This window comes from Archocentrus centrarchus, chromosome 16, assembly GCF_007364275.1.
Source record: "Archocentrus centrarchus isolate MPI-CPG fArcCen1 chromosome 16, fArcCen1, whole genome shotgun sequence".
Lineage (NCBI taxonomy): Eukaryota > Metazoa > Chordata > Actinopteri > Cichliformes > Cichlidae > Archocentrus > Archocentrus centrarchus.
Genome location: NC_044361.1, coordinates 12,491,216 through 12,563,304, shown reverse-complemented (window position 1 = coordinate 12,563,304; position 72,089 = coordinate 12,491,216). Strand labels below are relative to the sequence as shown.

General features: G+C 40.4%; 1 protein-coding gene and 1 long non-coding RNA gene across 3 annotated transcripts; one reads left to right on the top strand and one right to left on the bottom strand.

Moving 5' to 3' along the window:
• Positions 1–15,497: 15,497 nt before the first annotated feature.
• LOC115794050 (uncharacterized) lies at positions 15,498–39,262 on the bottom strand. The gene is made up of 3 exons (XR_004021154.1): positions 39,180–39,262; positions 39,002–39,075; positions 15,498–15,663 (listed from the first exon to the last, which is right to left on the bottom strand). It is a non-coding gene; the product is annotated as an uncharacterized LOC115794050 (long non-coding RNA).
• A 4,286-nt stretch (positions 39,263–43,548) lies between these two features.
• On the top strand, positions 43,549–59,041 carry LOC115794043 (sal-like protein 3). Of its 2 annotated transcripts, XM_030749274.1 has the most exons (5): positions 43,549–44,807; positions 53,293–56,445; positions 56,778–57,115; positions 57,417–57,518; positions 57,624–59,041. In XM_030749274.1, the coding sequence occupies exons 1-5, from the start codon at positions 44,726–44,728 to the stop codon at positions 57,846–57,848; spliced, it is 3,900 nt and encodes a 1,299-aa protein (XP_030605134.1). In that variant the 5' UTR covers positions 43,549–44,725; the 3' UTR covers positions 57,849–59,041. The 2 variants fall into 2 exon arrangements, with proteins under 2 accessions (XP_030605134.1, XP_030605133.1); XM_030749273.1 differs by having other exon boundaries at positions 57,417–59,041.
• The last annotated feature ends 13,048 nt before the right edge of the window (positions 59,042–72,089 follow it).

The following is a 72,089-nucleotide window of genomic DNA, read 5'->3' as shown; positions in this document are numbered from 1 at the left end:
CTGTGAAATGATCTAGTTAGCATAGGAGGGCTGTTCATGAACCAACTTGTGTGTTTACTCCTGTGTGTGTGTGTGTGTGTGCCAGATTTTTGCTGCAGCATACATGTCTAACAGACTCTAATAATAGATGAAGGGAGAGCGCGGACCCCCTCCACCCCAACACGCACAAACACACATATTCTGCAGCCTAGGTTAACCCTGGAAATAAAGAAATAAAGGCAATACATGGAGAACCTGAGGAGAATCTTGAATGTCAGTTGCTGGTAGGAAAGATGGATTGCCTGAATTCTCCACCAATCACCAAACAACACATTGGCTGCAGCATTGATTGATGAAGTATTTAAGTCGTCAATCTCACATCACCTGCTTTTCTTTTCTCTCTTTCAGCCAAACGGCTTCAGAAAAGCTATGCTGTGTCTGCAGATCGGATCAACCCTGACCAACGGGAAGCGTCAAGGGTTTTTCAGTTTCTCTGAATTTCAGAAACAAAAATTTAAAAAAAGGACTGGCGGAGAGGCCAAAATTTGGACAAACTTAATAGTTGGCAAGTTTGTGCTGCACATACTGTATGTTGTGACCTATCCTGTCACAAAGGGAGAGGTGAGAAGTACCACTCCACATACTGAAGCAGTCCTCTTCTAAACTGCAACTCATGCAAGCTCCAGTCACAGTACTATGGAACAGGCTGTAGTGTATATAACTCAGTCCAATATTATTGATTACATATCACGATTAACAATAATAATATTGATAAAAATGGAACATTAGCTCTCACCTCTGACCTTATCTGCGGACCTCTTTGTACTCTATGATGTATTGAACATCATAATCATGCTTGAGTACACTCTGCTTTTAAAAAGAAAGAAAAAAAGGCGAGGGAGGGGTGGTCAGTGGGGCCACACTTATGAGCAAAGACAACACTTCACACCTGCAGATATTGTGTTGACAGTAGATCGGAGAGCAAATACAGAACCAATGTTTTCTTGGAGTTAGCCTGAAGAGGCCATTGATCCCCCAGTTAACCTATTCTCCTGCATCGGTTCAGCAGCAAACCCTGGGAGGAAAGCGTGCCCCCCTCCCCACCTATCACCACCATCACACCACCACCACCACTCCACCTGGGCCATTGTTTCCCTTCCCTAATATGATACCCCCTGAAGGTTCTCCACAGACCTCATTTCTAATCAATGCATGTGGTTGGTGGGATCATCCTGTCTCTGCAAATTAATGACTTCACTTTTTTCTGTGGTTTCATTCCATCGATTTGTTTTATTAGCCCATTGATCTCCAAGCACCACCTCCCCACCTAACCCAGCTCCAACCCTCTGCTTCTTCTTTACTATCAATATGAGAGCTGATGGCATCAATTCTGAAAAGAAAAAGTGCTTCCTTCATCAACTGATGGTTTCTGAAAAAGAAATATGTAGATTTGTGTTTTTTGTGACTGTAAAATGATTTATTGACTTTTTTTTAATTTTTCTATGTTCTCTGTGAGCCAAAAACACGTAAATCTCCAGGTTAAACTAATCTAGTTTCATTAGTTTAATACAACTGTCATGGTCTAAATCACTCAGACATTCATCTGGTCAGGGCTCGCTGGTCTTATTAACAGCCATATCTAACTCTCTCCTCTATAATTCCCTTTGAGATCCGAACAAAAGGATAGGAAGTGCTTTACTCTGACAAGTCAGACTTCACTTCACAGGAGGAATTACAGCTTTTCATTTTCTGTCACTGGAGCGTTTTAGTGAGGTGCCCCACTACCATAACGATGTCCTTTCTCTCTTGTTTTATGACTCGAACCGTGCACAAAGAGTTGATTCACAGTAATCACTTATGAAAACACAAATGCCCATGTGTGTATGTATGTGACAACCAAAAAAGTACACATACTATATATTCAAACGCTGAAAGAAATATAGTCAGCGCCATTTGTGCCAGACACAAAGACTTACACCCTCAAGTGAAAGAAAAACACACAAATTCCCCAAAGGGAAACAAAATTCAAATGTGTGGTCAGTCAAGTTAGCCGAGGTGTCCATTATTGCTTCTGTCGGAATCCATTTGGATAAACACAGTTTACATTCTCTGGACAACCACAGTTCCATGTTGTCCTCTCACATGTTGCAGCCATATTATTCCTGTCCTTCCCAAGCCATCAGATAGTGGCACATGCCATCTAAGGAGAAAAAAACCCACAAGAAATGCTAAAGGCTGTACAGTTTTGGACTCCACTAATCCTAAAAGTATTTTATTTTGGCTCTGAAACTACATCAATATCTAGAGAACGTCAGTGTTCAAAGATGAGAGAGCGACTATCAAGTACCCAACTCCCTCGACCAAACGCATGTTTATCCAGCTTGTGGGAATTCCTGTTCCACAGAATGGATCTGGAGTTGTCATGACTGGCCATGTTCCCATCCCACCGTGGCTGGCTCTTTCATGAAAATCACATCCCACACAGATGACTGCCCACTTTTCCGCTCCTTATAGATATTGCCCTGGTGAGCTGGCAGCAGGAGATATTGCTAGTGTGTTTACACATGAAAAGAGCACGGAAATGACCCCTAAATAAACACATTCACATCTACGCATGCAGGTATCCTGAGCAAATTTATGTGACTGACCAGACTGTAACAACTATTCCTGCACGTTGACCACCAAGACTACCAGTCAGCAAATGTCTCTGCTGATTTCAGCTTAAACATTCTTTTATGGATTTATGATTCCCAGCCTTGTGTAATTCTTTAGCTCCACCCTATTTTAGTCAGCAATTCAAAATTTCTCTTTTGCAAAAGCTGATCAAAATTGCACTCTCTTTCGCACTACTGCAGTCTAGACTGCGACCTGCACAGAGGAAAAACTGCCAACATGATAGATACACTGTATACACAAAGCATTTACATATGTTTGTCTTAACACACCTTCATGAGCTTTATGTTATCTTTATAATATTACCTTTACACTAGGCCTGAGAGTCAGGTCATAAAGAATTATCCCAGCAAACATGTAGGTAAGTTTAGATAGGGTTAGCTGCTACTACATCCCTACATCCCTTTTCTTTACGTCTTTACATAAATCCTTTCAGGGCTTCTGGCAGCAGTTTCCTGCTCTTTCATCTGGCTCCCTTGTGGTAGGACTATTAGCCCAGCCTGTTTACCTGCAAGTGTTTGGAAGGCAGCTGGCTTTGGACGCTCAGTGCCTGCACAGGGCCAGGGGCTGCTGGGACCTGGGAACGCTGGCACCAAATACCGATGGGTAATTAGACCTTCATTCGAGAGCGAATGTGGCAAGCATTAGACACAAGGCTCTTTCCGGTTCAATTCGTATCTCCATCCTGCCCTCCTTCCCCTTCTAACAACCACGTGCCATCCTTTTTTTTTTTCTTTCTTTTTCCGGTCTTAAACAATCCATAATGTCAGGCCAGTATCTTAATCTAGAGGAGAAAATAGATTAGAGGGCAACAAGTTTGGGGGAATTGGGTAAATACAAATATTTGTTTTTAAACACATATCTAAGACAATCATTTTGAAAACAAAGGGACATTCAGGACACTGGCAAAATTCAAAGCAACAGTCTAATATCACTTAACCTCTGAGTATGAATTGCTTAAATACCACAAATGTTTTAATTACATGGGAAATCTATCATAAATTTAATGTCTTAAGCTTTTCCTTTAATCACCACAGACTCAGGAACGCTTTTTACTCATGCTATCAATCCATTTCTATGTGGCTTTGTTTTGTGGCACTTAACTGTTTCCTCACTTGTGAGAAACATGACAGCAGTTGTTTCTCATGTGAGAGGAAAACTATTGAGAGGCCCCTTCTAGTTTTGCGGTGAAAGGTGACATAACCCATAATTCCACTCAAACCACAGTGTTCTTTTATCAGATGTTCCTCTCTGATACTATGACGGTGGTTCACATGATACTGACCAGCCACAAATGACAAATCAGTGAAGTGCAGAAAATGCACAGAGGAAGCGCTCAAATCATTAAGTAGGGCATTAGAAAAATCATTGACTTTAAGGTAAAGTATATAGATGAAGTATGGAAATTTTAACAAGTTGCACAACCTCTTCTTTTTATTTAGCAAGGTTTAATCATCTAACCGGTTTAGCTAATTTAGTTTGTGAGTGTTGGTTATTAGCCTACTCAGTGTAAAAGGCAGCAGTTAGGTTGTTACATTAGATTTATAAGTATAAACACTGTTATGCCTAGCTATTTAAACAGCTAGCCGTTGATCAGAGCTCATCCAAAGGATGTGGCACTCAATTTGGCTGCAGTTTATTTAGAGGGCACTGGCAAGATACTCCTCAATAATTTGGAGTGAACAGAGCTAACAGTAGAATAATTACTTACACCTGCCTCTAAACAAAAAAAGTTAATATTATACTAATTTTCACAAATAGAGTGCATCTGAGTATGTATGAGAATTGAAAAGAAAAAAAACAAAACAGTTCATTTTATAGGATAACTGATTTAGTCTACAAAATGCTAGCAATCTGCTCACATATGCTGATTGTTGGGTTAAGGATTTACAACAGGACAGCCTCCCTCAATAGTGTCCATTTCCAAAAGACAACTACCACAGATGTTAGAAGCATAGTTATATTAAGCAGTACCTTACATATGCTTAAATGAAGCAGCTGGCTGTGATGACTGTAAGCAAACATAAGCATGGGGCTACTAATAGCAATTCTTTTCTTCTCATTTCATGTTCAAAATGGAAAATGACAAACTGGCTACCAAAAGTTAAAATGTTAAGCAGTAATTTTATGCTTTTACTTAAAATTTCCAAGGAAACCACTACCTAAGCTACTTTGGGTTTTACATTTGACTCATGCTGTGCCACAGGAGATAATGCTTGGTCACTGCTATTGCACTATAATGCTGCTGCTGCTGCTGCTGCTGGCACTTTGTTTCAATAGGCTCAAACTTTGAATCAGGTAATGTGTCATCTATGACAGTAGGTCACTGGAAAAGAAGAATGGAAAACGCTCTTCATTTACTTGCACTTATAAATGCTACTGCCTCCAATTATCAATAAAATGTTTGCTTTTCTACATCATCACAAATATATTTATGGAAAGTTGTCTTCAAATATCGTGATTTTGAGATTATATCATCCACCCCTAATTACAAGAGAACAAGCTCCATCCATTTATATCCCATATGTCCAATAACTGTTATAAAGAGAAAAGAAATAATAGTAATCATTTTTAAAAAAGTCATTAAAAATGACTTCAATTATTGGGTCAGTTACACTCCAAATTTTACATTTTCCAAGTGCTTTTTAACATTTATTTCATTAATACTATTGGAGCTCCACACAGTCTAGCATACACATGTATATATAAAATATCTAAATTCTGCTGATCATAATTAGAAAGTGATTCCCTCAGTTCTCATGGTACAGCTAAGGGGTTGTGAATAGCTGACAGGCTACTCTCTGCTCTGCATTGAATTGAATCTGAAGGCTGGGGAGGATGCAGCTTTTAGCGGTCAGGGAAAAACACAGGGTCCAAATTAGCATAAACAGGAACACAAAAGAAAAAGGGGATAGGAACGAAACAGAAAACAGTGTTGTCAATAGGACCCCCCAGTGAGGAATTTCAATTTCATATATCTAATTATCCCTGTCAGATAAAAAGAAGTGACAAAAAGCTGTCTTTGTTCTCTGTCTTTATCTCCCGCATCTCTCTCAATTAATTTCAGCATACGAATATGACTAATTGTCTCTCTGCAGCTCTGAAGCCACATAAATAATAATTTCGACCCGTGTTTGCGGGAGGGGTGGGATGTTCGTGCATCAGTTTATGATATTTGGACACAATGGATTGTGCATAATTCAGGTGATCACGTTAGCAGGCAGATCCAACCTCTCTGTAGACATCACCCTCTGCCCCACAGTCTTGTAGTCCGCATAATACCTCTATACTTTCCCTCTTTTGTAAACAAAAGCGTTATGTCTCTCATTTCTGTCACTGGGCTTGTTTCTTTGTTTAGAGTGGTGATATTAGCATCATAATCAGACAGAAAGAAAGAGGCGGCAGTGATGGTTGATTTATGCATGGTTTATGTGGAGAGACCAGCTAAACCAGTCAGAATCTGCTATGAATTTTCCAACACATGAATGTTTAGCTTTAGATAGACCTTCAAGTGCTAACTAACTCATTTCAATGTATAGTGTTTAGTAATTGAGCTCTTTTCATTGCATCGGTTTACTTTCAAACTCAGTTGCTTTTTTTTTTTTTTTTTTTTTTTTTACTATTTATATCGGAGTGACAAGAAGCACTCAAACTGCTCCTATAAGTTTTTACCCTTCATCTAAATTTTTTTAGCCTTAAAGTGCTGCACTTTGCTCACATCACAAGGTTTGTGATTCTGACAATGACTGTATAATTACTTGATGTCGTATTCACACCAGGAGACCTTGTCATTTCCTGCATATCAAACAAACAAACAAAAAAAAATAAATATATATATCAAGTGAGGACGAAGGACAAAAATATGCACTCGTGAAAAGATGTTTTATCATTTATTGACACTGACACAAAAAGCTTTTGGAGGATAGAGCTGAAGTGATGACATTTGCTTATTCAATCAAATCTGCCTAAAAAACAATCAGCACAACCTAAACACAATGAGCCAAACATCTGAAACACGTCTAAACAAAGCTGCAGTCGAGCCCATGCACTCCAACCATAAAACATACTCAGTCATTCACTCAGAGTGAGAGAGGGAGGGCAGAGAGGTGGGGGGAGCTGGGGGGATGGTATTGTTACATTTCATTAGACACATTCCTTCTCTGTGGACTCTTGACCAGTTGCCATGGCATTTCAGCTGACCACATTTCATATCAACTTCTCTCTCTCTCAGTCTCTAAGTCTTTCTCCCTCTATTCTTTGTTTTATTTCAGTTTTAAACTAAATGATTTCGATGGCACTACTCTGTTTGATACAACAGTATATTTGAGAAGTTATAAGAGGTAGATGCAGCACTTAAGACTCGCTTGTTACAGCAAAGATAGTGATAGAAATATAACCTGCAGGGGAACAAATAAAGCTTTTTAAAACTTTATTTTTGAGGCAAATAGTATTGAAACATGCATCTAGACGAACAGGTAGCAACATCTTTAGTCGTTAAGGCCCTAAAACACAGGCATAGAGACCAGTCGGCGACCATGTGGCAGTAGGGGTGGGGTTTGTGTGTGTGTGTGTCTCTCAGGGAAAGCCTGGAGCCTTTCCCAGCTGCATGAGGGATAACTGTGTATTCCCCAGCTGGTTGCTGGTGGCTGCTGGAGGTTGCTGGCAGTCGCTGTGAAATCAATTGCTACAGCACCATTCAGGCAACTTGTGGTTATGAGGGGGTCATTGGTCTCTAGGGAAAAGAGCGCATTCCGCAACCAGTTGGTGAGTGGTTGCTGGAGGTGGCTGTCAGTTGCTAAGGTGAAACTTGGTTGCAAAGAGGTATACGGTGCTGCAGCTTGTTGGGATTGCTTTGGTTGCTAGCAGGTTGCTGCGGTTGTCATCTTCCCATGCAAATTACGGGCAACCACGGCAAACCTATATTTTGTAACTGAACACTGACAGAGACGTGACACTCAAAGAATACTGAATAGAAATGAATGGAAGAATTCCTATGCCAATATGTTGATTGTTCTGCTCCTACCTTCAAAAATCAACCAAAAATGAACAGCTAACCTGTGAAACACCCACAATAATGGTGTTACACTAATGCATGCACACAGCAGAGGTTTCACTTATACGGTGGTAGTATCATCTGCTCGATAGCACAGTGAAGGTAAGAGCAAGTACCACCTTACTGTATCCATAATGTGATTAGAGAGCTCTCATAGGATAACTCATACTGTGCATACATGCATAGTAGCGTAAAACTATTTTTAAACCTTACTTTGGAACATAATAAAATGGGCAAAAAGACAATAATAATGACAAGACATTTTCATGCCGTGCTGCAATGAAAAATAAAAAAGAGAGAAGCAGGTAGCATTTTTCTATGTAATTTTGCTGTAACACTGACACTGCCACTGCTGCTTGAAGAAGGAACAAAAAAAAAAACCCAATGTGCAAGTTAAGGAACTAAATAGGTGAAATGAGCGACAAGCTATGCGCAACATCCAGACAGGCAGCTTACTTTCTCAGCAGTTGCATATTCTGGTGAGTCAGCATTTTGAATAAGCCACTGATATGAGCATAACACTTTTAATGGATTCAATCTTCTAACTACTGAAGAAAAAAAGAAAAAGTGAGGAACGTATGCAAAAAACCCACAGGAGGACGGTCATTACTGACACCTGTTGTAGCTGAACCCAAAAATGGAACTGAGTCGCAGTCCTGCAATCATATCAACAAAATGCAACCTGTCATTCAAATCCAGGGGCATAGTTCTGTCAGGGAAAAAAAACTTTCCAAGCACACATTCATTAGCATTTTTCCATCAACAGTCAAGTGTTTGCAAAAAAAAAAAAGACGATAACAAAGGGAGACAAAATTAATTTGCATTCAGTGTATAAATAGTTCCAGGACAAGGGCTGTTAAGTTTGAAATTAACATGTAAACAGTTGGAAAGTCTGCCCTGCTACTCCCTATCCCCTTCTCCTTAACCCCCACCTCTGGTTCCCTTTTAGCGCCTTGATAAATATACATAAAGCCCCACACAAAGACCGCCTTGTTCCTTCAAATGGGCTACTTTTTAATGGAGACATATATTTCCAGGATTATATCAGCATTCAGTTGCAAATTTTGAGTTTTTAATACTTCAGTTGGGACAGTCTATGAATAAGAGTATCATTTGAATGCAAGGGAACACCTGGCGCTGAGGGCTGGGCTTGGAGGGGGTTTCGAGCTGACCTGGTGACAGTGCCAAAGCTTCACTTGTTCCCAGACTTCCCATTCAGATTCTCCCAGCTTCAGTCTTCGCTATGATACTGTAGACTGTAGTGTGCATTCAACTTCATGCTCCTGTCTTATAACTGCCAAAGACATGGCATGAAGAAGGCAGCTACATTTGGAGTCAGAACAGTGAGCAGTATGAGCTCAACAAGTTTGAAACTTGTAAAGTGGTATTATCTGATGTTGCCATGTAGCAGCTGAGCATTCTTTTTGTTTCTGAAGTATTCACATGGATTTTCTGCAGTGCTGTGATCTGTCCTACAACCATCTGTTAACTACATTTTTGCTAAGAAAAACCTGCAAAAATCTTTTTTTTTTTTGGCTGCACCTGCCGCTTCTGGTTTACACCAACAGGTTGAAATGAAGGCAAGAACTCTGAATTCAATACTGTAACAAGAAAACAAGAAAAAAAAAAAAAAAACTTCTGCGCCTTTTTTTGTTGTACATTACTTGGCTGCAGGAGAACAGAAAGAGGTGAGGGGGAATGTGGGGGGAACTATTTGGAGGAGGAGAGAGGAAGGGGTACAGGGTCTATTCGTATGCACCCTGCATCCACTCAACACACAATCAGGCCTGTATTGCGTTTTGCAAATTTATACCCAGGATGTTGGTTTAGAGTGTTTCCCTGAAAAAAAAAAAAAGAGAGAGAGAGAGAGAGAGAAGGATTTTTTTTTTCAAGCAAGTGTCTGCTTTCATGAGCAAGAGTGATTGAGGCACACAAACAAACCTTTGTTTCCTAGCTCACAGATGCAAGGCCCGAGCTCTGATTTACACCCCACCCCAAGACACATTTGTACTTATTTTTAATACATCGAGACTAAGACTTTATGAAAATCGGGCTTATTGAACATTGAATGTCATTTGCGGTTATATCTAAAAAAAACCCAAAACAAACAAACAAACAAACAAAAAAAAACAAGTAATGTAAAAGGAAATTAAACATCACCACATTAAGCAATATCCATTCCACACTATGTACCCACTAGCCATTCAAATCAGCCTGTCTTCTTCCTCAAAATATTTGCACAGCCTTATGTTTGCAGTGACGGGAGAGTTGTACTCATGAGAAACCAATCCATAGTGAGACATAAACAGTCAAAGTCAAAGGCACGAAAAGCTGAAGCTAAGGGGCATGGAACTGCTGAAAAGTTAGACACTGACTCGATGTGAATATTCATGTTTAGGTTTTACTAAAGTAAACAGTTTATAAAGAGCACAGGAAATTTAATCAGGCATTGCAAACACTTTTAACTGTGTACCTTATTACCATACATCATCATAAAAGATCAATTTGGCTATATTTATTCTGCTTTCAACAAATATTTTTCCAAAAATTATTGTACATTTGTGCAATTCCTGCAATGGATTTGCATCAGAGGAAGTGGCTGTATCTTGACTGAATGTGTGCCACATCAGATCAATGTGTTATATTTGAGCTGAGAACACAGTCGAGTCGGTGAGGCTGCTGACAACATATTTACGTCAGTCCCAATTAATAATTAGTTTAATGATTTGAGCTCTTGACATGTGCCCCCGACAAATGTGGGCAGGAAAATGCACACTCAGTGCTGTTTGCATAAATCTACCATTTCAGCTCGAGCTGAGGGGGAACAGAAGGACAAGAGAGAGAGAGAGAGAGAGAGAGAGAGAGAGAGAGAGAGAGAGAGGGAGGTGAGGGAATTATAGGACTCAGATGTGTGTGATTGGCGGTTCCCCCGGCTCCCAGGGTTAGAGAGTTCAGAGAAAAGCCGATTATTGCGCTCCCTCAGGTCAAGCCTTCATAAATAAACACGGGGAGAGCCTGCGGCACCGTGTTTTAGTATGATTAGCATATCATACAGGCTATCGACATGGTACTTATCATATTACAGCACGGCTGTCCTCTGAGCGCACAGAGGTTACATGTACAGGGCTGCTGAGCATACATCTCTGTTCATTAGAAGGGTCCTCGGGGAGAGAATAAATCATATCAGCACGTGGTTATAGCAGCCCGCGCGTTTGACTCCACCATACAGCGGATGTTAACCGGAGCCTTTAATAAGCTGGAGAGGAGCTGACAGTTAGCTTTAGACTGATGAACAGGAGAGGAGACGAAGGGCAATGATAGGGAGGATTGATAGTAGGAGGGAAGTACACTGAGAGGCAGAACTGTGGTATTTGAGACTAATCTCTGGACCACTTTTCTGACACCTTAGACTTGTCTTGGTCTCCTGAGTATTTGGACCTGACTTCGTACTGGACACTTTTGAATCTGAATGCCAACTGCATGCTCACTGTGCCCATTATGTCCTCAGCTTTACAATTAATCTTATAATGACCCTTAAAGTTCTATGATTCGATTACCACCTACATGCAGGACTCACACAGAGGAATCTGTTTTATCACAACAAAAATATAACAAATGAAACAAAAGGTATGAAGAAATATAACAATCAGTGTTACAGTTTTTGTCAAGGGATAAAGAGGGGATGACTAAATGAACCGCTATTTCAAAATGTAATTCTATGCCTATCTATTAGCACACTAGCATATGATGAATAAAAGAGTACCCTCAGCTGTCCAGATTGTCTCCTCTTAATGAACTGATTTTGCAGAGTTTGCTTTAAATAAAAAAAAAAAAAATCTAAACATCATACGATTTGTTTAACTTTTGCTCTCGAGCTACACCCAGGTGATAGTCCAGATTTGAGTGAATAAGGGAATACAGTGAATGCATCTCCTGAGTGATTACCTACTCTGCCCAGCTAGTTGCTGCAATGCTGAACATCCGTCACACAGAGTGTACAGTTCTATTCAAACAATCAGAAATCATAGCTGGATTTACTGAGGAGAGTGAGCCTGTTATGATACCGCAAAGCACGGATGATGTGTAAGTGTGTGTGTGTGTGTGTGTGTGTGTGTGTGTGTGTGTGTGTGTGTGTGTGTGTGTGTGTGTGTGTGTGTGTGTGTGTGTGTGTGTGTGTGTGAACGAGAAACAGTTCCTCTTTGCATTAATGAGGCAACAAAATAAAGATGGCAGCGGCTGTAGCCTGAAGATACCTACAGGTTTTAGAAAGGAAAACTGCTTTATGAAGTAAGACAAAAATTTCAGCCACCAAAATAAACAGAACAAGAAATGTTCAATTTGACTTCAGTCTTGGCTTTTTAGTCAGACTGTTAGGCTTGAACTCAATAACTGTGGTCATTGGCTACTTTGAAGGGTGATCCAGTGTAATAAAATATGAAAAGGCTGACAGATTTTGGTGCAGTGAACAGAAAAAATAATGTTTCTATGGATGATAAAATTAGCCCAGGAGGAATTATGACTGTGTCTTAAAACTGCACGGGATGGAAGCTGCCCCGACTCTCAGACACGCTGCTCAGATTTCAATTTACGGCAAGCCTTTTCTCCTCAGCTACACAAGCTCAGCTCACAGACCAGGGGCCACAATTAGCAGCTAGCCATTCTGACCAGGGAGAAAGAGTTAATGACATCCGCACCTAAGCCCTCCTAAGCCTGGGGAGCCAGGGCAGGAGCAGCCACAGTGCTCTCCTCCTTCCAGTCAAGCATGGCCTCTTTAGGTGGTCTGCACACACTCTGGAGGGATGATATATTCTAACTGGTATTAAAATATCCTCCAGGAGGCCAGGCTGCTGGGGATGGCCAGCTGGGTGGATATACAGTTAGAAGTTACAATGCAAAAAAACGGGGATATTGGATGGGTGTTTTTCTTGTTTTGACTTCATGGTGGTGGCACAAAGCTGGGATCAGTCTGGATGCCATGTCGCCTGGATAATCACACCCACCACTGGCATGGATCTTATGCCTGAGAGAGAAGCAGCAAACATCAGAAGCATATATTTAGTTTTAAGACTTAACATTAAAAAAGACTTTTTTTGATGGGGGGGGGGGGGGGGGGGGGTATGTTTAGGGGTGTCATTTAACCTCAGTGGACTGTTTGCAGATTTGTTTGCATGGTCATTTGCACACAGTACAAAGCAATAATAACACTTTATCAAATGATCCAACCATGTTTCTATTCACCTTATCGTTTCTATGTATATGCGCACAGTTTCTGTGTGTGCTCTTAAGTGATGCCATCCCCTCGTGCCCACCCCTCAAATCCCCGCACCCCACCCACCCATGCAAATTAGAACTTCACACACGGTGCGGCAAGCTGCTGGGTGCTCTGTGATTTCACACGACCAATTAAGGCCCTCTTGGCAGTTGTGTGAACAGTTTCATTAGAGGAGATAATATTGCAAAGTGAAATGATAAGCAATCATTATGATTAATGCCCAGACATTACATTGCTCGTTAATGAGGTGTAAATGATCTCATTATTTTTTGAAAGAGTACAGATTAGATTAAAGTGGAGTGGACAGCGCTCCTCGGTGTTCAGATAAGTTAGTGTTAATTAGGCCCAATCTCCAGGAGCAAATGAGCCGCAACCCTTTGGTAAACAATTAGGCTTCCATAGCCCTGGGCTAGATGGACAGGGATAGGCAACTGAATGGATAGATCACTGGAGAGATGGATGTTGATGGAGTGTTAAAATCTGAATCGGAGTCATTGTTTCCATGCAAAATCCGACAGATTCCGTTTCTTGTTGCACTGAATAGATAGCGTTAGACAAATATTTATGGTTAAAATTGGGCTTTTATTAAATATATGCAATCAACATGTTTGATGTTTCTGAACTAATGCTACACAACAACCAATACACAAATTACAATTGCATCTTAATTTTTCCCCTCCCTTTTAACAGTGCACGTGTGCAAAAATTTAGTGTTTGAGTCTTATTACTAAACAGGTGGATCGATGAGCAGCGAGCAGCTGCTAAGGATGTGATTAGCAATGTATTTCAAACAGCAGCAGCAGAAACAAACTATTGTATAGACTGTAATAGCGTCTCTGTCATGTAGAAGTAACGTGCTAGAAAATTTTTTTTAATACAATAATTTGCTGTCTAGCATTTAAGCTTTTATGATACAAAGCCAGCTCTTAATAATAAGCTAGACCATTTATTATTGTAAATGTAGAACTGCCCATAATCCGAGCAGCTACCACTTGGCTGCAATATTTTGCATCTAGTTTTTACTTCTTTACCTAAATGAGACAGTATGACTTGATGCAGTATGATTTCAGTTGAGCGTGAGATTTTACTGAAATATTAAGTACCAAAACTTTATATTGTGTTTCATAAACAGCCATGGACCTGGACCATATCAATGGAAGGCTGTCTATCCACTGCACATGCTTTGACAAACACACTCTGGAAAACAAACATCAGGATCATCTCAGACTGCTGGACCAATTCGGCGAGAGCTTTCCTGCCCCCTTACAGCAGCCCTGCAGCTGCTCTCAAGGTAACAAAACTAGCACTCATCGGGTGCTTTCAATTACTTTTTGGCAACAAAATGAAAAAGAGAGAGAATTTGGAAGTGTTTTTATGTTTATTTCATGAAAGCAGAGCTCAGCCTATTGATGTCAAATTATCATTCAATGTCTTTAAAGATTCAAACCACACTTTAAAAAAAAAAAAACAAGTTTCTTCAACTTATGCACAATTAATAGAAACAAAAAAGACACAAAGGCTTTTGTGTTTGTGCTTTTGTTTTTGACTTTAGTAATGAAATTCATTCATTCAACAAGTCTCAGTTTATTACAATACTTTAAATACTGCAGATTTAAAGTAAATACACGTGAAGTTTCAGGAGAATAAACAATTTTTTTCAGTATTAATTAAAACTCTTTTCCTTGAAGTGGTAACAGCAAAACTTTCGCCAAGACAATTTGTGATATCTCAAAGGTTACAACAGAGTTCTTGTATTTTATCTAAAGACGGGCTGGACCAGGCACAGTGGGAAATGTCTGCTTTTGACAAAATTGATTTTACCATCCTCTCCTTTTGTCTAAAAAAGATATGCTTAGATTATGACAAGAAAAGCGATGCTGTAATCCCTCAACCAGGAGTTATGTTTCAGAGACATCAGGCCCTTATCGGTGATTGATAACGCTTAACTCAAAAACATATAGAAGCATTAGGAAAGTCAATATTTTGCCAGCGACTGAAGGTGACCCCTGGTTCCTGTGTTTGCGGTGTGTGCGCGCGCGGAGGGCTTTGATGGTAAATTTGTAAGGGTGGTTATGTGGGGAGGCTATTATGGATTTGCTATCTTGGCCTGAAGTGTTTGCGGCTGATTATGTGATTAAATCAATAATAATTTCTCTTTGGGCTCCTTTGCTCCTCTGCTTCATCTTCTTTTTCCTGTGTAGTTGAGTGGAACGGTGGGTGGGGACTGGTGTACACAAGTACAAATGTAGGCACAGAGACACGCACGGCAGAACAACTGCATAGCAGATGGCACAATGGGCACATTCTAGGGCTCAGAAAGTTTCTATGACCAAAACAGACAGAGACATATGATTGGAAACATAATAAAAAAGTAAATGCTTACAAAGTTCAGGCATATATATATATATATATATATATATATATATATATATATAAACCAAGAACAAATTATTTTAAACCAAACAACAATCTGAACAAACTTCCACCTAAGATTTCTGACCTTCCTAGTTGATGCACAGCTCAAAACACCAAACACCAAAGCCGATGCCCAGCACCTCAGCTGTCTTCACCTCCATGTTCCTTCCGTTAGACCACAGACCCTGGCTTGGCGACTCGTGCCAGCCACTCCTTAGCAACCGCCATCGGTCTTCTCTCTGGTTCTGCCAGGTTTGCTGTTATGTCTAGACTGCAGGAAATGCAACATTACATTTGTTTACAACCAACAGGAACTAGAACCAGAAGCTGTTACGTGATTAAGAGTGCTTCCCAGCGACAGAGTGTGTGTGGCTCAACCCCCTGGGTTTGGCAACAATCGACTCAACACAGTCGAACCAAAATGGAGAAAGAGAGAACTGCTGTCTCTATCAGTTAGATGAGCAGATTACATTCAACACTGTATTTTCCTTAAGATTTGTGGGAACTGAAAGTAAGTAACCATGAGCCAAGCTGTGAGTTTGAGTGCGTTTTTTTTGTCCTGTATTTATGCAGGTGTTTATTTGGGCATGCGACTATTTATAATATGCATTTAGTGCATTCGTGGCTGCGTGTGTGTGTGTGTGTGTGTGTGTGTGTGTGTGTGTGTGTGTGTGTGTGTGTGTGTGTGCAGCTCAGTTAACTCACAATCCCTCAGCACCCTCTTAAATCTATACCCAATAAAAATCAGCACCGTCTCGAAAAACAAAACCCAGGGAAACATCTGTAAAACATTGATTTTGCAGATTGCAAACCAACTGCATGGCTAATGAGAAAAGAAATCATTTTTGATTAATTAACCTAAAAATTGGAGAATCTAAGCTGCCACCAGGGAGATGACAAGTGGTGCAGGCCCGATCACACAGGAGGTGGAGGGCATACTGTAAAGTTGCTTAGTGCTCCATTTGGCTTGGGGACCGAAGAAGGAAAATGCTCCAGGAATGCTAGTAGCTGAGGTATGGCTCCCATTACTGAGCCAAAATCACCAAGAGTCTTTGTGGTGATCAAATGGAGGAGTGAAATATTTTCCACTCAACGATTGTGCCCATTTATTCAGGAAGAGAGAAAAAAATGTTGGTTAGCTATCAGCTTGGTTGGAATTTACTGCTTTACAGTATGTTAGTTTCAGTTGTGTTATTTGAAAGAGTTGGTTAACCCGGATTACAGCAGCAGGCAGACACAGACGCAGCTCAGATTCAAACATTCTGTTGCTGTAGTCACAGGTACTGTTTCGCCCAGCTCTCTGGCTACATCACCTCCAGAACATGTGTCCCACCTACTTTGGGGAATGCAACACACTCCCTCCAGCTTTTACTGGATCTACTTCAGTCCTTTGTTACTCTTGGTGTAATGCTGTTAGTGCTGATGGGTTGCAGCCTTAAAATATTGTTATCACATGTACACAGAATCCTCATTATAACATCAAAACTTTAGCAGACTGTGTAATATGCATATCCTTTCAATATACACATATTATCTGCATTACGCTCATAATTACATATATCAATCCAACAAGTAGTGTACAGTCATTTTTTTCTATCTTATTCCAACAATATTTCCACAGCCTTGCACCACAGCCCTGTGCTCACATCTGTGTATAGATACAGTAGTTTGAGCTTTTTAACCACTGCAGATATTTTTGGTTAGCACCTCTCCACTGTGTGTAAATACAATTAAAAGGTGTAAGGTAGGCGTAAAGTCCTTGTAGTTCTCAATATTACAGGGCAAATTAATAGAATCTGTTTCTGAAATTATAACTTGCATTTAAAATAAAAACATAATTAGTAGCATTCCAAGTTGTTTTAAACCAAACAAACTACAAAATGTTAGCTCTTCAGTTAACACAGACACAAATTTGTGTAGTTTGAACAAAAACATGAACTCATACTCGGGAGTACACACACACACACACACACACACACACACACACACACACACACACACGCATGCACATGCACACGCACACAAACAAAAACAAAAAACAAAAACACAAACATGACCACATACAAAAGCCAAATACAGAGATTCTGGTTTGTATACACACACACACACACACACACACACACACACACACACACACACACACACACACACACACTGATTGAGGGAGGGTGTAGAGAGCCAAGTTGAGCTGCACTCACAACACAGCTGGCTGTCCAAGGTCAATAAAGAACTTGGAGTGTTTATTTGTCCATGTGTTTTATTTGCTTTCTAATACAGCAGAGGTTCAGATTTGAAAGATCTACTTGAAAAGAATCACAATGCCTAAAGAGTGTGGGAAATTTCCACTCACCAAAGAGGTTTTTCTCTCTCCCCTTCCTCTTTTTAATTCTATTAGTTTTTCATAATTCATTACCATCCTGCCTATTTCCCCCTGGTGTCTTCATTTTACCCCTTTTTCTCCCCAAGAAAGCATAATAGTCGTGCCCTAGCAGCTCACTAGGGTGTTGCAGTAACAACCTCCTACCCCTCTGATGGCTAGACAGTGGGCCATTGTAAAGCTGAATCGCCATGGATTTATGGCCATAGTCCTGAGTTCCCAGAATGCAATGTCACTCTGTCACACTGTCATCAATCTGCTGTCTCTGACCAAAGACAAAGAGGAAAAAAATAGCCACTCAAAAGTAGCACAACGGTGTGAGCGATACTTCTTTATGCACGATCTAATTTTTATCAGCTGCCTCTCTGGCCTGGGTGAGACGTGTGGACACAAAGAGCTCCATTTACTCAAGACATGTATAGGTGCAATGACATGAGACATCATCTACTATTTCCAGATTGAACAATTAAGAACAGGCTGGTTGAGTGCCAAATGTGGCAATTGCGGCAAATGAACACATCTTCCGATGCCAAACGTTTTCAAGACATTTAATCTTCATTAAGCTATAAAACCTGCAGCCTAGTAACACGCTGGCATCCATTCACAACTCAGTGCAACTTTTTAATATGGAAAAATGCAGTCCAAATTTTATTTGGTAATAATACATTTAAATGAATCTTTACATCAACAAATTTGTGTTGAAAAGTGTGCCGCTACAGACCAACTGCTGCAATCTCTCCTTGCTCATACATGCTCCTCAGGGTTATTCCACATGCTCGGCACACACATGTATTGAACATCATAAATCAGCTTCATAAAGGACGGCTGGAGTTTCTGTGTTTCTATTATGAATACGAGAACCAAACCTACATCCTCATGATTAATGTGTTCTCAAACCCCTCTCATAGCCATGGTAACCAGGGCAGTATGCCATGCCATTTAGCGAGTAAAAGTTGTGTTTCTCCAAGTCTCTCACTAGTATCTCCTCATCTCCAAACAGTTCAAATACTAGATGTTTGAAGCAGGAAAACAAAGCGTATTCTGCTTCTGGTAACTGCTGTTACATAACATGATAATACAATAAAGAGCAAACATGTTTACGGTGATTCCACTTTACTTGTCTCTCTTTCCTTAAGACACTTTTGAAAGTGTTAAGTAGAATATTTGAACTGAAAGGCCTTGTGTCATACTACAATCACGACACAAATCATAAGAGAAGGACATGGCTATTGGATTAAACAGCAGCAATTCCTCTTAATAATCACACACGGAAACGGACACGACTGAAACAGATGTCTTCACATTGCATTCCTGAACTGAGGTTTTAAGGGGAATTTACAGAAAGACTAAAGCGGCTTTTCACTGCAGGAAAATGCTATTGTGAGACATGAGAAGGTTAAATAGTCATGAAGAAGGGCAGTTTCTTTTCAACCACAGGACTCGGCACATAAACTTATGCTACAAAAGAATTCCCAGGAGGAATTCCCAAACGTGATCGTAAGTCATTTTTTTCTGGGAAATGTAAAGGAACAACTTGGAAGAAAAAAAAAGAGGTAAATATAGTAGTATAGCAGTGTAACATACCATAATTTTTACATGATTAAAAATATAAAGAGATGCATTTAATCTCTGATTAGCTCACTTTTAAAAAGATTAAGAAGAGTTACATTGTTTTCTTGTGTACACCAAACACAACTAAATATATATGAGCAAAAAAAAAAAAAAAAAAAAAAAAGTAAGAAGAGCTTTTATATGCTTGCAATAAAGCAGAGCATTCTTTTTTAGGTGTCCATAAAATAAAATGCTGAATAGACTTACAGAGGCACAAGTAAATGCAAAGAGCGAACATTAAAAAAGGAAGAGAAAGGGAGAGAAACTCACCCACTGTGACAGAGCTGCGATTATAAGTTTGCTGTGGATGCCTCGGATCTGTCAGATACCTGATGTGTGCCTCCTCTAATTTACAGTGTCAATAACACTGCTCTGGAAACACGACCAGCATGATACATGGAGACGGTATGTGTGGACTTCCCTCCAAAGTGCCAATTGTTGACAGTATAAAAAAAGGGAAAAGTGCCATTATCTAAATCACCTCGCACATGCCTTTGCTCTTTGTAGCCTCTGCTTCTCCCCCCCCACCCCCCCACCCCCCCCACCCCACCTTTATTTTTCTCCACTAGTCACCAGTGGAGTAAATGGGGTTTATTTATTTTTTGGCTTTACCTGCTTAACTGCTAAATCTTAGTGAATTTGGTGGAGAAGTTTGATTTGCCTTCATTACAGTTAAGGACTGTTTTCTTTGACTAAAGGTCTTAACAAGAGGCAACAAAGTTCAATTAAAGGGAGAGTGGAGAGGTGAGCATTGATTTAAAAGACAGTATTTCAAACTGCACCCCAGAGTACAGGGCAGGGCTCTCACACTGATGACACTAATTCTTAAGGGAAATTCATGTTAGTTGGTGTCTAGACATTTTATTACTCGACCACAACACCATAGAAAAGAAATCTTCTCATTTTCAAGAGTCAACTAAGTACACTTACAAGCAGAAAGGTCACCTAATCTGATATTTTTCAGTGACACCTGTTTTCTGTTTGATTAAGTCAGTTCAGCTTATTGGTAATCACAGGTATTCATTAACAGCATGCTTAGAAAATGTTACTGTACATTAAGTATTAGTATCTAGCTAACAAGCGAGCCTGTGAACTTACTGTAAGGTACCTTCCAATCAGTCAGTGAGTCGCTGAGACTTTACACAGTGAACGTGTTCGAGCTAAAGCTGCAGGCAGTTCTTTCAGTCAAGGCCAACAACAATATGCATGTTGCATTTCTCGATCAAACTTTCTGTGTTTTTAAGCGTGCACGGCTTCAAAACAGCAAAGAAGAATGCTGGGGGGAAAAACTGGGCCACCAACAAAATATCCAACAAAACATTCCGCAAATATTACAATGGTCAGCATGCCCACGACGAAACAATCTTCTTACATACATAAGAGGAACGCAGGTTCAGGGTTTAGCCAAAATTCTGGAAAATACTGCAGTGTGATACTATAATAACCTTTGCATATAAAATTTATAATCAGCACATTTTATATGCTGTAGATTCTTGGTGATGATTATTAATCAGTCCTGAAACTGAAGGCTTCGAACACCGCTGCTTAATCAAAGCTGCTGGGGTCTCAGAGGTGCCCCACAAGGTGCCCTTTGGCAGTGGCCATGCGACACACATGGATGCGCTACAGTAATGAGACCAGTCAACTCCTAACTCACTGCACTTAGATCTAAACCTTTTTCCCCCTAAACCCAAATATGTGGCTTTGCTGCCTAATCTTAACCGAATAGGTAAATTAAAAAAAAAAAAAAAGTGAAACTCAACAAAAAGTGAAAACAAAACTGAACATTGACTGAAACAGAAGCCAAGCTGTGTTCTCTGAGTTGGCACGCTTGTTATTTACTCAAACGCTACAACTGCCCAGCCTGCTGGGTAGTGTGCTCTCTTTAAAACAAGTATGATAAATATCACTTACAACTTTTTAATCGCCAGCCAAATAATGTTTATAGATACACTACACGGTATTTGTTACCATTTTTAAAGTTTTATGAAAACTGTTCATGATTTGTGAATTTGTTGTTAAGTAACTAACAAACTGCCATCCATCAGTGATGTTCTTGACACTTTGATGCAAGTATTAAAACATGATATAAGTGGCGAGTGGAATTAATTCTCTAGTCAGGTGTCATTAAACCCCTGCTGAGGAAGAGGATAAAAATATATTTTACAGAAGCATACAGTCCCTGCACCCCCCCCCCCCCCCCCAACAGCTCTCATATTTTCATCAGCTCTAAGTTTTAATCTTTTAAATGTATTGTAGTCTTGAGTATGCATGGCATACTCTGTAAGTTTGATTTGATTAAACTTTGTCACATTTTATGCTTCACTTTTTCCACCACAGTCACAACACTTTTTACAGCATTTTCAGGTTACTTACATGCAAAATTAATGCTTATAGACAGGATGAAGTTTTTCAGAGTGGATTATAAAAAAAAAAATCCTCCATGGCAACATCCAACATTTTTTTTTCTTCTCAGACATTTTCTGTAATGTAAAATAACCATAATCATGCCACACTTTTGAAATGACTAATAAGTGACCAGTTCAGTCAAAGACTGACAATGTTGGACCCACAAAAGGTAAAGAGACACACATAAAATATGCAAGGTTTGCAACCAAAATCATAAAGTCAACATATTTTTAAAACATAAGCTTTTACATTTTCTTATTTTTTCCAGAAATGAAATTTTGATCTTAGATTTATTTTGCACACTACGATCAACTCTAAAAGTCCATCTACAATAAAAATACTTTTTCCCAAATAGTTTTTAAGAAAACTGTAAATACAGTTGATTTTATTGGATTATTCAAAATTACTTCATAATTTTCAATTCCTTTGTTAAGTAGGAGTACTGCTAGGCTGAAGTGCTTCCATTTAAATGTATTCAAATATTTTTATCAGTACTTGCAACAGAAAAACTATTTGTAAAAACTATAAGCTGAATCAAAATTGAGTTATAACTAAGGGCTGCAAAAAAGACACTTAGTTTGGGGAAAAATAAGAAAATTTTTCCTCACTAAATGCATCTGTTATTTAATTCAAATATAGTGCAAAGTTGCAAACTTCAAAACACACACACACACACACACACACACACACACACACACACACATCCACACACAGTTGATTAGCAGGGCTCCTGTGAGTGTGTGTCATGTTTTAGTGGAAAATTACAGCTCTTTCAACAATTCCTCAGTCGGAATCCCATTCTAAAGTGGATTTTATCTGCAAATCACAATTATTTTGTTCATGCTCTGTTTTAATGGGCACACCCGCTGGGCTGAAGAAGACACTTCTCTATTCATAAATGTATTACTGCTGGGGAATCATTAACTTATTGTTAGCGGCGCGACTGATGGCTTATTGACATGACAACATTCAACCAACACTTTTGTCTTTAAGCCGTACATCCATATCACTGAAAACAATGTCATCTACCCCATTTTCACCACTCCCCCTTGTGTGTTTGAGCTTAGTGGAAAGCTTCTCAGTGACTGGGTGGGGTGGAGTGTGTGTGTGTGTGTGTGTGGAAGGGGGGGGGGGGGGGGGGGTGCACACAGCAAGACATAAGTGTAGGCTGGGTTTCTGGGAAGACTGAAGAGGTTTTCTTTATGATGAGGAATAAGAAAAACAAAGGCACCAGATGCCACAGTAAATGGGACAGGAGGGTGTGAGATGATGTTAGACAGAAATCACTGTTTGCTGAAAATGATATGGTGCTTCTGCTTGAGTCAACTTAAGACAATAGTGATAAAAGCTTAAATAGTGGCAAAACAGAGAGAGGACAATAAATTGCCATGAGTGGAGTATCTGAAAAGTGAAGCCCTGTCTGATATTTATGGCTGGAGATGCAGGAGAGTCCTAAAGTCCGACAGTTTGCACAGATGGTGGCCGTCTTTGGTCAACATTCAAATAAAAATGAAATGAGCGTCTCCCTCTGTGTCCGGCTATTCCTCTGTCAGTGAATGCAGACGCAGATAAAAGGACAGGGCGTAAAAGTGTTTAAGTAGCCAGAAGTTGTAAGGGGGGGTGGTGGCAGAATCGCTATTCACTGCTTGTGCAATCCTTTCTGCCTTGTTGAACTTTATTCAATTCTGTCATTCTCTCCTTCCCGTCTGACTCCCTTTCTTGTCAGCTTCCTCTCATGTGAAACTCTGATTTTTTTTTTTTCCTTTTCTGTTTTGTTTGTTTGTTTGGTTATTAACAGAAGTAATGCCGAGGACAGTCAGGCTGAAAGAATGCATTGGTGATAATCATGGCACCACCTAAAAAAAAATCACACTGAGATGAATCAGAAATCCGGAACGCGTGCTGACCGTTTACTGCAGAAAAAATGTCCAGTAAATTGGGTTTTCAGTGGCCTGACGCTGCAGGTCTGCTCAGTTGTTTTACGAGTAACTGCTCATAGTTTAGAAGAGACTGCTGACCTAATCTAACAGACAGGCAAACGAAATCATTTTGAATATGTTGTCATAATCTGAGTGAATTTCAAGAATTACTTATTTACTTATGCTAGAAGCCTAAAACTGCATGTGACATTAACTGTCATTAGAAAACTACAAAAATAGCAGCTGAAATCATTTTGTACTAGTGCAAGACTGCTACTTTATTTCCCCTTTCCATACATTATGAATGGCAAACACCTATATAACTACTGAATAACACTACAGTATTACTCTTAGTAACACTAAAACTAATAAAGGTCCTGCTTGGAGATATTCAGGATACCTGTGTGAATCACAGCTGCTCTGCCATCTTTTGTTTTGTTGTTTCTGTGTTTTTTTTCTTTCCGTCTAAGAGACGAGTTTGATCTTGAAGTATGTCTGTTGTCTGGCCATTCATTACAGCGGCTATGAAAGCCACGCTAATGGATATGAAAGTCAGATCAATTGTCCAGGAAAGGGAGATTAGGGAGGGATGAGTCACTATATTCCTCCTTCTTGACAACCATGTCATGCCTTGCAGCCTCTCCAGAGATGTCGCTGATTGATGCCTATCTTTCATCAGTTTGGCTTTAATCTGGCATCATGTGCTTCATAATCATATCAGCAAAAAAAAAAAAAAAAAAAATCTACACCGCCTCAGCCTTTCTTTCCCACCTGTGGAGCAGAATGTATGTTTGAATCTATAGAACCAAGAAAAAAAGCAAAGAGTGGAAAAAGCTGACAGTAGTGTGAGGCACGTCTTTATCTATTGATCACATTTTGAAGAACACAGAAAAAAAAAAAGCGCTGAGAGGAGATGAACACAAAGGGTAAGAAAAGGCTGTTCCCTAAAACAAACAGTGATTGTGAAGTGACATTCTGCGGAGAAGTGGCAGACTCTCTCTTGGTGCCGGCCAAACAAACAAACAGTGGGGCGAGACAAAGTGCAATCACTGACCTTTGTTCAAAGAAGCCATCTAATCTGTTTCCACTTTACTTAATTAGAAAAAGCAGAGGGATTTTTAATGTGCACAGTGTTAATGGGAAACAGCTCACAGGTGCTAATTAAAAAGAAAAAAAAACTGATCTCTTTGGTAACTTTGAGTCCATCAATCTATATATTCATCCATTAAAAACTTAGCCAACTTATCGCTGATTAGATGTTCGTTTTTAAAGCCAGATAATTGCCCCGGTATTATATCTGAGTATTTGTACTGTAAATGAATCAGTGTTTATTCCTCAAACATATACACACCTATGCACCATGAATTACAGGGTCTGGCCTTTGTCAAATGTGGTAGCTGAGTAATTGAAGCCTTTTCTCTATATGGCTGATGACTTTTCCCCACTGAAGGCTACATCCGTATGCAGACACTGATTAAATACTGCTTTACAGGATCGACAGAGGCACCATGTGTGCCCCTGAGGTGGCAAATGCATTCATTTCCTCTTTGACTTTGTCTGTTAAAATAAGACAACACTCAGCGGCTCCACTAAAACAACCCCACGGTCTCATAATGCAGTTCGTGTTCGACAGACGGCCGGAGGACGCCAACTTTAATACAGCTGAAATGGCACGAGCGTGAAAAAACTGCTCATCATCAACATAAAAGTGATATTTACAACTTTGTTGGAAACAGCTCGAGCTGGAAATTTTAAAGTAAACCACTGAATTTATAAGTATGCACGTACCACGGCTAACATTCAGAGTTTGCAGATGAAAAGCTTCACACACGACTACACTCACCAAATTCCACGTCAGCTTTATCGGTTAAAGAAATTGTTTGTTTACAAATTCCCATGAACAACAATGTTGTTAACCTGTTCTTCCACAGCAATTTACAGGGCTGTAATAACTGTAAATAGCAGTTATTTAATCAACTGCAGGACTCATACCATTAATAACATATTATGATGATATATGATGGCAGATGGGTCACCAGCTACTCAAGTTCCATACTTGTAAATATTACATTTGCCATGATTTTATCTAGAAAGTAATAATACAAGACTTTACCTGAGAAGCTGATAAAAATAAATGAATGATATTTATTTATAAAGTTTGACTGGGCAAGTGTCCACAGTGTCTTCAGCATCACTAATATAATATCTTTATACACTAGTTTTCTTAATATGAACAAAAAATACAAATTATTTCTTTTTGCATGATACAGGAGCCAGTAGCTGATGATCTCAACCCCATGTTATGCACCCTTAACCACATTAAAGCCCCCCCACTTCTTGTATGGGCAGTGTGTGGTCTGCCTCTCAGGGACGGCAGGGGGACACAGGAAACAAATTAGCTTTCTTGACCTTGGCCCAAGTTTCCCTTCCACCCTTCACCCCTCCTCCTCAATGCCCTTCATCTAGCCACTTCAAGGGTCAGCTGACAACAACACGCCTCTGTTGTCCTCCACAGTGGGGATATATTCAGATGAGAAGCTCTTAGGCCTGACGTGCATCATAGGAAGTGAGGTTTGTGAGTTCATTTTCTATATGAGGACAACTGGATGTGGTTAAGATGATTACCAGGAAAAAATGGCATATTTATGGTGCTGGGTAGAACAGTAATTTTCAGGGTACGTGCAGATAACAGAGAGGTTTCTTTGCGCAGTTCCAAGAAAAAAAGCCAAAAAAATGAAACGAGATCATGAAAGGGGTAATATAACGTAACGAAATTTCAGCATGCGATTAAACTGTGAAATTATTTGGAGAAAGAACATTTCCTGACATCACGAAGCGTTCCCACCTTCATTCTCAGGTTCGAGATTGTTGTCTCTCACACACACAGACAGGCATGCAAACACATTGCAAAAAGTAGATTTTCTACCATCTTAATAAGTTTAAAATCTTACACAAGGACTCAGTTCTACCACCACTGCCCAAGCCTAAAATGAGAGACCTTTGGCCATGTGTGAAAAGAGTCTTTTCAGTGACAGATACTGGATTGTAACGCCAGCAAGCCAATCTAATTCTCCCAGTTCACGCAAAAGCACGTGCATCGGTGTTCAGAGAGAGAGCAAAAATAACCTATGGTGTCCAGGGGATGGAAGTAGCAGCACATATTAATGCTCATACTCTTCATTGATCTATGAGGACTGCTTAATCTTGTGGGCAGCTTCCACCTACATATATTTCATAATGTGATGCATTGTGCATCGATAACACTGGTAAGGGCCTATACTGTCTCATGCTGGCTCACAGCATTTATTGATCCCAGAGTGAAGTAAACATGTCTTTAACACATGGGACTGTCACTCCTGGCAGATATAACAAAATTGTCAAGGCAAGATCCTCGTTATTAGACACTCTAATGATGACAGGAATCAATATTTAACAATGACAAGATATCTGAGAAGTTAATAACTGTCTACATGGAAAATGAGGAGGTTAAAGAAGACTGCTCTGTGGGGTTAGGGGAAAGTAAACACACGCAGAAGACACATTTATTGTTCACTACTTTCAACTCTCCGCTGGGGATTATTTATGTGCTGTATGATTCAACTGCTGTTCTGGGAATGGATAACAAAAAAATACATACAGTAAAATGACTCAGGGCCATGGCTTTGGCAGCGTACCAAATTGACCATATCCTTATGACTAAACGGCAGCTTAGGCCAGAGCAATTTCCTGTGCATTATGGGCAGGCAGCCAAGTAAAAATGATTATAGGTGTGAGCTTTGAGTAATGTTTAAGCAGTACTGGTCTTTGAAAACCAGAGATCCTGGACACTGGAATGTTTTTGCACTAAGGCTGCCAACAGCCCAGTTTGTTTTTGTAGCTCATTCTTTTTCATGAGTAAACATACAAAACCTGCCCTGGTTATTATTCAGTCAGCTTCTCCTCTCCTTTTTAAACTTTGCACTATGATAAAAGATGCAAATTTTCCATTTCTCAGTTAACCTTTACTTTATCTTTTTTTTTTTTTTTTAACCACATTTGCACCGTTTCTGAAAGCATTAATTGACCGGTTCATTGAGATTCAGCTCTCTTTTGGATTGGCTGCTGCAGTTTGTGATGCCAATGTAACACCATCATTTTCTCATATGTGAAGGTCTTTTGCCAAGAACCTTGGGAAAACATACAAATAAACCCAAAATAAAGAATTTACTCTTAATAAAACATGCAAAAAAACAAACAAAAAAATTTAAAGAAGCTGAAATAACTAGCGAATGATAATAATAGTAATAACTAGCTGATAACTAGTTGAAGAGTCTGAATCAGAAACTGCTGGTTAAACCAATCGCCACCACTTGCTGATGACACTGGCAAGTGTGTAGATTCCTCTAAACTGAGATCACATGGGTAGCAGTCTGAGTCCAGACAGTAGGAAGTGAAAGTGCTACTGCAGCCACAACACAGGTCATATCTCAAAGACGGTTTTCAGCTGTACAGTGCAATCGGTCTTCTCGTTTTACTCACACACACACACAAAAAAAAAAAGAGGGACAGAGGAAGAGCCTCAGTTTAAATGATGCAACACGGAGGCAATTTGAGGATTTAGAAACTGCAAGTACACTTTTTTTTTTACATTGAAGACAAAACTGCAGGATTCACTCGATATGATCCATAAATTAAAACTTGATTTTTATACATTTTTTTCTACTGTAATAATGAATTTACAATCATGCTGATTATGTCACATAATTACTAGAACGGCACTCAGAGAAGAGACATCTCCACCGAGAACAACTGTTCGACCAACCAACCAAACCTATTGTTTCCAAAACAGTTGGATCTGGACCAAAGTTTAATGCGTTATTGCTTTGTCTTTCCTTCCGGTCGGTTTTCACAAACTCCTGCTGACAGACACACAAACCAACGACATCAAAGTATATTCAGTGCAGGTATTTGTTGAGAAATAAAGGTAATGAAGATCCTGTTTGTAAGCCTGCCTGTGTTATCAAAATAACACCGCTCACAGTTTCATTAGAGGGCTTTCTATTTTTTTTAAGTAGCTTAATGAGCTGAACCTTGAAAGCTTTTTTTTTTTTGGTGGGGGGGAGAAAAAAAATAGGGGCCAAACTGCAGGTTCCTCAGTTTGATTTTGTTTTATCGCTGCATTTGACATCAAGGGAGGGACAGGAGGGCAAACTCGTGTGGTTTGACAAAGGCGGCGACAGATGTGGAAGTGTGAAAAATAAAATGAACTGGGTATAGCTATTTGTGTGCAATGAAGAAAGACATAAAAAAGCAGCCTTGCACTGAGATAGTTGCTCTAAATGAAATACCTGCAGATTGCGTGTTGCTTTGCATTTGCAGGAGTATTCAATTTTAATTAGGGTTTTGGAGACATCTTTTATCAGACTGTCACTAATCTCTCGCTCTCTCTCTCTCTCCCACCCACTTTCTCTTCTCTCAAATACACACACACACACACACACACACACACACACACACACACACACACACCCCATCCTAACATTTGAAAATGCAAATACACAGCCACAAGAAAGAAAGAAGAAAAAAAAACAATGAAAGAAAATCAGAAGATTTTATGCAACAATTTGTCTGATACACACATTATTAAAAAAAAATGAATAGAAGACAAAACCATTGTCCCATTTCATTTTTGGAGGAAAAACCATTACCTCTCCCTTTTAATTGCCTTTTCTTTGGGGCAAAGGTGATAATTAATTTTGCTCAGGGAGAAACACATGAACCAGCAACAAGAATATATATATATATATTGAAAAAATGTTAAATAGTAATCTTGTCTTCGGGGGGGGGGGGAGGAAAAGAAATATAATACTTTGCTCAGCTGTTCAAGGGAAAAATGTTTACTATTTTAGGTCTTAAATGACCATGACTTACAATTCCCCCCCCAAAAAGTAATCAAACTAAATTTAAGTGAAATATTTTATAACTATGTTCCTATCAAATAAATGTCAGAGAAGTGTTACAAATCATGCCCCTGTCTCTCACTGCTTAGTGTGATATGATGATAAACTTTACACCAAAAAATAATAAATCCCTGCAAAAAATTTGAAATCAATATGATTGCTCATTCATGTTTATGTTGAGTTTTCTATGCCGCAGTACATTCATAATGGTACATTTTAAAAACAGCCTCTCAACATGGCTGTAAAAAATAAAAAGGCAACCTCTGGCTGTAAAATGTCCGCTTCCGCCCTTGTATTCTAGCTGTGTGTGTGTGGTGTGGTGGTTAGCTTGTCTCCCTGTCTTCATTCCTGGCCCTCTTCCATTGTTAGTCACCTTGTTTATTGGCTGGAGCAGCCGTGGCGTACTGGACATCATCTGAAACTACAAACGACAGGATGCAATAAGCTGGAGAATAGCAGCAATCTGAGGAAAGTTCTCCATTCACCAGAGCTCCCTAACTCTCTGTCTTCTTATCCTGGGCAGAAAATAAAAAAATCAATACGGGCTCACAGGGCTTGATAAAAGTGCTGGACAGGGAGAGAGGCAACCCTGGATATAGTAAATTAAAGTGATCAAAATTTTCCAGTCGACTCAGCCCGCAGCCTACATAAACTAACAACCCTGTCTCCACAACTGTCCGTCATCCCCCTCCACCATCTTCATTCTCTGCTTCAGCATTATCTCAGTCTTGTAATTTCTCCGGTTTACTCCGATTTTCCTTTCTCTTTAATCATTTTTCTGCTATTGACTTTTATGTAAAAAAAAAAATCTAACACATAAATTAATGCAACGATGCAATCTTTTTAGTCTTGTTTCCTACCAAAAACATTTAAAGCAAGTGGGGGGGGGGGGGGAGAAATGAGTTTGAAATAAACTACGACCTTTCTGCCTAAGTTGGTGAACTGTTCTCAAACAACACACCAACTCAACAAACATTTCAGTGTAGAGGCAAAATATTATCCACACAATTTTCCGTAAATATTTTATATCACCGTGATATCTTTGCAAAAACATGAAGGCTGCTTGTTATTTCTCATTGCTCGTCCCTGCTCCAGTGTGTGCAAACATCTCCTTAAACAGGTTTTTTCCCACCAGCTGAATGCAGGCGTTACCAGGCGCTAATGTTAGCCAAGATTAGCATACACAACACTTACACAAAGCAACTCTGGGAGTCACTTTTCATTTGCTTTGGCTGTGTCCACAGTCTTGGGCTGAAATATATATTTTTCGTACCTGGTGCTCCATATGTGATGCCAAGGGCTCCTGATCAGGACAGATCCTAGCTGTGAATCTGTGTATATTAGCATCACACAAATACATTGCAATAATATAAAGTTATTGAGCCAAACAGATTCACAAAAAGTTGCTACACAATTTATTTTCCACATAATCTAAATTCAGCATATTTTGTGGGGAAGTCCAAACAAGGATATGAAACTCTTTAACAGTTAAATCCTCCACTTTTTAATCTGGTATCTAACTTACTTTGTTTGTTCTCTTACTTATAAGAGCTTTTTTAATAAAATATATTTGGCATACTGTGTGTGTTTGCTTAAATGGTTGAAAATGGGGCTGATGACAGCAGTGAAGCTTCAGTTAAACTGTAGTTATGGTCAGCTTAAAAATGCCAACAAATAAATAAATACTAAAATGCAGCTCTTAGGGTAACCTTAAGATTAGTATAAATATGTATGCATATTTATATTAACACCTATTAATGTATATATTAGTATACATTAATAAGCACTGTTTTAATTAGGTTGTAAGTAAAGGAGGGGGATTTTAACATTACACCCATTATAATGAATTAACATGCTCCTACACCCAAAGTATTGCTGATGCTTGGTCCATGTAAATCCCCATCTGCATGTTGCAAATCTCAAACATAGAGGTCATAGTTTAATGATACCCAGTGAGTAAGTTGCAAATTGTAAAGCATTTTTATATTTACAATTTTATATCCTGATAGCGCACACATGACATCACTTACCCAGTTAGCACACACACACACACACACACACACACACACACACACACACACACACACACACACACACACACACACACACACACACACACAATAATTCAATTACAGTAATTCCGGCAGCAGCTGACTCACTCTGCTAACATACACCCCATGCCAACCCACACAGGGCCTCTTTGGCACCTTGTCCACCTAACAGTAAGAAGGGATTAATAGGGATTGGCCCATACAGTCCAGTCTCATGGTGTGTGAGCTTTAGCACGGAGCTAATCTGATATTCCAGCTCAACAGTGATAACTGCAGTTTGATGGCTGCAGAGTGTGGGAAAATAGTCCATCTGACTTATCATGTCACAGGAAGTTGTTTGTGCCTGGAAGATCACCATTTTTGATAATAAATGATCATTTATTGGGTATTAAATAGATCAAAAAGATTCGAGCAAAGGTGTGACCTTGACTTATGTGTGTGTCTTCCTGTATGTGCTAAAGTGACACTGGATGTGTGTCAGGGATCAGCTTAAAAACAAAGGCACTTGGGCCATCACTTGCTGTGGCCTAATATCCTGTTAACCTGGGTTAGACAGCAGACAGCCTTGAGACACTTAAATCCAGCCGTGGCTAAGAGCAACACGCACATGTCCTGTTAGCTCACATCCCAGCTTGACTTTCCAGAGACCAGGGAACCACCGTAACCTCCAGCCAAAAATCTGTAGAGCCCTTCAGTCTCCTCTTCAAATGGTCTGTGTGTTACAACAAAATGCTGAACTTCAAACAACATGAGGCAACATGGGATAAGGTTTCTTAGCTTGCAAAGTTCATGTTGATAAGCTTTACTTGGCATTATATAGTTAGCTACACTGTAAGTATTTCCCTGATACATAAATTATAATTTATGCATTTTTAACTAAGTAAATAGGTAGCAAAGAAAGACGCAAGTCAACAGATTACAAGTCAAATGCACTAGTTCAAAGGAGGATTAACACTGAATCCTATTTATCAATGTGTCTTATTAATCTTGTATTAGCCATGCACATCCTGATGGTCAAACTCTGCCCTTCTGCTTCTATATTTAACTATTTTAATCTCTTTATAAAGCAAAAGGATTCCGATTACAAATGCCACAAGAGTCAATCCAATTGAAAATCAGTTGGCAGTCCTGTGTTCAACACTTAAAACCTTAAGAAAAGATTACAGAAGGGCCGCTGCGTGCTCATTCGAGAAGCAATGACTTAAATGCATCACTCTCAAACTATTTGCTTAAGTGTTTCTGTAAGAAGTGGAAATCATTTGATTAACTGCACTTCTTTACTGTATGCTCCAGAGTAATTCAAGGAAGCATCAATTAAACTGTTTAAAGCTACTGCATGTAGAAAATGTGCAACCATGCAGGAGTATCAAGATTAGGATTACTAGATTTAGGGCTGGGAAAAATAGTCTGCGTGAGATATATCCACCTGTTCTCATTCCACCTCACGTACTGCCATTCTGTCAACCCCACCGGTGTCTCTGTGATATACACACCAAAGTGTCCTTGCTGTGATTCACAAGCCATGGCAATGCTGAACATCCAGAGCAAACTCTCCTAAAAGAGAAACAAAGATCTCCTGAATGAGTGCCAAAGGCCACACAAGGAGGCAAGATGAGTGGAAGTAGAATAAATTATCAAACTGTCAACCAGGAGACCACAGTTTGTGTCTCATGTGAGAAATGTGCTTTTTTTTCCCTCTTTTAAATCCCTGTTGTTTTATTGTCAGCCACTTTCCCAATCACTGGCTGTTTTGTTAGATTTATGCACCTAAATTCCTTTGCAGATATTAATAAAAGATCACAGTTTGAGAAGGGACAGAGCCAGGGTATGGCTAGGGGTGGGTCAAAGCCACCACAAACTAAAGTTTGTCCATCCCTGCACCCCACACAAACACCCGTGAGCCCAGACAGGAACGTCACACATACAAATAGATCCTGACTTACTCAGAGTAACTACTGTTTTCCTAGCAGAAGTTTTTAAGGAACTTTTTCTTGCAGCCATCATTCCCAACACAGACACATTTTAACAGCTCAGGCACCCACTGATATTGCATTTATATTAGGAGCCTTTTCAACAATGAAAAAGAATAACTTTATGAGCCCTTCCAAATTTTTTAAAAATTAAGAGTGGTGTACTTTTACATGATCATTATTCCTGCATAAGAAATCAGAATCAGAATCAGAATCAGAAGGTTTTTATTGCCATATGGGTGAACAGGTTCACAGCATTAGGAAATTGCTGCGGTACTTCGTGCTTACAGAAAAAAAAACAAAAAACAAATAAGTATAAAAACTATAAGACAATATACAAGTATACAATGCATACTGACCAATAAAATTCAGTATTTGGCTTTAAACAATTTACTGTAGACTCTGTGCTCTGTCTGCAGGTCTTTGTTTGTGAAAGAAAGAAAGAAAGAAGAAAGAAAGAAAGAAAGAAAGAAAGAAAGAAAGATAGAAAGAAAGAAAGAAAGAAAGAAATATCATCCAGCAATAGCTGGTTTTGAGATGTGCATTTTAGCAAATGCAATTCCATGCAAACAAAGCAGGCTCAAACACGATTGGTCAATATACAATCTAATTCAGACTACTAATAAACCAGAAAGCTTCTGGTAGCATATTCATATGCGGATATGTGGTTATGAAGATTTCCTTTGCTTTAATAGCTTTTACTTGTAATACAACACATGCCATTCATCTGCGACCCTCTGTGTATGAACAGTTTGGAGCAGGTGCTTCTGAAGCTTAACCCTGCCAAGAATGATCGATGAAAATATTTCCATGTGAACCCACACACACACACACACACACACACATTCACACACAAAGCTTGATTCTGAACGGCCCTTAATCACAACTAGGAAATTGACTGATCAATGACAGATATGAAGAACAACTGCGCGAATGCTAACAGGACCACATTTGTTTTTATCAGTTTATTTATGTTGGTCTATTTTTATCACAGATTATATTTCTCCCATGTGCTAACGGGCTCCAAGCCCCACCAAGGTATTAATTAAAATCTAAATACTAAATATTGATTGATACGTTATCAGGGCATAGCAGTTGGTCTCCAGGCTATTGATTCGGCCCGTGATTTATTATCATATTTAAGAAAAATCATTTTGCGTGATTATACAGGGTAATGGATTTTTAGCAAGGGTGTAATTCTCTCCCCTTTTTTGTTATGTGGAAGGTGGAGCAGGTTTCTCGGTTGCATTAGGAGATCACTGATATCCTAGGTACTGCACCCCCACTCCCCTCCCGAGCTTCCCTTTCAGCCCAGCCCGGCCTGTGAGGGACTAAAGCTTGTGTAAGAGAACGATCCCCGCTCTTGTCATTGGGAATAATGGGTATTGGGATTACCTCTTTAATCACAACAAAGATTAACAGATGGTATGAGAACAGTTATTAGCAAACATCTTGCACTCATCAAATCAATAAGATGATTTGTAATCAGGCTGTCGGTGCGAGTGAAAAGGGAGCCGGGGCCGTTCCCTGTGAAAGTTCCTGGCAATCAGAGGCTACTGTGTAGCAATTACCTCTCCACAAAATAGGTGCTCTTCCTCCACTGGCTGGCAGTCCTCCAAAACACACGCCAGACTGATAGCAACATAGGGCATTAACACGGCAAAACACAAAACACTGCATGGGTAACCTTGTATTTGATCAGGTGTTAGGTTGCTCCGTGATTTCATTTCACTTTGTGCCTTTTAATTTGGTGAATCTCGCCTTGTACTTGAAGAGAAAAAAAAAAAATCTAAATGTTTACACATGCTGTCTCTCACTACAAAAGACCGTATAGCTCATTAGTGGGTTGCCATAAATAAGTCAGTGAGGGGGACAAAGAGGTGAATACTATAGAAACTATACAGAGAAGGGTTCCCTGTGCAAATATTTCTCCCTGGAGACAGAAAGAGAAAGGCTGAAGGTCTGCTGACATAGCGGTGCACCCAGCACGGTAAATGTAAAACTCTTGTCCACAGCAAGCAAGGTTTTTCTGCGCCTTTACAGCAATAATTTTCTAACAGTATTTTCTTTATTAATGTTTTTGGGACATCTTCCAATTTATTCTACTTCTTCAGTTGAAAACAGCACTGGAGGCCTTGGAAACACACTCATGCACAAATGTGTCATCTATTTTGATACCAGTACTTAAAAAAAAATTAAAGTCAGGAAAGGTCATTCTATTATAATAAGGGGGGGGACATGGGACCTTTTTTTCTGATGGTTTCTGATGATTAATATCACTAATTCTAAATGCTGCTTTTAATGCTTGCAGGCCTCATCCAAGCAGCCTCACCTTGTTCTTATTGTATACGTCTTTGTAGCAGGAACTGCTAAAACAAACTGATGCCAGAGACAGTACTGTGGACTGTGGACAATTTGGGGGTAAAATACAGAAACACACACCGCTGAGAATGTTAAACATCAGAGGCACAGTGTAAAGATTTAGTGCGTTTAGGTTTTAATGTCTGTTTTTTCTCTTTTTTAGATACTGTAGCAGCAAGCACACCCACATATTTGTACAGGTATTTACACACACACACACAAACACCCACACTTCTAATTGCAAGCTACTCATAATGACAAATTATAATTCTGCATTTACCGCATGCTAATCTACAATAGCTTTCAAATATGACGCAATATACACAATCTCTCGGCCTCCCCTGCCTGACGCACACACTCACAGACACGTACTTCTACACTGTAAGATAGTACAGATATGCACGAGGATTAAGCAAGGCAAATGGTGCCAAAACAATGGCAGTATGAAGTAACTGATGCTGTTTAAAAATTCAGAGGCCTGTATTGAACAGACAATGTGGCACACATATCACTGGACCACAGATCCCTGCAGCCCAATGGTCTGGCTTCTGGCTGCTCTCATGCACATGCATAATCTCTTTCTAAACAACCCCAGACGCCCTCCCGCTCAGCATCACATCATGACTGCTATAGCAGCATGCAGACACACTTGATAGAATAGATCACACTTACACGTGTAAGCCTGAAGTTGCTCTTAAGTTCAGTGGAAATGATTTTTACCACCATGACATATAGTAAAACACGGGTTGGCATATTTGCATACTTAAATAGAAACTTACAACTGCACGGCAACTGCAGACAGAGACACATACGCAGCCCTCCCCTCGCCCACAGTCACTTGTCGAGTGGCTAATATCTTTCCAAGGTCAAACCTGACAAGGAATTCCAATGAGATTAAGTGTCATCAGTGCGGCTTTAGCCCTTTTCTGCTCATTGTTCTTGGAAATGGCATTAGAGCCACAGATGACCAAGGCCTTGGAGCAGTAAAACCTCTTCTCTTCCTGAGTGGTGGGCCAAGCTGATACGAGAGATATTTGATGCAAGGCCTCCAATTCAAACATCAAAGTGCAATAATGTTCTTACATGTATCTTTATCTCGAAGGCTTATACCAATACTTGTCTGTGAGCACTGCCGTTTGATTACACATTGATAGTATTATTCACTTCTGTCTGCTGCAGAATTTTATTCCACTTTGTCTCCAGTTAATTCTTTATTTATAATTTTCATGGGATCCAGAGTTTTCAGATTTTGAGTCAGTGGCTGATCCTGCACTTCAGACCTTTTAAGAGCTGCAGTGGCGTTCCAGCTTCAGCGTTTTGGAATTAATTTAGGCGTTTTGGGGCCATAAAGCAATAACACAATTCTAAATGTGGCTGCACTCTATGTGCAGTAAATGTGCTTTCACACTTAATTTGCTTTGATGACTTGTATGCATATCTCCACACTTTTTCATTCACACAAGGAAGTGTTTCAGTCCGCGAGACATTCCCAGTGTGTTTGTTTGTACACACTTCAACCAAAAAGCGACAGCTTCTGCCAGTGTGTCACACGGCATTTTGTGCGCTGCCTTTCACACTGAATTTGACACATAGTCCTTTAGTGGCAGCAATGAGCATTTTGTCATCTCCTCTCGAGTGCCAGCTCAACGTCCAATTGTGGCCCAGCTCCTAATTTAATTACAGTAGCAGAAGAAATTGGTTGATTCAATTCATTTCAATTAGGCCTGATTGGACCACTCAGATCAAATTTTACTCATCTCAGGTACAAGCTGCCTGTCACATTTTATCTCAGCTTGCCTCAAATGAAGCAAGATGAGCAGGTCCTGATATGCTAACTGGAAATGAGTCGTTGGGTTCGCGTGGTGTGTGTGTGTGTGTGTGTGTGTGTGTGTGTGTGTGTGTGTGTGTGTGTGTGTGTGTGTGTGTGTGTGTGTGTGTGTGTGTTTTACATATCCAACTAACAAATGTGTAGTGCATAACAAAAACTAGAAAAAAGTCTTTAAAAAAAAACTCGTATCATGTCCAGCAGGCAGCTGCAATAGTTTTGTGCCGTGTCTACTAAAGAGACCCTTATAAACAGTTCTCCATGCCACAATAAACTTTATAACACAACTCAGCCCATTTTTCTAATTTAAAAGAATTAATTCTTAAATCCAGATCCCAAAGTGAGTATACAAATACACAGTAATGTAAGGATAAAGAGTGGTGAGGGATATACATGCGGTTAGTTGTGAGTTATTTTATAAACTTACAGGTATATTTACTGAAGGACGCAACTCTGTGTATCACAGACTTTATTAAATCCTCTCTAGTGACCTTACTGTAATGATTACAATCATTTTAATGATACTGTATATGGGTAGTATTATGATATGTTAAATATGCAAAATTGTACTATTAATGATAAATTCACCAAAATTTAACAATTGTTAATTAAAATCATTAGAACGTTGTAAATTATTTATGGTCTAATCACAAAGCATAAAGTACACCAAATTTAGTAATAGACGGTATGTAAGTATAGATTGTTGCAAAAGCGCAGACAAACAATGAAACAATATAAATATTATTTGGGTTTGCCTTCAGAGACGCTGTAATTGAGATCAGTCAGTGGCAGAAAAAGTTCCATCTCATCTCTGATTGGTGCAGATGAAGCCCTGGGATTATACCATAGGCTGCCATAGGCTGCTACAGTAGCCTGCGGTGTGTGTAAATGCGTCTTGGCACCAGTTGCGGCGGCGCAAAGACGTCTGATTGGACACTGACGCAAGGGACGCATTTTCTTTTTTTCATACTGCGCCACTTCAGCGGTCTAATCACATGCTTTACAACCTGAACCACACATATAAAAATTCAATTTCTTAGATCCTCCTATTTAAAGATATGTAATGGATTACTTTAAAGCTATTATTATACAGTGATGCAGAGCGGCCAAAATGAAGCAATAAATTCAAACTCTGGCAGTCTTTTACCTCTTTGGTGTCTTCTTCACGCTCCGGCCTCCCTCCACGGTATCCGCAGTGAAAGACAGACAGCCTCACGGTGACTGCAGGGTGTAAGAATAGAGAAGAGGAGTTGTTACCGAAGTCTGCCTGTGCACTTTATGATGCAGCGAGGGCCAGCATAGAAGCCAAGTAGCCCTTTTCTTACCTTGCGACACAGATCCAGAGGGGGTGAAACGGGTAAAAACGGTTGTTTGGGTGATTACACGTTTCTACTCTCCCTCCTCTCCCACCCTCCCTCGCACCTCCGCCGCCACCCCCCTCCGCCTCCTCCACCAGCAGCACTCTCTCCTCTCTTGGAGAATAGAGAGAGTGGCCCCGTTGTAATAGCCTCAGTGGGGCACCAGCTATGCAGCAAAGCAGCCCCATGCTTTAAGGTTAACAGACACTTCTGTGGCGCATCCGGTATCCGCAGTATCACCAAACAAAAAGGGCATTTTTGCTTGTCCACTGCAGTCAGTTAAGAATAGTTAGGGCCCGAGCACGAACTGTGCGAAGGCCCTATTGTAATTGCTTCGTTTATTATTATTTTTTTTTTTTTTTTTTTTTTTTTTTTTATTATTATTATTATTATTATTATTCAGGCAAATGAATTGGCTTTTTGGGGGCTTTATCATATTCAAAAACTCATGAAACTTTGCACATGCGTCACACCTGGTGAAAATTTAAGTATTTTAATGGGCTCGGGCAAGGGCGCGCCCAAATGGCTCGCTAGCGCCCCCTAAACTGGAGCCCCACCGCTGTGTTTCACGTACATGAATGAAACTTCATACACATGTATATCATGTCCAGGCGCACAAAAAATCCTCTTGGAGCCATGCCCTAAACCCAACAGGAAGTCCGCCATTTTGCATTAATTATGCAAATTTGGCGATTTGCAGCCCTCACACTTTTTCTAATAACTCAGAGGTTTTAGACGTTATCATCTTCATATTTGGTTTGTCTAACCTACACCCCCAGGGGAATCTAAATCTCGAAAATGGTGAGTTTTTGCCAAGGGGGAGGGGTCCTTATGCCCCTTTGAACTTTGATCATTCGCCATGAAAATTTGATTGCCTCTCATTCATACCTACATGATCCAATGTGCATCAAACTTCTCCAGTAGGATGAGGGTGCCCCCCTGAACACATACATATGACAATATTTAATATCAGTCGCAGCGCCACCTAGTGGGAACAGGAAATGTCATATTTTACACTTGGAGGTCCAGCTCCAAGGTGGTTTAGCAGAACCATCTCAAATTTCACCTGGAAAGCCTTAAGAAGTTGGACTTACTGTGTTTTCAAAACTGTGAGTTTTTGACAAAAGGGCGTGACCCTTATGGGACGGCAAAGTTCGATGATTCGCCATGAACACAAAAATGGCTGTAACTCAAAGCCAACTTGCCCAATCTGGCTCAAACTTCAGTGGTGTGATAAGCACCCTGTCCTGAACACATTCATATGCATAAAGTCCATAAACGTTAGAGCGCCGCCTAGTGGCAGCTCGGAATATCTTAAAATAGCATGTTTTTTGAGTAGCCCCGGAGCTACGTTTTATCTACATGTATGAAAATGTACAGGCTCATGTAACATACTAAGACGTACAAAAAAGTCTCTTGGACCCATACCCCAAACCCTACAGGAAGTCGGCCATCTTCAATTGAAGGTGTCAATTTTTGCGATTTCCACGCCTGCTATTTGAACGAACTCGTCCTAGGGCATTTCACCCACTGACACCAAATTGGCTCCAGATCATCTACACAAGTAGCCCATCAAATATTGTGGAAATCTTTACAAAATATTAAACGGCCTTGTCACACCAGGCCATTAAATTTGGCCTTTGTTTTTCTCCCTCACCACCAAAATTGTTTGTGCACTTGTTCGCACATGCTTTGTCTGATCAGGCTGAAAATTTAATCACTCATGTACACACCCAGGCTGAATCCATAACTACAGATTCAAGACTGTAGGCGCAATAGCGCCCCCTACAGAAGCAAATGAAAATTTGTATGACCGTCCACAGAATTAGTTTTGCTCTGAAATACATGAAATATCTTTCACCATTCCTTACAAAATCCTCATCTATTTGATAAGCCTCCTGCCCTGAACACATTGATATGCATAAAGTCCATAAACGTTAGAGCGCCCCCTACTGGCAGCTTTAAATATCATAATATACCATGTTTTTTAGCTAGCCCCTGAGTTACATTTTATCTACAGCTCTGAAATTTTGCACACTCATGTAACATCCTAAGACATACAAAAAAGTCTCTTGGAGCCATACTCCAAACCCTACAGGAAGTCCAGCATCTTCAATTGAACGTGTCAATTTTTGCCATTTTCAGGCCTGCTATTTGAATGAACTCCTCCTAGGGCATTTCACCCAGTGAGACCAAATTGGCTCCACATCATCTAGACAAACAGCCCATCAAAAAAGTCAATCAGACCCATGCCCTATTTTGCATGCTGGAGCCGTGACCACACCCCCAAATATTCCATTGCGTCTATGCCGAGAGCAAAAGATACCTTTTCCTATAAAAGAATTCAACTTTCTAGAGACCCATCACGATCACAAAACCTCCGAGTGCGGCACGGGTCGACGAGCGCCACAGGTCGACGCGCGCGGAGTGCGAGGGCCCGATATCACCGCTTGCGGTTTTAATTTTATTTGACGTTGCATTTAGCTTTTTTAGATTCACGGACAATTAACTGGGGCTTAATCTTTTTAATTATTATATCATATCAGGCTATATGAAATGACAGGGTCCCTTAAGGTTGTGTAAAGCTTACAGAAAACCTTTCTGTCGATCAAACTTTTCACACGGAATGAATTACTTTCCCAGAAGTCAAAGCTGTTTGGCAGCCCTGTCTGGACACCCCCTTTCTCCCCCCCTTCTCTCTGTGTGTGTATGTATGTGTGTGTGTGTGTGCGCGCGCGCGCGTCTGTGTTTTGTGTGTAGTCTATACCGGATTAAATGGCACCGCGTCTTAAATGGCACCTTGCCTCGTTTCCCCTCTCCTTTCATCATCAGCAAAATAAAGATTAGGCCTACAGAGGAGATTGTAACGGCTCGCCTTTAGAGGCGCAGGGATCTTCATTCCTCCGCCTTTGTGATGATATTGATGATGATGATGGCCAAGTGGACAGTTTGATTTTTGTGTGGCGAGCTAGTTATAAAGAATCAATATTATATCAAGGGGGTAACTTTGGTGATAAAGGACTTCAGCCACTCTGGCTATTCATCATAAGTCTGTAGCAAGCAGATAGGTCAAAAGAAATTATATTGCTCTAAAGAGTGTGTCTCCTTATCTCTCAGTACCAGGGGAGTGGAGGACACGCCGATCGATACAGTAGCTGCCGTATACTCCTTGCAATTATCAATAGCTGATTTTGTCTTCCTGGGGCTGCATCTATTAATACCAGATAATAACAGCCTTTTGGACATAACTTCAAAGGGGATGATGGAAAGAGATGGAGAGGAAGAAAGAAAAAAAAAACAGAAAGTTTGCTCACAGGACGACCTTGTTGTCAACAGATTTGTCTCTCATATGAGGTGGACGCAGGGGAATAGACAAGTCAAACAGACAAGAGGGAGTGGGAGGGAGGGAGAGGGGAAGCTCTCACTGAGCTCACCCCTGAACTAAAACAAGCTGAAGATCTATCATTACAGTAAAAAGGTTTCTAATTTAGTCAGGAATCGGCAGCTTTTGTGCGTTTGGAGTCGGAAATAAACGTGATTGTGATGTATACATTTTCGACATCCACTTTTAACAATGAAGTTCGAAAATACCACAATAAATAAGCTTGCAAGATGAAACGGGTACTTCGGTAAGAAAATCAAAAGCACAATTTACATGACACTCGGCGCTCGTTCACGTGATTCCATTTCCTGCCGTGCGTCCGCACATTTTAGCGCAAAACACTATTTGTAAAGTAAAGAGTTGATGTGATTATCGATTTATGTATTTATTTCAGCCGTGTGTAGAGGGAAACGGATTCTAGTTATATACTATGTGATGTACGCTCTGACATACTTTATTAATTAATTAATTTATTTAGTTGTTTTACAATTATTTCCGAATATTCGTGTCGGTACATAAAACAAAGTAGCCTACATGTTCAAAAACCGCCGTCGTGCGTAAAATATCCACAGACCAGAATTAAAGTTAAAATAAAGACTGGGTGTTGTGATTGAAAGCCTACCGTGTAATCACAAAATCGCCGATCTCGTAAAAAAAAAAAAAAAAATTACCCAACCGGATTAATATGACGACCTATCCTTTACGGGATGAGATATTATATGATTGGAGGTCAAATCTGGGTGTTCACACAGAAGTCTGAGGACGATCCATTGAACAGTAACGTGGTGGTACATCCTAGTGGTGGCTGAAAGCAATGGGCTGAACCCCTGCTTGGGGGTTGACTCTCACACACAGCGCAGTCCCCCACACACAGAGCCATGCCAAACAGCGAGAGACCGACGCTGCTAGAGGGCTGCCAGAAGATAACTTCAAAGTTGGTTTCGATAGGAGCCCGAGAGCCGAGCGAAGGAAAGACGCCGAGTGAAGCTTTAGTGTTGGAAAACAAGTGTTGCTGGGGTGTTTTGATCACCAAATATCCAGAAAAGACACTTTTGGAGAGCGCACCGAGGCGAGAGCGCATACACGGCGAGAGGAGGTATACGGGAGGAACTTCGTCGTGATCAGACACACTGAAGCGACTTCTCTTTGTCGGACAAATGAGTGTTTGATCACAGACATTCTTGTTGTTACTGAAAGGAGCACTGTTGCTAATCTTGGCGCCGCTCTCTCGGAAGACGCGCGTCAAAGTTTGGAGAGCGGAGCTGCGCCTTTAGAAAAGATGGTAACAGTTTATTGCTATTGTAAATAACTTAACTCGTCCCGTCCACTTTCTTGTCGCCGGCACCCGTGTAACAACTCAAACAACAGCTGATTTACCGGGAAGATGTCCATCAAGAGAAGTCTGACACATCTCGACTTTAAACGTCGCTTCCTTTGAGTCCAATTCAAGGAGTTGCGTGTTCGCTTCGCCACAAGCACAAAAAAGAAGTTAGAGAGAGACAAACTGGGAGAACTGAGCCATTATCTCGGGACAGACTTTACGAGAAAACGTTTTCTGAAGTTCTGAGGTAAAAGAGGGATCATTGAGGCCAGAGAGAGACACTTCGTGAAAAAACGCGCCGGTGAATCCTTAGTATTGTGAGTCAGTGCGCTTAATCAAAGGAGGGGGAAAAGGAGCCCGGCATTCCCTGTTGGAGACCCCATGTGAACTGGGTATAACACGAGATTTGGTGTGTTGTGTTGTTGGGGGAGGTTGGACAGTAAAGACAAAAGAGACGGATAAAGTCTGAGAGTGAAGCGGCTAATTGCTTAGTCCGTCCCTCATTACCATATCCAATGCGCGTCCATTGGCCTCCAGCCAATCCTCCCCACCTTCACACACTGCCATTAATCGCGAGGCATTATTCACTATCATAATTATTATACCGACATGCGCAATCCAACGCACAGCAACAGCAGCGGCAGCAGCAACACTGGCTAATTTCAGATTTTTCTCCCCCTCTCTCCGCCACCAGACTATTTGCGAACTTTTTGTGTGTTGATTCATTCGCTCTTTGCTGATGTATCTGCAAAACGCAGACACATCTCGGAGCGCAAACGCAGCAGCATCGCCACCACTAAAGCCAGCAGTATGTCCCGACGCAAGCAAGCCAAACCGCAGCACCTCAAGTCGGACGAGGATCCCGCACTAGCCGGGGTGATTTCCGAGCACGGTGAGTGGATCTGATCAGCTGAAGTCCCTTCTCCTGATCTCTTTTCCAAACCTCCCCCTCGCAGCTCCATTCTTCACTGTAGTGCTGTTTCTTTACTCAGTTTAACAAGCGTTTTAACCCATTCCTTTAAATTAAAAGAGGTTTAAAATTATTACTTTTTTGGGGGGTGGTGGTGGTGGTGGGTGTTCAAAAGCATAGGTGGAAGAATTTGCAAGAAGTCGAAAATGATCCAAATATTGAATTAACGCTAGTCGAAAGGGAAGTGTCTCGATTAAGAAGTTTTATGTTACCTCCCTTCCAAAAAAAAAAAAATAAATAAAAAAATAAGCAAATAAATAAATGAATAGAAACAAATCTGTTAAGCTTCACATGATTCATATGATTGTCTTTTGACAGACAGGTTCATTTTAATAATAGTGAAGAGTTTACACTTAGGTGCTGGAGGCCCCTTTTAAAGGCCTATTTTTTAAAAAAGAAAAAGAAAAAATAATATCGGGGCTGTGTTCTTCTCCTGTTTTGCAACTCTTTTGCGGTTGGTTTTGTATGTGCAAAAAAACAAACACAACTGTACAAACACACAAAACAAGTTGGAAAAATATTTGGCAGTAGATATGGAAGTAAAGCGTCGTTCTGTTTTTTTAATTTTTTTTTTTCTTTTTTTAATGACAGGAAAAATTTCAAACGTTTAATTGGGCAGATATATATTTTTGTTTTTGCATTCGTGTCTCTTGTCCCTGAGCGCCTGCGGAATCTGTTGCAGGTCGAAGCCTTGTTTTGTTATGGAAATGCTTTTTGTTTACCCCCCCTCACATAAATTTAGCACACTTGATTTGTTCTTTTTTGCGCACAATATCGACAAGATCGCCTGACAAAGCTCGTCTTCGCCATGTGGAAAAAAAGGATTATTTATCCTTTCTACTCAGCTTTTTGCGCAGCAGCGCTATCAATATTGGACTAAAGTCAGATCCGAAGGAAGATGAAGTGCTGCAGGAATAACATGACAGCTGAATTTATTTATTTTTACAGCACAGAAATCCTCAACTTTATGACTGATTATTATTTAAAATGATGCAAATCTAACATGAAAAAAAAATCTTTATATATATTAGAATTATGAGGATAAGATCTGTCCGTTACTGTACCACATCTTACTAATAATGCTGTAATTTACTTTGAAAAATGATCATTTGTCTCTCTGCTTGAGCTGATGTCAATTCATTTTTTTTAGGCAAACTTAGAAAGCTGTGTGTGTACACGAAGCACAGAGCTCTCAACAAATCACTGCTATTATTTCTACCTTTCTATCTTGGCCCATGTTGGCCAACACTCACACCCAGACGCAAACACCCACACGTGCGCGCGCACACACACACACACACACACACACACACACACACACACACACACACACACACACACACACACAAACACATTTTCCAGGGCTTCTTTAGAATAGAAATGTGTGATGTAATCTCTGGGGAGCAGCTTTCTTTGCATGGGAAATGCTGGTGTGAGTGGGGGGGGGGGGGGGGTGTCGCACTGATGATTCCTGACTCTTTTGTTCAGTTCACTCTTTGGATTTCTTTGCAGTTTATGGCTAATTCACAAACACAGACACTGTCCCTGTTTCGGTGTTGGGATAAACCTGCTCAGATTTGGTTCAGAGATAAACATCCATCAGGTTGCACAACTGTAAGATTGTGGAATGAAAAGCAAATTGGTTTTTGCTGCTATAAAATCTCACATTTGGATGATTTTGAGTCAGGTAAAATTGAACTTAAAAATGTCGATTACAATTTTTAAAACAGAAAACAAGTCGGATCCACAAAGAGAGGAGAAAAGAGTGGCATTTCCAAAATAAATCTCGACGCACTTATTCTGAATTTTAGTCCATAGATTAACACACACCTCCTGTTATAATTAAAATACACACAAACACAGACAGGATTATTGGTAAGATACTGTATGCTGTCAGTGCCATTGTGCTCAAGAATGGAAGTGGCCGTGGAATGTTCTTCCCTTGCTGGAGCACTATACTGACTTGCTTGTTTTCAGGAAAGACGTAGCAGTGAAACAATCTCAAGCTTTTGGCAGAGCACAGTGAGCCCATACACACTTAAATAAACCCAATAATACCATGCCTCGTCCAAAGCTACCTTACACGGTGAGCTATGAATGTCGCCCTGTCAGTGTATCATTGCAGCATGATCAGATTCTCCGCTCCCCATTGCTGTGGTGCAGCTTGCGACCAACACTATCGATTGTTGTCATCGCATATGATGTCGGCGAAATTCAAAGGTTCCAGTTGTCAGCCGCAGCTTGATTGAGACTTAAAATCCATTTTTGTTCAGTTGGTGGTGAAGAGAGCGTCAAGAAGGTGGTGTTCAAATTGTGCTCAGGGATTTTCACTCTTGTAAATAAGAAAACAAGGAAAGCATCAACTAAATCTAACCCCTAACCCCGGGAAGCTTCGTCTTACATCTTCATTTTCCCTAAGCATACAATATTATTTTCTCTTATTTAGATGTGACATTTTTGACCACTGTCCCCTGCAGCTTAGTGAATAAATTTTAATGTGCCGCATCCATGAAAACATGAAAAATTAAAATCAAGTGCCAACAAGCCCTTGTCTGGCATATCCTCTCCCCCTCAGGCCTTCCGGACACTTTCTCCCTGGGGGCATGGGAGGTTGTGTGTGTCTCTCTGTGTGTGTGTGTGTGCATGTCTGTGTTAGGATGAGGAAAGGAAGAGGAGGGGGTGGTCTGCTTAGGAGTGCTTTTATAAAGCTTGCTGACTTAACCTTTGTGTAGCCCCGGGCAGCCAGATCCTGCCGCTAGATGTCAAGCTCCTTGTACAATTAGAACATGTGTGTCGTTGACCTTGGCAGCGCAGCTTTCTCGTGTCCTAGAAAGAGTGAGCAGCAGCGGGCTTTTCACCACACCACCACTTCCTCGGCATCCAGTGTCTTTAAAGGTGTGAATGTGGGGAGGGCGATGGCGGCCAAACTGTGCAGTCACACTAAGAATTAGAGGAAATTTTCAAAGGTAAATTTCCTCAGTTGTCAGTGGACACACATACTATCATTTAACCAAGAAAGACAGATTTCTTTTTACGACATTATTACTCTTTAAAAATATGAGGCACTCGCAGAAAGACACTTTATCAGTGCTTTCTTTAAATGAACAGGTAACAACATTTACTCATATTTATAATAATTTGAAGTCAAAATCTTCTCAGAGTTACAATGTTTAGGCCGAATCTTCTCCTTTCTTTTCATCATAATGTTCGAAGCGGGGACGTGCGTAGTTATGAGGGCAAAAAAAATGTAATAAAGTGAGAAAATCCCTGCTGGTAGTGACAACATGGTTGTTACCACTTCCCCTGCAGCGAGGCTTTGTTTGCCTTTTGTTTTAATCCACTCTCACCATTGGGTGCAGGCCTGTGGACCACCCACATAGTTGTGCCAAAGATGTCTTCAAGAAGGCACTCAAATATGGCTGTGTCTTAATTACCACTCAGCACTCAGCACACGAACAAGTGAGATCCTGATTGAGAGGAAGGACTAGACAGGAAAGGGAAGGACTATTTAACGTTAGACAAGACAGCAGATTTGGAGGATTTAGGAAAAAGCTAGCAAGTAGTCAGATGAAGAGGTAAATTTCTCATTTATTAGATGATTTTAATGTCAATTTGTTCAGAAAGTAGGAGCACAGGGTGAGCGGAGCTATGTCTGCTAATCTCAGTGCTTTGCTTTGCGGGTGTAAAACAGGAAACATTCTTTTTGTTTTTTTAGTGGAATTTAAATTAAATAAACCCCAAGCAAAGATGAATTAAATATCTCCTTTGCCTTCAGAGAATAAAACTCCATCAGATCCTGTAGCCTCAGCTTGAGCGCTTTTGTAAATCCGGAGACAGAGAGCCATCTTGGCGAGTGTCATCTGGACAGAGTGCCATCATTGAATACTGTATTGCAAATGCTTACACAAACAAATCGTTAATGTTTTGGCTGCTCCACATCTGCAGGCAACGACAAAGGCCTCTCTGTTAGGGCAGATATGACTGTACCACTCTGCAGTAGGGCTGACCAGGCCGATGACACACACTCACAGAGCTGTGCTGAGGACGACTGAGCCTCTGCAGGTCTGAGGATGCAAGGATGCATTGGATCATTAATGGATACGCTTCACCGATACAGCTATAAGTGTCCAAGCACAGTATAGTTATTTAGATATTATTTTTAAAATCTCAGTTTTAAAAACATGCATGAAACATGCAATAACAGTAATGATTATCTTTGCTACAAAGCTTCAACAGCACGACAAGAAGAAACTTTTTAAAAAAGAAAATGAGTAAATGTTCATAATTTCAGTCATGTCAGATTTGTATGTGTCCTGTGTAATGTCCCAGTTAAAATGAAGCAGAGTGCACACTGGATCTCAGTTAAAAGGCCTCTTCAAGCAACTTAAAATAACTTAAAATTGCCATTATTTAAATATTTTTTGGACTAAAAATTAGAGCTGCGGCAGTGTGATTTTCAAAAAGTGTAATGGAAAAATTTAATCAGGCCACAAATTCCAACATTGTTGGATCCAGCAGGCCTCCTTTTTTTCCCCTCAACTTCCAATTTGAGCAGGACCTACAGTGATGCATCTCTCTTTAAGGGTCCTGAGCCATCCTCACGTTCTTGAGAAGAATGCGTTTTAAAGGGGCAGAAGGAGGGGCCTTTGTCGGACCAGTGTAATCACAGAGGCCCGCCACGATATACTGTCCTTACAGCCTCTGTTGGTGTAAATGAAATTTAAGCTCTCAGCGTATGATGAGGACTTTTTAATTGAGCAGTTAAATTACAACACCCTGCAACTATTGAGACAGAAATACCTCAATAAGTGCAGGGTATTGTGATTTAAATGCTGACGCTGTCATTGCTGTTTGTTTTCATTATGTGAATCTGGAAATTGTTAAGAATGGGAAAATTTGTAATTGGCCGAGGCTTCGGTGCTTCGCTCAATGCCCGGCTCTGTGACTTTCACAGAATCCGTGGTAAGCATGAATACCTCATCTGATATAATATGTCAGATTAGCAGTTTCAGTTGGCATGCCAGAGATTGCTGAGCAAGATAGCGGACACACAGATTCAATGTGTACAATCCCTCTATTGACTACCTTCAGCTTAATATTTGTATCCGAGTAAACGAAGACTCTTAAAGGAATGAAAAATGGATGGGATTTTATTTCCATCCCCTTCTTTTTCATGCTATAGGAAAATCAATATTATATCCCCCCAACCAGAAACACAAACACAAACACACATGCAATCATATAGAAACACACACACGTAGATATGCACCTCTTTTCTCTGTGTTGCATTGCAAACACACACACACACAAAAAAAACAACAAAATGTCGCCTTGCAGCTCCACAGCACAACAGTACTGTACAGGTTAAGGCGAGACAGTTGTTTTAAGATTATGAGCTTTCACAGTGTTTGTTTGATTGTGTTTTTCCACTGGAAGTATGAAAATAATCAGGTGGCATGCAGCTGTAATTTGTGCTACTATGATTAATACTGACTGACTGTAGCATTAGTCAAACTAACCGTAACCCTGAAAACGGCAATTTTATGTGTTTTCCTTTTTTTTTCTTAAATGTTTTCAACCAGCAGCATGCAGATTTTCAGAGAGACTGTATTTTACACAACTACACATATAGATTTGAATTTCTCATTAAAAAAACAAAAGTCATAAGATTCTTTTGATTATATTAACAATAGGTGCTCTAAAGCAACTAAAATTATCAGACAGGAGGATTTTTTTTTTTTTGGACAAAATATAATTTATAGGAGGGGAGAAAAAAATTTAAATTATCATTATTTTTTTAATTAGTAAATTTAAGAAGAGAGGCCTGTGTGGATGCACTTCCGTGGAGAAGTGATTAGTATTCTCTAGTTACAGCACGTGGTGTGCACGTGTTGTGTGTATATGTAGTTGTATATTTTTCAGGTGTGTATCACTGTACGTATGCAAACAATCTGTGAATGCTCTTTGGCCGTCTTAGGAAACGTGTCAGAGTGTGTGTGTGTGTGTGTGTGTGTGTGTGTGTGTGTGTGTGTGTGTGTGTGTGACAGAGAGAGAGAGAGGTCAGAGGCGTACAAAGACCCCCACTTGTAATTGTATGAACGAATAAAAGAGATTGACAGTAATACCATTCTAATAACTAATCAGCTCAACACAATGCCTACTCATTTGTGTTGACCTTTCAACCCTCAATTATGGAAATGAGTTCTGCTGTCCGCTGCTGGGCTAAGCAGCCTTTTAGCCTGCTGTCACGTGTCGCTGACGTTTCCAGCCACTTGCTTCCTTTTCACTTGTCAATTTCTGGTTTGTATTTGAGCTTAAATGACTAATTTGTTTTTCAATGTAATTTTTATACTGAGGTCTCAACATATAAAGCAGATATAATACACTACACAGGATTTTACATCCTCTTTTCCTTTAATTCCTTAATTGATTTTTTTTAAAAACCTGGCACCACACATGATTTAGTAAAATAATATCTTACTTTGTCAGCTCTAGCCCCAGTGAGGATGAGAACACAAAGTCTGTCCAAAACCGTTCTGCTGATAATTAATTAAGTCACAGACACCAGACCATGATGGCGTACGGCCCCTTTGGCCACAAATTACAGGAGGAGTGATGAATTTCTTTCCTAATGAGTCACTGTAATTGGCAAAAATGCTTCATTTCTGCTTTGCCATGGCTCACTCCACTTTAACCTTTGAAATTAGCAAAAGCACTGTATGAATCTCTTTATTGCTCAAAGCAAAACAGGTTATTTCTTTTAATGATCAGGAGACATGCACTAGATAATGTAAAGTATTTTCTAATAGTTTTTGTTGATCACTCTTGAAACCTTTTTAAAATTTAGAACACATGCTGGCTGAGGTGCAGAGTTGCTTAGAGCAAACAAACGTGCATAAGTGAAAGCTGCTAGATTAAGACGTGTCTTTTGTGCTCTGGGATCTTAAGTCATACATATACAAGTAATAATTAACCTGAATTTTACTTTTTTTATTAGTTATTAACTATTTTTAAACAATATAGGATCACTGAAGAACATAACCTTGTTTTATAGCAGCCTTTACTATCTTTACATGAAATAAATCAGTTTTATTTGCAACGATCACCCGTGAAATTGTCTTAACACTTTAAAAGTGTATACAAAGTGGTTTCAATTGTGGATAAATAGTTTACCAGATATTCGCCGGTTGTTGAATTTAAACTGAACAGGAGACGACTCTGAAATAAAGTGCGTGATAGATGTCTTGTGGTGATTGAGTATGCTTCCTGCTCGAGACAAAAGGGACGTTTTTATTGATACAGAAATTGCTGGCACAGAGACACGCACACTATAACTATACTTAGAAAAAGATAGTTAATAAGAGGAGGCCATTTTTTGCATAGTTTTGATCAGGTGTGAATTAGGTCCATGCTCAGAGCTTGCACTGGTTTGTTTGACTCTTGATGGTTGCATGTCGAAGAGGAAGTGGCTTCCTACAACTGTGATTAAACATGTGTAACTAATCAGCGACTTTGCTGCCATGGCACTAGCATGTAATTTGTTGAGTCTTATGTCAGAGAGCATGGCCGGGAAAGAGAGAGAGAAAGAGAGAAATAACACACTGAGTGTTGCCTAACTAACAGGGAATGTTTTCTATTTTGAACCTTTTGGAAAAGAAATCAAATTCTGCACACTTTTAAATTGCAGTTATTAGCTACACACATTTTAAAAGGCCAAAATTTATTTGTTTTGTTTTTTTTTCCCCTCTTTGTGGATAGCGTGCAGGGGCACAAGAGTCAACGGATCTCTTCACTTACATTTGACAATAAATTTTTGTGACATCATTGCAAAAAGTTCACTATAGTTCTTTTCTTAGATTCAGGGCTAAAACACTACCTTTGCAATGCTAAATGGAAAGCTGGGCATTTGAAATTCATGTGGAAATGACTGAGCTTGATAGCAGAGGGGAATCCTAATGGGGCCATCAAAGTCCTGATTTGTACCCAACAGATGAGGCAGCTGTGAATTGTATGAAATATTGGAAATCAATAGGTTCTATGGAATTTCATTAAGCGGCAGTATCCACAATTGATAGGCCCTCATAATTTGATGGATTGCACAAAGAAAATTATTAGCTGGCTCTATGGAGAGGGTGTGAATGCACAAATCTGGGTCTTGAGAATTGGTGAACTAGGGCAATTTGTTCAGCATGAAAAAAAAAATAAAAAAATAAAAAGAATATTGATTTTGGTTATGTTAAAAGAGAGGAAAAAAAATCAAAGGTTAAATCTTTGCAGCACTGCACTGCAAAATATGTGTGGATTCTTTATTGATTATTTATTCATTAATTCTTCTTTCTTCCCTCCCTCCTCCCTTGGTTTCTTTCTATCCCTTTTCACTCCTCTGACCCCCCTCCCCTCTCTGTAGCCCGAGGTGATGTGCTGGATGATGCCGACAGCGGGAACGAAAGCCGCAGTGGCAGTGAGGAGACCCATGTATGTGAGAAGTGTTGCGCTGAGTTCTTCAAATGGTCAGACTTCTGTGAACATTTACAGAGCTGTACTAAGAACCCCCTGGTGCTCATAGTGAATGACAATGAGGACACACCTAACCCCTCACAGGAGTACCCGACAGAGCCCTCCCCTGTACCCAGCTGCCCTAGTGAGCAGGCTGACAGTGAAGACCCCAGGGAGGGCAACCACAGTCCTGCTGGTGAGGGGGATGACATCCCAGAGACAGCAACCTTAAATGGGGTCAGTGTCCTGGAAAAGGAGGACGAGCAGATGGAGCTGGAGCTTTCTCCTGAAAAAAACGTGGATCCTGAAGAAAGAGATGTGACATCCCCTGAGCCAGATGGCTCCCTACCTCAGCTCAATGATGTCGTTCCCTCTGCTGTTACAAGTTACGCCATGCCAAGCACCAATGTTACCTTGGAGACCCTTCATGGCACCCGTGTTGCAGTCGCCCAGTTTTCACAGAGTGTAAGAGCAGCAGCGGGCAGCGGGGTTTCCACCATGGCTATTCCCATGATCTTGGACCAGCTGATGGCCCTCCAGCAGCAGCAGATTCATCAGCTGCAGCTAATAGAACAAATTCGTAGTCAAGTGGCTCTCATGAACAGACAGTCTGCCCCACAGCCTGCTCTTAACCACCATCACAGCAATGCTACTGGAAACCAGGGACCTGTCTCCTCCTGTGTCCCTCCCGTTGCGAGTCAGCTTCAGCTACATAACTTTATCACTCCCCCAGTCCATCAGCTTCCTGTTAGGCTGCCAGCCACTCTCAACGGTCAAGGCCCTTCACCTCTGACCTCAGCAATAGAAGGGCCTCTCTCTCAAACACCGCAAAGCAGCAGTCAGCAGCCTAACTCTTCAGCTCCAATCACATCTGCAAATAATTCAGCTTTTCCTCCACCAAGTGGTACTGGATTGTCATCTCTACTCCCCCCCAGCTCATCCTCTGTCACAAACAACAGCATTACCACTAGTAGTAGTGTAACAGGAGGTGGTGGCATTAGCAGCAGCTCAACTCTTTCCAGGAGCTCTACCACTCCTCCCTCCCTCACTCACAGCACCCTCCTGAGCTCTGCTTCCAGTCTACCACTGATACCTCACAGCTCTTCGAGCAGTGTTATCTTCCCTAATCCACTGGCCAGCATAGCAGCCACAGCCAATGCACTCGATCCTCTCTCTGCTCTAATGAAGCACCGCAAGGGGAAGCCCCCAAATGTGTCTGTATTTGACACTAAGCCCAGCTCTGAGGACCCCTTCTTCAAGCATAAGTGTCGGTTCTGTGCCAAGGTGTTTGGCAGTGACAGTGCCCTACAGATCCACCTGCGTTCCCACACTGGAGAGAGGCCCTACAAATGCAACATATGTGGCAACCGTTTCTCCACCAAGGGGAATCTGAAAGTCCACTTCCAGAGGCACAAAGAGAAATACCCACATATTCAGATGAACCCTTATCCTGTGCCAGAGTACCTGGACAATGTTCCCACAAGCTCAGGCATCCCGTATGGCATGTCATTGCCCCCAGAAAAGCCTGTAACCACATGGCTAGACAGTAAACCAGTTCTTCCCACTGTTCCCACCTCTGTCGGACTCCAGCTGCCTCCAACATTACCGAGTATGATGGGAGGTTTTGGTGAGTCTCCAAGCCTCACTCCACTTAACAGGTCCCCTCAGAGGACATCTCCACCTTCAAGTGACTGTGCATCTTTGTCCCCAAATATCATCACTGACTCTGGTTTGACCACTACTTCACCCTCGCCAAAACCAAGCCTAGGGTGTGAGGCACCTCCTTTACTGAAACCTGAAGGCATTCTTTTGCCCCCGAGCTGCTCTACTAGACCAGGAGAGAACACGACCAGCACAACGACCATAACTCAAGTACTTCTTTCCACTACTGTCACCTCCACATCATCCAGCAGTGGCCAGGTCTCTGAACCCATCAGCAGCCCTAACTCGGCCTCTAATTCTGTTTCCCATCCAGTCCTTCCCATGCTTTCCGATCATTTTAAGGCCAAGTTTCCCTTTGGAGGCCTCTTAGACTCTATGCAAACATCAGAGACATCAAAGTTGCAGCAGCTTGTCGAGAATATTGACAAGAAGATGACCGACCCCAACCAGTGTGTTATATGTCATCGTGTTCTGAGTTGCCAGAGTGCTCTGAAGATGCACTATCGCATCCACACTGGTGAGAGGCCTTTCAAATGTAAGATATGTGGGCGGGCATTCACCACCAAGGGAAACCTGAAAACACACTTTGGTGTCCACAGGTCCAAACCCCCACTTCGGGTTCAACACTCTTGCCCCATCTGTCAGAAAAAGTTCACCAATGCAGTTGTGCTACAGCAGCACATCCGTATGCACATGGGAGGGCAAATCCCCAACACCCCTGTCCCTGAAAGCCTGCAGGAAATGGAAACTGACCCTTCCTTTGATGAAAAGAGCTTAGATGCCATGAGTAATTATGATGATGATCTTCTGGATGAAATGGAGCAGGCTATAGACGATGAACCTGATTTAAAAGAGGGAGAAATTGACCCATCCAAACCTTTTTCACCTGGGAGCTCCCCACCAACTTCTGTCATCTCCAGCATTGCTGCAATGGAGAACCAGATGAAGATGATTGACTCTACTGCCAACATGGCTCGTTCATTTGGTCTGAAGCCTTCGCAGAATGGCAGTGGCTTTGGAGGAGAGACTGACTGCTTTACCATGGATTCTCTGTCTGCAGTGGGAGATGCTGAGGGTCAAAGCTTGGGGAGCCCTGCTTTGTCCGAGTCCTCTGGCTCTATCCAGCATTTTTCCCCGGCTCACAGCCATTCTGAGAGCCAGCTATCCAAGTCCCCTGCTATACTCAACAATAATAATAGCAGCAGTGCCATGACAGCAGAGGAGCTCCAAGAAAACAATACAGCTGGCTTGGCAACAGTGAAGTCGGAAAAATCCGAGACGCCATCTCCGCTTCCTGCAACTGAAGGCACTGGGGCCCTTGACCTGACTGCCACTCAGCCAGGCAGGCACTTTATCAAAGAGGAGAGCCACTTCAACATGCTGTTTCTAAACAGAGATCGAGGTGTGTATGTGCAAAATCACTAAAATGTAAAGTGAATTCATTATCTAGACAGATTTCTTTTCGAAGTTCATAACAATGAATTCATAACTACAGCTCAATATAATGATATATTAAAGATGAACAATTGTTGACAGTAACAGAAGGAACAAATAGAAATGAGTTATTTATGATTAATAGGGACTTTGAACAAATTAATACAACAGGATTTCAGCAGTGATTTGTAGATTTTCAAGTGGGACCAATTCTGTCTACCTTGCATCTACAAGTTTCTGGATTTAAAGTTTTAGTAATATAATATTAATAATCTTTTTTTTTTTTTTTTTTTTTTTTAGGGCTGAGCACTCCTAATTTGGCCAGCACTGCATCAAACATGATCAAAATGGAAATGAATGGCCATGGGAAGTCAATGTCTCTGAGTGATAACCCTCACCTGCCCGTGGGCATTCAGGTTCCAGCTGCAGCACCTCCAACCACCATGAGCCCTAGCATCAACCCCATGTTGGCTCCCCCGCCTCCACGACGCACTCCTAAGCAGCACAACTGCCAATCGTGTGGGAAGAATTTTTCCTCAGCCAGCGCTCTGCAAATCCACGAGCGTACACACACCGGGGAAAAGCCTTTCGCCTGCTCTATTTGTGGAAGGGCTTTCACCACAAAGGGCAATCTGAAGGTATGACCCAGCTTAACGTACATTGCATCAGTTTGAATTTTAGAAAAATAAAGTAGCTGCTATCTTTATAATTCTGTAATATCTGCAGATTTTGCCAACGGTTTTATAAAAAGTTTTTGTTCTCAAAAAGCATCAAATAAATTAACTTTACTTAGTTAAAATTATGTAGCAAAAAAAATAAATAATCAAAACATGTGGGCCAGTACAGCCCATATGATTTTTTGCTTGGTAGTGTTTTCCACGTACAATTACAGGCTCCTGATGTTTTGAATTTATGTTTCCTTTTGTTGATAAATTTTAGGTTCACATGGGAACGCACATGTGGAACAATGCTCCAGCCAGAAGGGGTCGGCGACTGTCTGTAGAGAATCCCATGGCCCTGCTGGGTGGGGACGCCATGAAGTTCAGTGAGATGTTTCAGAAAGATCTGGCGGCTCGGGCCATGAACGTTGACCCGGGCTTTTGGAACCAGTACGCAGCCGCCATCACCAATGGCCTGGCCATGAAGAACAATGAAATCTCTGTGATCCAGAATGGAGGCATCACCCAGCTGCCCGTCAGCCTCGGTGGTTCAGGAATCACTTCGTTGGGAGCCATGCCTGGAGGAATGGACCGTGTTCACACCGGCAGCAGCCCTCCCATGACGGGTATGGAAAAGACTGGTCTGGAGGTCACAGCCAACCGTCCCTTCTCCAGATTTATGGAGGAGAACAAAGAAATTGGGATCAATTAAAGAGACTTTTCTGTATAGTTCCAAGGTAGGCAAAGACTACAAGGCTGTTTATGAGGAAAGAAACTGCTGATCCAGTCTGAACTCATGCGTACTATATTATGTACAGATTAAATATTTTTTGTTTTGGTTTTGGAAACATAGTATTTAGTATTGATTAGAGGTTTTTGCCTTTCACCCATTCCCTGCTCACTTGATATTTCGCCTATACGAAGAATACTTTGTCTCTTGTTTGAGAATATGTCGTCTTGCAAGATTTGCATGGTACTTATTGGTTTTTATCAGTATGTTTGACTGCTTTTATGAATTCCTTTGGAAACCAGGATCCTGCCTCAGTTACGATTGGCAAGCATCTTATCTGGACAGGAATAAAAACACAAAAGGACAGAGTCTTGCTCAAAGACAGTCTGAACTTTGTCTAGGAACCTTGTTTATGGTTGCTATTTTAAATATAAAGGGCCATGGATAGACTGAAGAAAAGATTAAAGCATAGCGTTTCTGTGTTCGCCTGATTTTTTTTTTCATGATCTAGAAAACTTGAAAAAAATAATGTTTGAACTATTTTAATCTTTACATTTAGCCTCCCAGCATTGTCTTATATTATTGTCGTGTGTCTTTAGTATTTATGATATTGACAAAAAAAGCGGGTATACAAAAATATATTTAATGGCCCAAACATTTTATTGATCTTCTTTTCTAAACTGCAGGCTTCACTGACGAAAATCTCTTTCAGTAAAGACAATATGTCATTTGAGTTGAACAGCAGAGAAAAACAGTAGGTTTTATTTGGATATCGGTCGAGACTATGATTATCTCATTACACGGTGAAGAAGCTAGAGATATCCGAAGCTGCTATGACCACAACCCTGCTTTTAACCTTTGTAAAAAGAAAAAAAAAGTGATCCTTTTGAATAAATATCTATGTATAGAAATACAGACAAATCTAAAACAGGTATGCATATTTTGTATCACTTAAAAAAAATAGACATCATGAGTTGAGAGTATTTGTCATGTTTGTGAATGCACTTTTTAAAAACAAGACGTTTTGTCTGTGAGTTACCGTTAACCTTTTGACTGAGCTATCTATCACGTGCTGTTTTCATTGTTTCCAGCATACCACTCCTACAATTGGCAGAGTCAGTTCTCTGTTATTGCATCTGTGCTACTCGTCAGAGTGCAAACTCATCACTCAATCAACCTTCTTAAATAAAATAAAAAGAAAACAGGTGTGTTTCAATGGTCTCCTTACCTTTAATACAGTTTTCTGCTTCTTTTTTTTTTTTAATCATCCTTATTACTGCCATTGACATTTGGTCTCTTGTAGTGCGAGCCACCACATGAGTGTGGAGTGCAGCAAAATGATTTTTGAAAACAGCTTTTAGATCCATTCCTTTGTAAAGGTCTGCAAAACTAACAAGTCTGCTTTTGAAATTACACTATACATATAATCGATAAATTAGTAAGAAATTACTTATTATCTCAGCTGCCAAAATAAACTGTTGCTTTCAGGATGAAGCCCGGAATACTTTTCAGAAAAGAAATATTTTCTGTTTTGGGTCATAAAAAAAGGGGGAATCATTTCCAGATGCTTTATAATGGTCTGGGAAGCATTTTCTTCAAAGACACTCCTCAAGAAAAAATTTTCATTTTATGCATTCATTAATATTTTTATGTTATTACTTAGCACCGAGCTTTTAATTTTAAAAGAAAAATAGATTACTTATGTCTGTGCATATGTGTGCTCTCCAGTCTAATTAAACACACACACATGCACACACACACACACACACACACACACACACACACACACACACACACACACACACACACACACACACACACACACACACAGCTGATGGAGATCTAGTCCACTAGTCTGCACGTGCAGTTGAAAACAACGCAATGATAATTATATATTCAGCAGTCAGACAAAAAGATACAGCAATTTGTAACAATACACACAATGTTAAAATCATCTTATGCGCATAGTTTGAAATGCAAAGAAGAGGTTCTTAATGCTGTGATCCCTGCTTTGTTTCTTGGTCTGTGCTGTCATACCAGAATACTGCAAATAATTAGTGACTACATGCCAAGAATTTGAATCCAGCTAAGCACATGCAAGAACCATGATGAACCAGAACATAATACCCATAAATGCACCGTAACTGTTGTGTAATAAAGTGATAAATAAAAGAATCACATGTTAATGTGGAAAACAATGTCAAGCATCGTACCAGAGGCTTTCACTTTATAGCTAAAAATCCCTTCTCTTGCTGCTGGAGTCTTGTAGAAGACAGAAAGCAGAGGACACTGCTGGGGCTGACTGGTGGCATATGCCGGCTGGGAATCAGCGATCTTATTGTGTGTGTGAGCGGTAACAGGATGGCAGCCTCCTTGCAGCATTCAGCCCTCCTTGCTGCAGGACAATTGACACATGGTCCGCATGTGTGCAAACACACACACACACACACAGAGCTTCACACTCCCATATAAAAATCTAAAAACCCTATGTTCTCACTTTCTGAATTACTCCAAATATTCTTAGAGATGAAGAGAAAAAAAAATATTCCTGCTGTGAACAACATGAAGCCGCATCAGGTGCAAGATGAAAGTTAAGGCTAACTTTAATCGCTCAGTAAATACTTTTTTTTAATGCTTATCTATGGCAACTGGGCTGGCAGATGTGACTATAACCTTGATCTTGAATTCCTCCCTACATAAAGTAAGATAGCCACAGCTTTAAAGAAACTCTCATATCAGTGTGGAGAACAAGACAATAAATCATTCTTGAAGGGAAAAACAAATAAAGTCATTCAGAATCAACCAATCTAAAGATGTGAGTTCACAATTTCCTGTGTGCACACATGAAAAGTTTCTGCCAAGTGAGCGACAGATTAAACTAAAACTATGATATGATAATTATACCTGGAAAACCAACATGGTTAATATGCAATAATACATATTAGGAGATGCTAACTCTGTAAGTCCCATTTCAAAACCAGTAGGGGAGTCATCACATGATCCAAGTGATGACTCATCTGGTGAGCTTTCACCGCTGAGCCATGAGTGTTTATTTTTCTGTTATTTTTCTCCTTGACTTTTACACGCATATTACTTTTCATGTTGATGGACGTGAGCTGAGTCTGCCCTCGGGGGCTCTTTCCTTCTGATTCGGTAATGCGCACTGCCGTTTGTAAGCACATTCTTTGACATTTCACTGTCAGCTGATCACACAGGCTTAGTCAGTGGAATTGTGAAGAAATTTCATACTGACTGTTTCTCCCTGTGAAAGTGCTCATTTTGCCCATATTTGAATGGAAACAAATGACATTCCACTCATGCCTCCAATCATGCGCTCGCATTTAGCAAATCATTTTGTGAGGGGGCCAGAATATATGCATGTAAAGACTGTTGTTTCAGCCTCTAAGTGTATAGCTCAACAGGCTTCTGCTCACAGTGATGCGCTGTGAAGGAGGGCAGTTTGAGGGTTATATGAGGTTATAAATTACCACACTGTGGGATATTTTTTTTACGACAATAAGATATTTTGTTGCAGTTCTGTCCTTTTTTCCATTAAGTAATACAATGCAACGGAATGCTCAACATGTGAAGTGCAATTTTATTTTACTGTTAAAAAGAGAACATTTATGAGAAACCAGGGGAATGCAGACAAGGCATTACTTGAGGTGTGTCCATTTAAGAGATTTTTAACAAGTATAATTTTAGAGTGGGTTACAAGGCTAATTATCTAAGTAAACATAACTTGCCGTTCTATTTCTTTAGTTTGTTTCCTTTTCTTGAAATGTGGCACTTTTCCTCTTTGTTCCGCACACAGAGCAAATTGCTTGGCCTCTTTTGTTTCATCTACACTTGACTCGTGTTTGTGTGCTACCTGTTTGAAGTGAAAATGTGTGACATTTGGGCATGGCACAGTGTGAACAGACAGGCCATCATTGGGACGGGGCTGTCGGCTGTTTGTTTAATGCCCTGCCTACTGTGAAAGTCTCCCTGAAACAGGCGCAGTAAATATCCCCATTGATCCAGAGGCAGGGGGCCCTACGATGATGTAGTGGCGAAGAGCCACGGGAGTAAATCTAGCCGACAGTAATCCAATCCCATTCTCAAGGCTCTGGGATCTGAGATAGGTGCTTTAAATCCAAAAGTGTGCCTTTTTGCACAATTTCTCCGCCTTTGTTGATGCTGCGTCTCTTGTTTTTTACTTCCATGTCTCAGCTCGAAAATCAGTCCATGTGGCTTCACGAGCTATTCCTTTATATTTCTTTAAATTCAGAGTCCCGTAATGATGCTGCAAATTTAGCTTTGTGCTCATTTCACTGTCAAATTCACACATCTCCTGTTTTTGCTTGTCTAAAGCATGTACATTCACCCGAAGTAAAAACTCCAAAGTTAAGAGAGTGTGAACACTTTGTGTGTGCGTGTTTGTGCCTGTGTGTGATAGCACTCCTCAGGTAATCAGTGTTTTCTGTGGATGGCAGCGGGACACACTGGAAACTCAGAAACCCCCATTAGGCTGGAATTTCCCTTTGATGGCCAAAAGCTGCCTACCTAGCGCTTGACTGGTTGCTTGGCTGCTCTAGCAAGTGTTAGTTTTCATGCAGGCTCTCAAGATGACAAAGTTACGCACCCCAGATCGCTTGGAATAGGACTGTGCGGTTACTTCAAATTCTTTCCTGTATGGATTGTTAAGAGCTGATGAAGCATGGTGCACTTTAGCCTGGTGGGCATTTGCAGCAGTGAAGGATCAACTATTTAACCAACATAGATGCTTGTGGTCCCAAATTAACATCAGAATTATTTTTAATGCACTCTACTGCCTGTAGTCAGTGGTTATTATATCATCCATTTAGCACCACCTACCACAGAGTACAGCAGAAAGTTTTAGAAAAGTCAGAAACACCATGAAGTAAATTTCAGTGTAAAAAAAGGACTTCTAATGGGAATTATTGCACTAATAGGTTAGACATGTGTGGTCAAATGTGAGAAAAAAAAATACAATTGTTTTGTGTATGTAACAGTGTGTACTTTTTCCAAAACTTTTAGCTAACTGTTCCAGAGGTGAGAAAACCACCTTCCCTTTTACATATCCATCTCTTAAAAACTGTGACTGTGTGAAATGCAGGCTAAAGGATATCCCTCCACCAGTGCTGGTGAGGGCTGGCCAAAGTGCGTTTATAGTGTGCAATAAGGTGCTTACAGAAAACAAGGAAAAGAGGTACGAGGAAAGGTGTGTGTGTGTGTGTGTGTGTGTGTGTGGGGGGGGGGGGGGGGGGGGGGGGGGGGGGGTTGGAAAATCAATGAGTGCGTGGAACATAGTGGTGGTGCACCTGAAAGAGAACACGTCATCAATTAAACAAACTTGGTGAACAGGGCCAATTCATCAGAGTGCAGTGTGGATCAGCTATTGGGTTCAGCTTTGACGTGACAAATGCCGGACCTCCTCTGTGTGCCCAAGGTTGCCGATCGATAGAGATCATCATTGTGATGTGGCCTTTTATCTCACAACCCGCTCCCTCAAGCCTTATATTATTCCCAACACAGAGATCTCAAAGGAGGAGGAGGGGTGAGAAGGGCACGAGCCTGATTGTATCTTTTATTCTCAGAACGTATAGGCGTTATTTGTTCGAATGGTTTTCATGGCTTTTGATGACCAGCCTTGTCCTCGAGCAGGAAAGTTTTGATGGTTTCTGGGTTTTTTTTTTGTTTTTTCTCTACCTGCTGCTGCTGCAGTTTGCATCATCTGGGGATTATTCCTTGGAAGATGAAGATCACTCTGGTTAACATGACACCATTTGCTGAGCGATTGAATCCTCTCAACACAAGCCTGCTCCCCCCTCAGCGGCACTTATTCAAATGTGTCAAATCCGGCTGAGGGGAAAGCCTCCAGGGTTTCTATTGATTTGTGCCATTATGGAATTCCATGCCAATAAACTGTCATGGCTTACTGTAACAATCCAATGATTCGGCTCCACTTCAGTCACATGACCAAGAAGAGCTTCCTCATTATCAGAGGCCATTATGAGAAAATGGAGTTTTGCAATTGAGTTATGCAATGATAAATATTGACTTATTTCAGCTTTAATCGGCTGGTTTAACTGTGTTATTGGTGTATGGGGCCTATAGAGTTGCCAGTAATTGTAGTGTTGTTAGTATGTGCATCATGATCCACTCCTCTGACTTCATCTCTAATTTATTTATTTTTTTTTCCTGTGAAGCTGAATGAGGCACCAACTTTGACTTATGAAATATTGCTTTTTAAAACAGAAAATGTTGGGTAAGATTTTGATACAGAGTAGACATTTTATGTTTGCATACATGGTACACACATTGTAAGCTATGCAGTACATGCATATGGTATAATGCAAATATACCATTTCCAAAGATTATGAGGCAGAAATAGTAACAAGCCGAGTCCATACATGTTTATTTTCTTACGCATCTTGTAGTCTAACTTTGTCAAATCTGTTCAGTTCTTTGCAAGTGCTGAAACGCTACACCTGAGCTGTAGTGTAAAATATGCATGCGGACACTATCAGTTACATGCTTCTAGCCTGCTCCAGCTGGGAGAAAATTAGGATATTACAACTCACTCTGTGTTTCACCAGCCAGCCCCAGTTTCCCAACACTGATTTGAGCCAGTCTCTGCTATCTGCTGTTCATTAGATGGGATTTCAGCCCCTGTAGCAGCAGGAATGAATGAAGGCAAGGATTGCAAAACTAGCTCCAGCAGTTGCACTTGACAAATATGGCAGGGAGGGCACTTGTTCTGTTCCTACTGGAATCAAATACAAATTTCTTTCTTAAATCTGAAGTCAAGGGCTTTTACTTTTTTTTTTTTTAAAGGAAAAGAAAAGAATAAAGAAAATGTCTGTTACACTCAAGCCCTTTGCTAAATGGGTTTATACAATGCTGATTACAGCTATCAGTGCCAGGTAAATCTCTGTTATAAATCTGGCGTCTACACAAACATTCCTGGACTGCCACACCTGTAGTAATGTGCTCTAGGTCAACAAGGAACAACTGGTTTGCTAGAGCTAAAGACAGCAACAATCCTAGTGACAGAAAAAGAGTAAGCTACATCAGCTAGGACTAAGGCAACAATAATAATAACTAGGAGGTGTCCAAGAAAAGTTTCCAAGATACAAAAGAAACCCTGTCTTCAGAGGAAAGATAAAAAGAAACTGAATTACAAAACTGGTATATCAGAAACACCACTTTTCTAATTGCAAGCCCACACTAAGTACCAGTCAACGTCCTTTGTGTAATTACTCACACTGTCAGAAGGGGGAGACCAAAGTTCCGCCCTGAAGGTTTACATATACAGCTGTTAGTTTAACAGCTCATTTCAATGCTATCATAAGATCCAACAGTTTAGAAATCCCATAAACATATTTTGACTGCACAGAATTACAGAATATTCTCTTTACAGGTCACTCAACCATTTCCGATTTAACTGTATCTTCTCTTGCTAGTACAATGCTGCATAGACAGAGGATGTATAGAGAAGACCAATTGATGCAGACCACTGACAATGCAAGAGTGCCTGAGATACATGACAATATGGGCTATAAGAATCCCAGCCTCAGCAGATCCTGTGAAACCATCATGACTTATAGTGTTTTTGATGCACCCCTGATTGTAAACAGTTCTTGCTGATGTATGGAACTTGAAGATTTCGGAGTCGTCTCTGTCAGTGATTGACATGATGAGAAGATCAATGTAAAAACCTTCCTGCCAAGCAATAATCCATCCAAACTGATCACGCTTAAAATTGCCTAGTGGTATTGATTCTATGCGCAGGTCCAAAAAACACTGTAAGCACTGCAGTAGTAGTCGAGGGGTCAGATTTCTTCCCTTTGTTTTTGTCTTTGGCATTGTTTTTTTATTTTAATTGCATAAAGGATCTATAGTCAATCAGGCTACCTAGTTAGTAAAGTCTACATGTAAGCAATGAGACTTTAGCATGTAGCATGCTTTTAAACTTCAGCCTTGTGAAACTAAAGCAGTGGTGTAAAGATTAAAAAATTCTAATCTTGATATTGTAACTGTGAAGACAATTGCAAAAGAAATAAATAATGCACTAAAAAGCAAAAAGCTAAGCACTGCTCAAAAATATGATTCCCTTTTATTTTATAACCATCCATCCATCCATCCATCCATCCATCCATCCATCCATCCATTTCCTTCCACTTCTACAATTCAACCCCACCAGTTGGCTGGGGCCCACGCCAGCTTTCACAGGGGGAAAATTCAAAGTAAACGCTGGAACAGTTGCAGATCAAGCACAGAGTTAAAAAACAGAGATAGAAAAACATTCACCCTCACATTCACACTCTTTTAGGCCCCAGTCACACAGGGACCAGCTGGCGACCATCTTGCAACCACAGGCCATGTAGGGAAAAAAAAGAAGTGTATTCCCCGACCAGTGGGTGAGTAATTCCTGGAGGCTGCTAACTGCAGCTAGGTGAAATTGGATACTGTACCAAAAACTGCTTTGGTTGTTAGCAGATTGCTTAGTTTGCATGGAAGATGCCAAGTGAAACTAAGTGGAAACTAGAATAGTTGGTGAGTGTTTGCAGACAAATCAGTGTCTTCCATGCAAACTGTAGCAATCTGCTAGTGACCAGCACCAAATACCTCTTTGCAACCAATTTCACCTCGCAACTGCCAGCAACCACTCGCCAAAAAGTCAGGGAATACATATTTTTCCTTAGTCACATAGACTGACCAGTTTCTAGGCCTATGTGACTAAGGGCTTTAGCAGTCGATTTCACAACGAGTGCCATCAACCTCTAGAAAACATTCACCAACTGGTCAGGGAATATACACTTTTCCCTAGGAATATGTGGTTGCAAGATGGTTGCTGATTGGTCTCTAGGCCTATATGACTAACATAACATGTATGTCTTTGGATTGTGGGAGGATACCAGGTGAAAACCCATGAAGGCACAGGAAAAACATGCAAACTCCCCACAGAAAGACCCCAGCTGGTCAGTGGATTCAAGCCTTGCTTGCTGTGAGGTGACAGTGCTAACCACGTGTAACCATATATATCACAAAGATGTACTTCATATTTTCAATAAAATCTAGGAATAAAGGTTCAGGCTATAATAATTCTTTTTCTTGCTTCCATCCAAGATTATTTTAAATAATACTAAATAATAGTACTTACTGTGTGTGTTACTCAGGTCATGTTTACAGATTAATTTGGCCTAGATATACTCCATGAAACCTAAACAGGATTTTAATATCAAGTAAACTCTATGTTCTTATGCATTTCTTGTCAAAAGCAGTGAAAAAATATGATAATGATGCCATTCATTGCCTCCAAAAGCATGTAGTTCTGACAATTCAATTCTCAAAAGTTTGCCTGTCCATTGAATGCAAATTGGTTACTAGAGATACTTAGGAACTTTTTATTAGATCTTGGACCAGCGGATCAATAGACTAAATAGCAAATGTAGTCCTTTAAGTTCCATTTTAGTTTACTGTATCTCAAATTAAGTCAAGAGATAACTCTCCTCCTACTTTCTTTTTTGTGAAATATCCACCCAGCAAAGATTGAGGCAGTAAAACATATGATAGCCTAAGCATCTATGTTAAAAGTAATTAGAAAGAGACATGTTTTGCAAAATTATATTTACGAATGCCTATTTTTTTTTTCTATGAAGCACTTTGGGCTGCATGTGTGCACGATAGAAGCTATATAAATAAAGCTGAGTTGAGTAAAATGAGATATGCTGTGGCAGCAGGTTGAAAACTTAGCAGCCTGCAATAGAGTCTGTAGGACAAAGCCGTCCATGATCACAGTAGACCATTGCATTACATCTTATCATTTCCTCTGGAGCTGAAACTCAAACTGAGACTCATCAATAATGCACCTGTGATCTCCCATTCAGAAGATCTCAATGGCAGATCAAGCTACTCTTGTATCTTCTCTTCACTCTCCACCTTGACTTTTAGCAGATACTTTCTTTAATACCCATATATGTAAATTCATGCTACTGACCACAATCTCCACACTAATGGCTTCAAATGTCACGGACGCTCATTTGGGGGTTCAGTTTTTTAGCATATTTTATCCCATTAGTCCAGTGTGCAGCATTACTTCTGCATTTTTATTAAAACCACCACAAATGTCTCCATAATGATTTTTTTTCCCTCTTGGTCAGAGCAATAAAATGTCGAGCTTTGTCTCTGGACAAAGTGATATTCTTGGCTATATGGGGTGAGAGATGCTCCTCTATTCAGCTCTCTTACTCTCTAACTGAATTATTAAATACTCAGAATCTGGTTGAGCAGTGTACATTTTCCTAAAGGTCACAAAGTTCATTAACTATGGACTGCCATTGATTGTATCATTGTGTGTTCCTCTTCTTGGTTTTCTGTCCTTTTCATTGAGTAGGTACAACTTAAGCAATGAGACTGCCATTCTTCTGCTTTAGCTCAAGAGTCCTAATATACATTTTTTATGTTGCATTCTGAATTAGGATATATATATATATATATATATATATATATATATATATATATATATATATATATATATATATATAATATATATATATATATATATATATATAAATTGTATCAATTAGACCTTAATATAGGATATGACTTCACAAAAGTAGTAAAGGTAACAGATCCAGTGGGATATCCTTTTCCCTTCAAGTCAGCTTGAGCTAGGTTTCTGAATGGAGCGCACTTTGGCTGGCTAAAGAGCGTTTTAGTTTGAAGGCCGCATGCTTTTTCCCCACGAGCTGTATCTTTAGACAGAAAAATCCATAATGACTATGACAGCCGCGGTATCTGTTTCACAACAGTCCGCTCATGTCAATCAGCATGATGCCGATAAAGATCTGTATTTTGATTGAACGTGTGCAAAACTACTCATACTTTACACAAGCGACTTTGATGTTAAACCATTTGAAATCATATCAGATGCTGCCCTACGACAGAGCACCCCAATCAACGGAGATGATTTCATAAAGAGGGCTCTTGGGTTTCAGCATCATAAATAACTCATGGTAATCCCATATTTCTCTGACTTCTCTCATTTGAGGTTGAGTTGGAAAGAGGGCAGTTGTGACAAACATTGTTAGCACGACTGCCAAGCCATCCAGACCTGGCTATATATGTCTTGGCTCCTCTGGACCTATGAGGTGATGTCCCAAGTTACTCACATCCTTACATCTTTTTTTTTTTTTTTTTAACCCACAATAGTTTCAGTTTTAAGGACAATTTAAATACAATTGTGAGAATTTGTTTGTCTTTTCAAGTAAGTAAGGTGTCACTAGCACGACTGTTTGCACAATCTCTTTTTTTCTTGCACGCTGAGAGCAACGTTGCTGTTTTTGGCCACAATTTTTAGAGCGATAATAATGATAATAAAGTGTGAGGGCGTGTGCACATGAACGTGCACGTGCCCCTCTGTAAGAATTTTTGAAATGGCTTGATTCATAAGTACCCCCGCTGAGACCTCTTCCTACACGTGCAATTTTCCAAAGCCAGCCACTTGCCAAGCAATAATTATGCTGAAGTTTTCAATTACACTCCTTCCATTTCATTAACAAAAAATGTTTGGCTATTGTATAATTAGATATATGAGCTTACCACCTACATTTAACATAACCACTACACAGCAGCTTGATGGAAAACAGAGAAGGGTTTTAGCATGTGTGCATTTACGGTGGTTCAGTAGTCTAGTATAAAGAAAGTTCAGCTAGACATTATACAGCTGTCTTCCTCCTCCTTTTGCCATCGTTTGAAGGGGTCCTCTAATCTAGAAAAAATATACAGACCTATAATTGAGCATCATGAAATGTTTGATGAAGTATGGGAGGTTTTGTTAACATACAAAGCACACATGTGCCCTACATTTACACATGTTATCGGCTGTTAATGCCTGTAATTAGCATTTTACAGTGTGTTACTACATCGGGCATTTATACCCTGCAAGCTGGAGAGATTATTAGTTACCTAGCGACTGACATTAAATTAAACTAGAAAAAAAAAAGATACGTCATCTAGAGTGTATATTTATTTTCCATTTTATGGAGTGTTTGACACATAAGAACATAAACTCTCTCTCCTCTCTCTCCCTTTGAGAAGTATGACCCGTTGATGATATTATATAAAAAATTAAACTGTCCATCATCGTGGTTATCTTGCCATCTTAAGTGGCTGACCCTGTTACCGTACGGGCTTCAGTTTCAGGGCAATGCAATCCTATACATGCCACAGTAACTCTCCTCAGTCCTGTCATTTTCTCTGTTCCCTTTCACATCCCTCGCAACAGGTCTCCACTGAAGGCCAAGATTGCTCTCAGTAAAGAGGTATGTGTTGCTGCTTTACCGACATTAGCAGGAAACTGCAGCCATTATTGTTACTGAAAGTAACCCAAATATTAAACTTGATGTGTGAAACTGGTATTTTAAAGGGACACCTGTGCATTCCGGCTCATTCAAAAACAGAATTAGGATCTTTATAAATCATACAGTACCAATGAGCTATGGTTGCTTTGGTGTGTAGCTGACCAAGATGCTTGACACCAGTGCATTGCTGACGGACAGCAACACCTCTAAGTGTGTCTGTGATGTCAAAAAGCTGACTGAGATCATGCTGGAGCCAAAAAAAAAAAAAAAAAAAAAAGGAAAGAAAGAAAAGGAGGGGAGAAGAGTGATCTGATGCGCAGAGATAAAGTCAGCAGGGGACAGAGTTTTAATGAAGCCTGCCTCTCAGTGGAGAAAAGGCTAGATGTTCTGTTCATCTGGGCTGTAAAGTGATCCAGGTCTGATATTCTCCGGCCCTGTGACAGAATTATTAAAAGCTCATCCTCTTAATGCAGCATCCACAGTGTCACCTTTCACAGGTCCTCGGAGACACTTGCTTAACAGGACTGCCTTTTTTTTCCAACACGTAAAACGGCACTGAAGAAACAAGCACCCGAATCAGCATTACCGGCAGAGACTAGTGACGGTAAACTGAACCCTCTCACTGCAACTAGGAACACGACTTACTATCAGCCACTCTTAATGCTCTTTTCTATCTGTCAAAGTTAGATTTCAGTATTATGTATATGAGCCCTAATTCCCTGTCATTAGTGATACTAACTGCATTATAGTGGTCATCAGTTGCAAAAATGATCTCAGAGTGGTGTCCATTTTTAAGGCAATTTTGATACTAAATGGATTTTGGCTCTTTGTGCATAGGAGCAAGCCCCCCTCAAGCCTGTACTAATTACATCCATAATCAAATGCGTTCTGTGGCTCCTTGTTAATTACATTGATCTTTTGGAATATCCAAGCCTATATTCTGTGAGATTATTGGATAAAGTGCAGGGCGAAGTCTGCGTGACCTCAGGAAGAAGACGTCGTTGCAGACATAAGTGGGTATTAAATGGATATAATTGACAGTGACCCTTCCTGGCACTCTGCACCGCTGAGGCCCCTGGTCTATGGATCATACAGCAGAGGGGGTGAATTAGCATTGGTTAGAAATGGGAAAATTAAAATTAAGAAAAGGGAGATGCTCTGAGAGATGGATCACTGTTGAGCCACTGGGCTTATCAGCTGATGTGGGCCACAGAAGTAATGGTCAGGCTTCACTGATGAGGCAAAATCCATTATTTAGAAACTTCTGCTCTCAATTTCACACTAAAAGCTTCCTCAGCTACTTATGCGTGGTTGCATGAATGCTCTTTCTCTTCATTTATGTTTGCATCAGCAACCACATATGCATCATGGGTGGGCATTGACTACGTTTGGCCTATTGATCATTCAAAGGTCACGACCTTACAGCCCTAATTTATCGTGATGATGTAGACAAATGATTTAGAGCGAGATGAATCCATTTTTACAACATACAGTATAATGTGAGTTTTTAGTTTCACAGTACAAATGCTAATTGAGCAATGTACAATATAATATATTATACTATACAATTGTAGAGTTTAGCTTTTCGATTTTCTCTGATGCTGATCTCGCTTTACAAGTCTATCTGGCAACCGCTCCACCCCTGCACAGGTGGGTCCCATTGTGGCATGTGTGTGCTGTTTGGTTTTCTGCTGTATTGTTGGCATGATGAGGGTAATTGGAGTGTTGGTCTGGTGAATCAGTGCCAGCCTGGGTGGGCAGATTGCATATGATGATCATGTTCTGACCAGATGGCTAGCTGGCACAAGGGCTTAGACTGGAAGGATGTGTATATGTATGTTCATTTGTGTGT

Bases quoted from the DNA above. Each gene is read 5' to 3' on its own strand.
- LOC115794043 (XM_030749273.1), top strand. From the start codon at position 44,726: ATGTCCCGACGCAAGCAAGCCAAACCGCAGCACCTCAAGTCGGACGAG. The intron at 56,446-56,777 runs GTGTGTATGTGC...TTTTTTTTTTAG, and splicing joins GTTTCTAAACAGAGATCGAG to GGCTGAGCACTCCTAATTTG. The intron at 57,116-57,416 runs GTATGACCCAGC...GATAAATTTTAG, and splicing joins CCACAAAGGGCAATCTGAAG to GTTCACATGGGAACGCACAT.